General features: G+C 40.9%; 1 protein-coding gene across 2 annotated transcripts; it reads left to right on the forward strand.

Annotated features, from left to right (window-relative positions):
- The first annotated feature begins 1433 nt into the window (after positions 1-1433).
- Positions 1434-53219, forward strand: Aplf (aprataxin and PNKP like factor). 2 transcript variants are annotated; one of them, XM_027428723.2, is made up of 10 exons: positions 1434-1745; positions 6130-6201; positions 15330-15502; positions 20750-20897; positions 21199-21331; positions 28461-28645; positions 37012-37364; positions 41824-41949; positions 48068-48110; positions 52072-52256. In XM_027428723.2, the coding sequence occupies exons 1-10, from the start codon at positions 1650-1652 to the stop codon at positions 52120-52122; spliced, it is 1380 nt and encodes a 459-aa protein (XP_027284524.1). In that variant the 5' UTR covers positions 1434-1649; the 3' UTR covers positions 52123-52256. The 2 variants fall into 2 exon arrangements, with proteins under 2 accessions (XP_027284524.1, XP_027284523.1); XM_027428722.2 differs by having other exon boundaries at positions 1436-1745; positions 48064-48110; positions 52072-53219.
- The last annotated feature ends 18870 nt before the right edge of the window (positions 53220-72089 follow it).

Here is a 72089-nt window from a genome sequence, read left to right on the forward strand (position 1 = left end):
TCTACATGTGTAGGTTTACTGCTGGATCCTCTCTTCTACCCCATTACTCTCTGTGTGCACTTTTTGTGCCAGTACCATACTGCTTTCATTACTATAGCTCTGTCATATAATTTGAAATCAGACATTCTGATAAAACCACCATTTCTTTTTTCCTTTAGGATTGCTTTGGCCATTGGGGGTCTTTTGTGTCTCCACATTAATGTTTAAACTGTTTTTCCTAGTTCTGTGAAAAATTTCATTGGAATTTTGATTAGGAGGAGGGACAAAGAGCTCCTTAAGTCCACCTTCAGTTATGAATATCTGAGCAGTTTCCAGTTAAGATGTGGCCCTGCCCATTACTGTGGGTGTTGTAGTTGCTCCAGCAAAATGTTTTGACAAGTTGATGGGACTGTGTGAAATCTCTGTGGGAAGTCTGGTCTCTGGCTAGGCCAGGCTTTAGGCTTTTTCTTCGCACAGCATAAGCTTACTGGGGGGAAATTCCAGTTTCTTAGGGCCTGTTATGATAGCCGAAGCCAGGGACACAGTGTTTCTTTTAGAATATCTTCATCTCTACCAGGCTGGTTACAAGGCAGTCTCTGGGGCAAGAGAAGACCTTGTCTCAGGGATGCATTAGGCATTCTGACTCCAACTCTGTGGCAGGAAGACCTCCTTTTGCAGAGCCCAGCCTGTAGTGCAGGCTTGGTTATGGAAGGGAAAGCCCTCCTGACATAACTTCTTGCTGGGTCTGATTGGTCTCAGCAACAAGAAAGAAAAAGATAACAGGGCAAGGCCAAACTCTGGGCCAGGCTTCCTCCAAAGTTCCCTCTAGCGGGAAGCCCTGAGCTTATTAGCACATGGCCTCTCCATAGGAAAGACCTCCCCACTTCCTTTTGGTGCCAGTGCCCAGAGAACAGGCCTCCTCTATAGAGAAGGAAGACGCGCCAGCTACATGAGCCAAGCGCTTAAGCCAGGCTTCTGCCTTAAAGAGAAGGCCCGCTGGCTGCAGATCCCCGAGAGCATAGGGCTTCCGCAGAGCAGACAAAAAAACCCTCCTGAGGCTGAACCCTAAAAAAAGCCCAAAGACATCCTCATTGGGTAGGGAAGACACTCCTGCCACTGGGGCCCAAGGGGAAGAAACACATATACGCACCACACTCCGTCGGGAAAAGAACGTCCTCCTCTTGGGAGGACACAAGGTCATGAGGCCAGCGCTGTGGCTATTTAAACACTCAGGTAGAACAACTCCACAGGCTTTGATCCCAGGGATACGCCAGCCCGCTCTCTCGTCCCACAGCACGAATCCGCACAGGCGCAGAGAGGTGCGTATTACCTTCTGGGATTGGTAGTTTTTCCATTAGGTCTACACTCCGGAAAGGAGCGGAAGGGAGGTGTCAGGGACTACAAGACCCAGCATTCCATGAGTCTTGTGGGAGGCAGGGCTGGGAGGATGTGGGTGTGAGCACCTGCTTTTAAGTAGTAGTTTGGCGGTGAGTTGACGGGTAGTAACTGCTTGAGTCTCTGGCTCGCGTGGAGTGCTGATTCCGGAAAGGGAGGACGCACGCTCACTAGTGAAGGAGCCTGGGGTCTCACGCCCCTCCGGGACATGCCCCGGGTGTCTGACGGAGGTGGCTGCGAGGCTTCTCCTGGCCAAGGAACCGGCTCTCATCTCCATGTCTTGGGACTTCTTTCTGCAGCCTCTGGATGGCGGTGCCCAGGTGCCCGTGAGGCCGGGGCAGACGGTGATAGGCCGCGGGCCTCTGCTGGGAGTAAGTGCGGGAGGTGCTCCTGGGCGTGGGCAGCCAGAGATTGCTCGGCTGAGGCTCCATCTCCTGCCCCAGGGAACGCCACAGCTTGGCTCTGCTTGTCAAGATTCTACAGTTTGGGGGCAGTACGGTTTCAGTCAAACTTTGTCAACTCACGGACTTTGTGTGTGTGTGTGTGTGTGTGTGTGTGTGTGTGTGTGTGTGTGTGTCTATATAAAGTACTGAATGTGTTAACATCATGCTCATCCTATCCGGCTAACAAACTAGGGTCAAATCCAGACTGAGCTAAGTTCGGTTATAAGATATAAAATGTAAACAGGTCAAATAAACAAAAACACTATTAGCTTTTAAGGGAGAGTAGTTATTCTAAGGGTTAATGTGTTGCATGTTGACCTACGAAGCTTACAGTAGTTACAGTACAGGCCCATTATAGAAACGGTTGGTGAATCCAGTGACCTCCCCAGGCTAAGTTCTTTTATCCCCTCCTTTGCAGGGCTGGTGGCCTTACCATGATAGTAGTAGTTCTTTAGGTAATATCAGAAGCTAACCCTTAAGTAGTCTGGGTAGTGGGCCAGTCATTGGTCTAAAGAGATACTCTAATGATTTCAAAGCTTTGAGTCAGGCACATTTTCTTAGCCTCATTCAGATGAGAGAATTGGATGATAAACTGGTCATTAAAAGATGATACAAATACAAATGGTCACCAAACAATATATTCCTTTCCCTCTTTGGGAGGATAAGGAACTAGATAGAACATTTGTAGATTGCACTATGAAATTGTATTCGGTAGTATTCAGCTGTTTGGCATTACCACAAGGCATATCCTTTACAATGGCCACTCTAGAGAACCTGTCAGCCAAGTAAATATCACAAGGGGCTGGAGAGATGGGTTAGCCCCTGGGAGCCTGTGGCTTTTTACAGAGGACTGAGGTTAGTTCCTAGCACCTATGTTGGGCAGTTCACAACCACCTGTCTTTCCAGGCACTGCACACGCATGCATATCCTGACATATATAATAAAAAATAAAATCTTAAAAATCACACATAAACCCTTCAGTGTTTCAAATAAGTTTATGATCTTTTTGGTTCGCTACATTTATAGCTGTTTCCCTAATTACATCTGTTACCTGCCTGCCCCCCCCCCCCATTCTCTTCTATAGTGACCACTCTGTGTACAATGTTCTGCTGATTATAGTGCTGTGGGCATACAGGGTCCCCATCCTGTAGGTGTATTGTCTTGGATTAGTGGAGCAGACCCGGGTCAGCTAATACCAGGATGTAAGGAGTGTAGTCAGCTTGGCTGGTTTCCAGCGCCTGTATGGAATCATTAGTATTAGCTTTAAGGCTATTTGGGGAGTAGGAAATGTGGCGCTTGAGGTTACGTTTTGTTTGTTGGCTTCAGAGGGGTGTGTGAGAGAAGAGACATGCATGCATGGCACAGTATTGATGAAGCAGAAGTTCCCCCAAGGTGATTGTGTACCTCTATGAAGCACTGTTCCACTTTCCATCGTTTGTTAGACTCAATGGAGGTTGGGAAATGTTTCCTGGGAAGATGTCTTCTTTTGAATGTTGAGGTTAAGCCCTCAATGCAGCTTGCTCTTCATCTGGTAATCAGATGCCCAAGACCAACCTGCTTTAGCTTGCTTCAGAGAGGCAATCCAGACTACTGTGGATTTGGCAAGGAGAGGGGTGGATTTGGGCCTCTCCTTTATAAAAACAGGGTTATAGATCCTGCCATGGCTCTTAGCCCTGCTAATGTGAGATGAGGCTAACTGATGGCTGGTTTTTAGCAATAGTCAAGGCTGGAGACTCAGCCAGTTTTATCTGGTTTGACTTTACTCTTTAGGCGTCTGTTTTGGGTTCACTTTCTTTTGGAAAGATGGATCGCCACCATTTCCCACTTGAGTGTGCTTTCTTGCTGCCCCCCCCTCCCTATTTCTTCCCTGCCTTCCTCCCTGTTGCCACTTTGCCTTTCCTGCTCCCATGTAGGCTGTCAGATTGCTGTTTCTGTGTCTTTCTCGAGCATGTTAGCTAAGGTGTTTTGTAATTTGTTTCCTGGTTGTGCTTTAGACGTTGATATGGTTTGTTCTAGCTGTTGATCTCTTTGACTTCTTGGAGGATGTGTTGGTGTGTTAGAATTTAAGTTATTTCAAATGTATTTGGTTTTAAAGACAGGGTCTCACTAAATAGCCCAAGCTGCTCTTGAACTTGCAATTTTTCTGGCTCCCTCCCAAGTGCTAGGGTTACAGGCATGTAGCCCTGTATCCAACAAAAACACTTTTTTTTTTTTTTTTTTTTTTTTTTGTGGGGGAGAGGGGCTCAGTAGTTGTAATGAAATAAACTATGTGCCCACTAGAGGTCACACTATACTTTTGTATTATTCAAAATATCCTTTTGTTCCTAGTGTTAAGCCTGCTTAAAAGATAGACTGAGATAGAAATGATCCATTATTGCTTATGGATAGTATAAAAAGGAAAGAAGCCTTGGATGGAGTATTAGAGGAACCTTCTTTATATATCATGGTTTTATCATGACATTCCTCTGATGGTTAGGGAAGCCGTTTGTGAAGAAGTGACAAAGATCTTGATACTCAAAATAAAAACAGGAACTTCTTACTCTGATTCTGTGATTGCTTCTGAATGTTTTTATTTAGGTATAGTCATATGTAAATGTTTCCTCACATATACCATTTATTTTTATTAGTAAGAGTAAGGATTTTGAACACTGTGTGTTCTGAGAGTGACTACCTAAGTTACTTAAATCCTCTGGGCTTTCAGAATCCAAACATGCAAAATGAATAATCGCTGCAGTAGTGTTGTGGTAAGTCCTGTAGCTCTTGCAAACGATAAGGTGAGCCATTAGTAACTGCTACTGACTCTGCCCACTTAGGTACACTTCACAAAACAATGCAGGAGTCTCTACATTTTATTTTTGTCAGTTTTGATGTTTACTTCTTTGAAATAGCCATATTTTAATGAGGTTTTGAAGATATTTTCCCTAGGTATTTTTTTTTTTTTTTTTTTTTTTTTTCGAGACAGGGTTTCTCTGTGTAGCTTTGGAGCCTATCCTGGCACTTGCTCTGGAAGCCAGGCTGGCCTCAAACTCACAGAGATCCGCCTGCCTCTGCCTCCCGAGTGCTGGGATTAAAGGCATGTGTCACCAACATCTGGCTTAGGAATTATTTTTTTTTTTAATTAACTTTTTTTTTGGAAGAATTACTTTTTGTGGTCCTCACACTATTGTGCCCTGTACGTTTAGTGTCATATCATTAAGTGTGGAAGTGCTACATGATTTTAAAAAATGAGTACTGGGGGCTGGAGAGATGGCTCAGAGGTTAAGAGCACTGGCTGTTCTTCCAGAGGTCCTGAGTTCAATTCCCAGCAACCACATCACATGGTGGCTCACAACCATCCGTAATGAGATCTGGTGCCCTCTTCTGGTGTGCAGATATACATGGAAGCAGAATGTTGTATACATAATAAATAAATAAATAAATAAAATCTTTAAAAAAAAAGAGTACTGACTGGTGACATTTTTAATGTTTTTGCAGCCTTAATGGGTTTAATTTTATCTATACATTGCTATAGCATGCTTTGAGAGATAGTGTTTGTCCTGCTGTATGTAATGCTAGACTTCAAGTATTTGACAGTAAGTGAGCTAACCATAAGACAGGTCATATGATCAGAATGTCATGTAGTTGTTGCTTAAGATTTTTTTTTTTTTATCATGTATCACCCAGGGATAAAAAAGTTAATCTCAGCTGTTATGCTTACAACCAGGTGAGAAGGATGATCATTTCAGCATTTAAAATAGAAGCAGTTTTGAACTCAGATGTGGTAAATAACTGTGAGTGTAAATTGACCATTGTTAACTCAAAACAGGAAGTAATTATATTGAAGACATAGATGCTGATCTCTTCTTCACTATAAATGTTTGACTTGGGCTGCCACATGTGGTCCTAGAACAGGAATGCAGGTTGTTTGATCTGCCTAACCTTGTGGTCACACCCTTCACATTTACACTTAACCTTTAGGACAAACTGAATTTTTATATTTGAAATGTTCCCTAACCAGTTACATCCTGAATATTTTCCTTATTTGGTAGACTTTACTGGTAGGAATCCTCTCTAGGTAGATTTCATGTGTAGGAATTGGGAGGATTTGGGGATATGTAGTCCCCAGGCTTTTTTGGGTAGTCATTTACACTTTCATGGGTTTGATAAGTTCCCCCCTTCTCTTCACTATTTCATTATCTGTTAAATGAGGGCAGTTATTGGACATGCAGTTATTGAGTTAATATATTTAATGTCTAGCCTACTAATTTCATAGGTGTTGCTAAGGGTTTTATCTTTGAAGGAAGTGGCTAAATGTGACATGTTTCCCTTGTAGATAACAGACAAAAGAGTATCCAGAAGACATGCCATTCTAGAGGTGGTGGATAATCAGCTTCGAATCAAACCAGTGAGTATATTGATTCATTTTAACCCTTTGCCTCTTGCCCTTCTAATATCTGATTAGAGAGGCCTGTTTATTCTAAGGTTTGGAAATAGGGAATTTATGTCAGAACAGAAGCTATTCATCTCATACCTGTAAGGTAAATATCTAAATAGTAAACTGTATTTCTCATACTACAGAGCTGAATTTGAATGGTTAGAATTAATAGAAGATGATTGCCTATGTGTAAATTATAATTTTGTTCATATTGGATATGCCAAGTAATTCACATAAAAATACCTTTAACATGGGCAAAGAAGAACACTTCCTCTGTAAATGAGAACCTGAGCTCTGGTCCCTAGAGCACACGTGAAAATCTATGTGTGGTAGTTTGAAAGAAAATGGTCCCAAAGGGAGTGTCACTATTAGGAGGTGTGGCCTTGTTGGAATGGGTATGGTCTTGCTGGAGGAAATGTGTCACTAGAGAAGTGGGCTTTGAGGTCTCATACTTGCTCAAGATACCGCCCAGTGTTTCAGTCTACTTCCTGTTGGCTGCATATCAACATGTGGCAGCTCCTTCTCAAGCACCATGTCTGTCTGCACACCTCTGTGCCCCCCACCATGATGATAGTGGACAGACCTCTGAAACTGTAAGCCCCCACCTCAATTAAATGCTTTCCTTTATATGAGTTGTTATGATCATGGTGTCTCTTCACAGCAGTAGAACACTGCCTAGGACACCATGTGTGTCTGTAACCATAGTGGTGAGGGGAGCTTAGACAGTGCACCTGCAGCTGGCTGGTCAGCTGGCCTAGCTAAAAATGGTGAGTTCTAGGTTCAGTGAGCAACTTCATCTCAAGAGAATGGAGAAGAATAGAGGAGGACTCCTGAGATCTGCCTCCTGCTTTCAAGGGATATGTGCAGCGTTTCCCTCCCCCAAACCAAAGAATGCCTGTAACTGTGTAATGCGTGGTTTTATGGGGACAGATGAGGTAGTAAGTAAAGTCACTTCAGTGTTAGGATTTTTATCAACACATTTCTGTGGTTCTTTGTATAGAAGTATTTGTAAATTGTAGAATTTATTCTATTTCATTGTTTTGTAGATGATTTTCATTTGAAGCATTTTCTGTAGGCTGGACTTCTAATGCTTTGCTTTATATCTTGAGCGTCAGTGCTTTGCAGGGTGATCCTGAGACCACATATTTATTCTCTTTCAGTTGCAAACTCCGTCATATAGGAGAATGAGTTGTGTGTATGAGACCCCATTCACTTTTCAGTATTTTATTTGTGGTGAGATTAAATATTATGGAACTAAATCCACTCTGACAAACAACATTTAAGCCATTTTGTATTTTCACTCCTTACCTGGCTTGTGCTCTACTTCTGAGTTATACCCTAGCCCTGTGATTTCATCATTTCTGTATGACTGTCTATTGTATAAGTCATTACTTCACTTTACACATTTTTTTAAAATATACATTTCCTTTTATTATTCTATGTTGAACAGTTGTTGCAATAATAGCCTTTTAAATTTAGTTCTGGGAATACTTTTAAGTAGAACTGATTTTACCTCATCTCAACCCTGAATAAATACTGTTTTAAAGCTTTGTATGTTGTTCTCATGTTGGGCTGAGTGCCTTGACAGTGTGTCAGTGTCATAGTCCGCACCCCTGGAGACCAGCAGTAGAGCATCTCTGGATCGTTGCTTTCTTATTTTTCTTAGTTGGGATCATTTAGGCTCATTGAATATGGGGAGTTGGACTCGCTTGGCGTCTCTGGTATTTACTGTAAGGCCTAAACTCTATCAGGTTCTCAGAATAGTATAGTCGAATGCATGAGTCAGTGCTGTGATGAGAAGTATAATGTGGAATTTCTGGGAGTGGTTATATCATGGGTTTTTATAAGAGTACTTATTTTTCAGTACCCAATTTCTACTCCCCTTCTAATGAACTACATGGCTCAAAATAAAGAAGTTTGTTGTTACTGAAGCACCTTTAGGGAAGGAGGAAGCATCCCAATTCCTGTTTCTGTAGAACATTACTTGTTTAGACTTACTTAGTTCAGAAAAGCAAGGTGGATAGTGACACATCTGGCCCCAAGTGAGAGCTTTGTGACAACACTCAACATTATGCAAGGGTTCAATTGCTTACTCTGTAATCCATGGAAATGAAAGGAGGAATGTACACTAATTCTTTAGTTTTGGATTGGTAGATCCTTTGAGTTGTCTTGATGATTGGATTTCTTTTTTTTTCTTTACATTAATTCTTAGACTTTTCTAGATTGTGTTACTAATATTCAAATCCTACTGATAATATCATGTACAGAATAATAAACCAATATAATCTTTACAGCATATCTATGTTGTGGGATATTTGATTGCACCATGACACTCTATGCCTGTTAATAAAGTTAAACCTTGAATCAAGGGGCAGAGTCCAAAAATTAACCATAGAAATTTGAGGGCCAAGAGAGGCACAGGAAGAGATAGAGAGGGGCTTGCAGAGATTCAAGCAATTTTGATCTGGGAAGGTGGAGAGAGAGGGTCAGCTAGTGGCTCCTCGCCTTCTTTCTTGGTTTATCAGGTTTGTACCCCAATATCTGACTCCTGAGATTTTATTAATAACAGAATAATTTAGGTAAATGCTTCATCTAAATTTCCCCCTTTTTGTCTAAATAAAAAGGAAAGGTTTTAACTCTAACATAGTACAAGTATATACAATAAGAACAATAATCAGGTAGCAATTACATTTACAATGTCCAGTATATTTATATTTGGCAAGAGAAATTATTATCTAACCTATCTTGATGAGTCTAAAGTTTTATACTTAAACCACTTTTTATCATAACTTGTATTATCACCCTAAAATTAGTTTTTAGGCTTAAAATTTTTCGTAGGTAAACAACTTAAACTTTTATGTCTCTCAACCTTATAAATTTTACATCTCTTTTGTAAGTTTATTTTCTGAATTTGGTAACAAAGAAAGTGGTATAACTAGTCTTCAATCCCCATTAGAGACTGAGAAATATAAAATATTACCTGAGTAAACAGGAAATGTAGAGTAAACAACTTCCCAAGCTATGGAAGTGTCAGAGACCTCTGTCTGCCTGGACAGTCACCCAAGGTTTCTCTGCAATGTTGGCGCATCCACTTTTGGCCAACAGGCCTAGCATATCTGACAGACTTTTCTTTGAAGACTGTCCTACCTTGTCTTGGCAAAATTTGGCAGTTAACCTTTTTTTGTGTCCTTCTTGTCCAGTTTGGACAGCATACTGTCAGCAGTTGAGGCAAGGACAGTTTCTTGCCCAGTAGCTAGCTTTTGCCACAAATGAAAGCAACCTCCATATGGAGGTTCTTCGGTGTCCACCATCTTCTCTGAAGTAGATTGGTGCTGCCAGGAGCAGATGTATCTCACTGACCTGGAAAATCTTATTATTAAACATTAAACTTAAACTTTATTAAACATTAAACTTATTAAAACATCTTAAATGCTACATTCTGTAGATCTCTGAAGTATTTGAAAACCATCTATCTAAAACCTATCTGTTTGACCTTGAAAACACACCTAACATGACTATAGATTTGATTGTTATAGAAGACTAACTACTAACCTGCATTTCTTTATTATCCTAAATAGTTTTTAATAATAGCTTTTAATAATAATAACTAGAACTTTTTATTTTAAAATGAGCTGTATAGCTATAAAAGGGGGGATATAGGAATGATAGGATAAAAGGGTAGATTGTTGAATTTACTTTTAAACTAAAAAGCAACTATTAATCTCAAATATTTTACATTGATATGTATTTTTGTATATTGATAAAAATTAAGGTTCTTTTGTTACTATACACACACACACACACACACACACACACACTCTTGTTTAAAGTATTTATGTATATTGATACAAATGAAAGGTTTTTTTTTTGTTGTAACATACTGATATGTCTCTATTCTTTTTGTTTTTCCATATGAAGTTGAATATTGTTCTTTCAAGGTCTGTGAAGAGTTGTGCCTGTATTTTGATGGGGATTGCATTGAATCTGTAGATTGCTTTTGGCAAGATTGCCATTTTTATTATGTTGATCCTACCTATCCAAGAGCATGGAAGATCTTTCCATTTTCTGGTATCTTCTTTAATTTCTTTCTTTAAAAACTCAAAGTTCTCGTTATAAACAGGTCTTTCACTTGTTTGGTTAGCATTACCCCAAAGTATTTTATGTTGTTTGTGGCTATTGTAAAGGGTGATATTTCTCTTATTTCTTTCTCAGCACATTTATCATCTGTATATAGTAGGGCTATTGATTTTTTTGAGTTAATCTTGTATCCTGCCACTTTGCTGAAATTTTAAGCCTGTTTATCAGCTATAGGAGTTTCTTAGTGAAATTTTTCAGGTTACTTATATAAACTATCATAACATCTGCAACTAGTGAAAGTTTGACTTCTTCCTTTCCAATTTGTATCCCTTTGATCTTCTTTTGTTGTCTTATTGCTCTGGCTAGAACTTCAAGGACAATATTGAAGAGATATGGAGAGAGTGGGTAGCCTTGTCTTGTTCCTGATTTTAGAGGAATTATGCTGAGTTTCTCTCCATTTAGTTTGATGTTGGCTGTTGGTTTGGTGTATATTGCTTTTATTATGTTAAGGTATGTTCCTGTTATCACTGATCTCTCCAAAACCTTTATCATGAAGGGGTGTTGGAATTTGTCAAAGGCCTTTACAGCATCTAGTGAGATGACCATGTGGTTTTTCTTTTTCAGTTTGTTTATGTGGTGGATTACATTCATGGATTTTCATATGTTGAACCATCCCTGCATCCCTAGGATGAATCCTACTTGATCATGGTGGATGATTTTTCTGATGTGTTCTTGGATTTGATTTGCCAGTATTTTATTGAGTATTTTTGTATCAGTGTTCATGAGGGAGATTGGTCTGTAGTTCTCTTTCTTGAGTTGTGTCTTTTTGTAGCTTGGGTATCAAGGTATTTGTAGCCTTGTAGAAAGAGTTTGGCAGTGACCATTCTGCTTCTATTTTTTAAAATAAATTTTATTTAAATTAGAAATAGTCTTATTTTACATAACAATCCTAGTTCCCTCTCCCATCCAGCCATGCCCCACACGGATCCCTTTATCCCATCCCCCATCCTCTCCCCAGGGAGGATGAGGCCTTCCATGAGGGATCATAAAATCTGTCAAGTCATTAGTGGCAGGGACTAGGCCCTCCCCTGTGTATCTAGGCTAAGAGAGTATCCCTCCATGGGAAATGGGCTCCTGAAGTCCATTCGTGCACTAGGGATACATCCTGGTTCCACTGCCAGAGGCTCCATAGACTGTCCAGGGCTCCTGGCTGGTGCCCACATTCAAGGGGCCTGGTTTGGTCCTATGTTGGTTCCCCAGCTGTCAGACCCCAATCCATGAGCTCCCCCTTGCTCAGGTCAGGTGTTTCTGTGGGTTTTCCCAGTGTGGTCTTGACCCCTTTGTTCGTTACTCCTCTGTCTCTGAAACTGGATTCCAGGAGTTCAGTTCAGTGCTTAGCTGTGGATCTCTGCTTCTGCTTCCGTCAGCTACTGGGTGAAGGCTCTAGGATGGCATTTAAGGTAGTTATCAATCTCATTATAGGGGACAGGCATTTAAGGTAGCCTCTCCACTATTGCTTTGGTTCCTAGTTGGGGTCCTGAACAAATGGGGAGCATGGGGGCGAAGGGAGAGGGAGGTGGGAGGAGAGGTGGGAGAACATGAGGGGTCAGGAAGATTGAGTGGGGAAAGCAGTAGAGGAGTAAGAAAAGAGACACATCAACAGAGGGAGCCACTATAGGTGTAAAGAGAAATCTGGCACTAGGGAATTATACAGAAATCCACAAGGATGACCCGTCTGCTTCTATTGTGTGGAACAGTTTGAGGAGTATTGATTGGTATTAGCTCTTCTTTGAATTTCTGGTAGAATTCTGCACTGAAACCATCTGGCCCTTGGCTTTTTTTGGGTTGGGAAACTTTTGATGACTGCTTCTATTTCATTAGGGGTTATAGTTTGATTTAAATTGCTTGTCTATTCTTGATTTAATTTTGGTAAGTGATATCTATCCAGAAAATTGTCCATTTCCTTTAAATTTTTGAATTTTGTGGAGTACAGGTTTTCAAAGTATGACCTGATGATTCTCTGGATTTCCTCAGTGTCTGTTGTTATGTCCCCCTTTTAATTTCTGATTTTGTTAATTTGCATGTTCTCTCTCTGCCTTTTGGTTAGTTTGGATAAAGGTTTGTCTATCTTATTGATTTTTCTCGAGGAACAAACTCTTTGTTTCACTGATTTTTTGTATTGTTTTCTTTGTTTCTACTTTACTGATTTCAGCCCTCAATTTGATTTCCTGGCGTCTACTCCTCCGGGGTGAGTTTGCTTCTTTTTGTTTTAGAGCTTTTTTTGTTTAACTGTTAATTCTCTAGTGTGACTATTCTCCAGTTTCTTCGTGTTGCCAAGTGACAGAAAATCTTTCTTCAAACCTTTGCTATTAACATATTTCTTACAAAATTCTGTTTTGGGGTACCTATTATCTGGTGGTTGTTATCTTGTGATAACTGAATAAACTAAGGTTGGTTTTCTAATAATCTTGGGCCATTCCTCTTCAGTTTCATCATGCAATAGTGCAATCAGTTCTGCTCTAAATTTCTCTATCTGTGAATATTTTTTTAAAGACTTCATTTATTTATTATGTATACAACATTCTGCTTCCATGTATATCTGCACACCAGAAGAGGGCACCAGATCTCATTATAGATGGTTGTGAGCCACCATGTGGTTGCTGGGAATTGAACCTAGGACCTCTGGAAGAGCAGCCAGTGCTCTTAACCCATGAGCCATCTCTCCAGCCCTCTGTGAATATTTTTATTAGTTTAATTAGTAGGTCTTTCTAAGGCTTTCATCTTATCAGTCAATTTTTTATACTTGGCAGAGTTATCAAACCACTTTTTAAGGGTAAGATATGAATTACCAAACTGGTAATAGTTATAATTGACATTACATTCATCCCAGTCAAATTAGTTATCCCTTCATTTATTTTTTTCCATTTTCAAGCCTTCCATTTTAGAACTATTCAGAGTCCTAATTCCCTGCAGTGTAATAATTTTCCCCATTCTTAACATGGGAAAGAATTTTTAAAAAATAAAATCAAATTCTCTCCTTAAGAATTCCCAGGTGTCTCACCAGATTTGACTTTTCAGTTTTTCCACAACAACGGAGCTGTGTGTGTGTGTGTGTGTGTGTGTGTGTGTGTGTGTGTGTGGTGGGGTGTTAGCTGCACCAGCGGTACTTGTCTATGTGTTGTGTTTGGGAGCACTGTGGGTTCCCAGGAGCTGGTCTAGTGCCTAGAGTGCTTGGGCTGCTGCTACCCTGCACAGGCTGGGCTGAGGACACCAGTAGCTGCTTGCATGCAGTGGGAAGCTGAGGACACAGGCGGGAAGGGATGTGCTGTGGACTGGACTGTTGCTCTGTGTGTGGGGAGGGTTGGGGGCAGAAGGAACCTGAGCTGGTGTTGTAGCACTAATGGGTTGTGCCCAGAGTGGTCAGTGAGATTTTTTTTTTAATTTTAATTTTTCATTTTCTTTTGTTGGGAAGGTAACATTTCTTTTTGTTGGGAAGGTGGAGGGCAGATATGGAAGGACTGGGAAATGAGTGGGTTTGGGGTGCATTGATGTGACATTCCCAAAGAATCAATAAAACAATTGTTAAAACCTTAGAATGTATGTAACCATATATATTAGTAAATACACACTAGTAAATAATAAGTATTTAGGCTTAACTTAAAGGATTTATCAGTATACTTACTTGGAATATCATTTTTACTTCTGGAGTCCACTGTATAAACAGCTTGAGAAAAAAATTATCACCATTGATTCACTTTGTTTTGTGGGTAGATTTGCTAACTGCTGACCACTTGATGTTTTAAACCAAGCTTTTGTAATTCCTTGGGAAATGTTATTGCATAAATGATGATATTCTCCATTCTTAGGCAGTGCTGTGTATTGTACAAATACATACATACATACATATATTTAAATGGCTGACCAATAAAAAATACTGAGTGATTAAGTTGGTATACTAGGGAAATTGTTGATTTCTCTAGAAAATAATAATTCAGCATGATGTACTAGAGGAAGAAGTCACAGGGAAAGTTGTTCTGTATTAGACTCTATTGAAAAAATCACAGATTTTACATTGTTTTGTTTGCATTACCATAGATTATCATATAGGAAGGCTTCTTTATTTCAAAATCTAATAGTAATTATAAAAAATTGGCTATTTGACTTACAGAAGTAGCCAGTTTTGCCTTGATTACATTTAAGACTTTTTAAAATTACATGTGTGTTGTATGTGTGTGTGTGTGTGTGTGTATGTGTGTGTGTGTGTGGTATGTATGTGTGTGTATGTGTGGGCGTGTGTGTATGGTTTAGGTCCTCAGGTGTGGTGGCAGACACCTTTACCTGCTAAGACTTCTTACTAGTTCATATTTGCAAATTTTGAAGTGTCTTTCAATAGATATTTTACAAATTACTTTTGAGGGAACTAATTATCTTTGCTAATATGGAGGCAGTCAGTGGGAAAATATAATCTAAAATAATTAATGCAGCAATAGTTTTGTCCTTGATATGTGTTAATTACTTGTGATTTCAATCTAAATGATATTCATGGGAGGGGTTTTATTTAAAAGTAAAATTATTCTTCAAGACAGCTAGAAAGAAAACAGTTATGCTTGAGATATTTGATCACCGTCTCCTGCCTCATGGTTTTTCACTTTTAAATTGTGTCAGAAATTATTAGGAGACAATAACTAGCAAAGAAGTGCTATTGACAGGGGATTTGTACCTTTTGGATAAACAGTGGGGATCCTTCCCATATTGAGAATTATTTTTTCATCTTTCTTATCTATTGAGTAGTTTATTTAACTAATCAATTGATGAGTTTGCTTGTTATCTTGGATTCCTTCAGAAACGGGAGGTAGAACACTTTTTACATGTGTAAATGGTTATGGTACTAGGTGCCAGGCTCACCAAACTTTCAAGTATAATTTTGTACTTTATTGTTTTGATACCACAATTGTAGATCATTTGGTGTTTAGTTGCATTTTTTACAATCCTGCTGCATCACTGTATTCTTTATTGGTTAGATCCATACAAATCCGTGTTTCCATCAGTCCTCTGAGAAGAGTCAGCTCTTGCCAATGAAGACACATGTGTGGTGCTGGTTGAATCCTGGGGATATCTTTTCCTTGTTACTCAACAAGTACTCTTTCCGTGTTTTCTCTACACAAACTGAAGAGGAAGTGGAGTGTACTTTACGGTAAGCTTGCCTGGTGGGATGAGAGTGAGTAGCGGCGTCTGCGTCTTCCACCTTTACAAATGCTCCAGTGAAAATCATTCGAGGCTTGAGTCAGACTTGGACTGTAGTAGCCACATAATTTGTGTTTCTGGAAAACATTTGGCTTTGGACACATATGCCTCGTGGTATGCTCCAATGTGTGCTATTTTTTACCTTTGTATTCCTAATGTTTCCACCAAACAAACAAACTATATGTTTTCTTGAATTTTTAGCTTTATTAAAATGTGAAGATATTCTGACGTATCACTGACTTACCCTATAAGAACATCATAAAGAACAGAGTAGGAGAATTGAAGAAATGACAGAATTCAAACACTAGACCTATTGAACTAATTGGAAATATTGACATATGCATTAGATATTTCTTGATATCATTGAGGTTGTCATGGTATTGAGGGGAAACTTAAAAGTATATAAAGTGTATACTATTTCTGTCAAATAATGGATGCATTCATATAGTGAAGTTATAAAGAAATCATACTTAAGCTTTGAGGGATGGAATGGAAGGAGGAGGAACAAATTTGAGGTTGTATACAGAGTGGACTTTGATTGTTTTTAATTGGAGCAAATATGACAAAGTGCTCTCAGTGGCATAGTACACACAGTATTCATATTTGTAGATAGGGATACAGGGTACACTCTCTTATTGCTACATGTTTAACTCTTGTGGAGTTTAAAAAAGAGTAGGAAGGATCCTCTCTGTGAAATACTTTGTTGCATTTGTTAGAAGTCTTTTAACCTGGTAATTTTGTTTTCTTTCAACTGATTGGATATTTAAGAAAAGAACCCAAACAACAAAGTAATAGTTAAAAAAAGACCCCTGGTCAGTTCTCATTTTGCTTTTGTTTACCTACTTTTCACAGTGTCTTAAGATTGTGTAGTGTTATTCACAGCCTACTTTGTAGGAGTATGTGGCTACTACACATCAACTGTAAGTTTTCATTTTTCACTCTTTGTTTTTACTTATGTCTGAAATTATTCTGCTAGAGATACCAAAGCTTACACTTTTTTTTTTTTGTTGAGAAACCATATAGAAACCCAAATGAGAGAGAGAAAAAAAACCCTTGGTTTTGTATTTAAATAATTAAATAATACACACACCACATGGGAGCAGAATTAATCTCCATTTCTGATGCATCTGCAGTATTGGGTGCAGAGTACATGTTGGCTCCTGGGATATCAGATTGAGTGATACTGTGATGGAGTAAGATTTTGTTTGCATGGCTAACCTTCATTGTTGACAAGGAAGTAACACAATTTCACCCCCTGGGGAGATTTTCTTAAAGAGAGTCTCAAAGAAAATATAGTAAATTTTTGTCATGCTAACTTATTTTTCCCAGTCTATGAAAGTTCTTAGCACTTAGATTCCATATAAATAGCTTCTAGTTTCAAGTACTAATCTGAACAAAGCAATAAAATGTTGATGAAAATGTCATTATAATGTGACAACAAATAACCTTAAAATTCATTTGTAATTACAGAAAGGGTGTGGATTTCAATGGGCGAGGAGCTGGGAGGATCTTGGAGGAGTTGGGGGAGGAAAACCATAATCAGACTATATTATATAAAAATATATTTCTTTAATTAAAGAAAAAATGAGAAGAAAAGTAAAAATTCTTTTGAAATTGTTTTAAAATCAGTTCATTTGTATTGGTAGCATCTTTTGTATTAAAGATATAAAAATAAGTAGCATATTTGAACATAATTTAGAATATACATTGAACCCTTAGAGATAACTGCCAAAACAAACTTAAATATGAAAAATATTACTGAAGAACTCACATTTCCAAATTTCAAAACCTGCTTCGAAATCAAGACAGTGTGGTCCTGGCATAAAGGCAGAGAGCTCAGTGGAGTTGAGGGTTCAGCCTTTATGTTCATGTTCTTTACTTTTTTTATTTTATTAGAAATAAGCTTCTTTTACATGTCAATCCCAGTTTCCTCTCCCTCCCCTCCTCTCTTCCTCCCCTCCTCCCCTCCCCCCAATCCCATCCCCTTTCTGCTCCCCAGGGAGGGCGAGGCCTTCTATAGGGGATCTTCAAAGTCTATCCTATCATTTGGAGCAGGGCCTAGAGCCTCCCCTGTGTGTCTAGGTTGAGAGCGTATCCCTTTATGTGGAGTGGGCTCCCAAAGTCCTTTTGTATACTAGGGATAAATACTGATCCACTACCAGAGGCCCCAAACTGACATCCTTGCTCAGGGGATCTGGAACAGTCATAGGACTGTTTCCAGCTGTCAGTCTGGTGTCCATGAGCTCCCCCTTGTTCAGGTCAGCTGTGGGTCTCTCCAGCCTAGTCTTGACCCCTTTGCTCATCACTCCTCCGTCTCTGCAACTGGATTCCAGAGTTCAGCTCAGTGTTTAGCTGTGGGTGTCTGCCTCTGCTTCCATCAGCTACTGGATGAAGGCTCTAGGATGGCATATAAGGTAGTCTTCAATTTCATTATAGGGGAGGGCATTTAAGGTAGCCTCTCAGCCACTGCTTAGATTGTTAGTTGGGGCCAAACTCGTAGATCTCTGGACATTTCCCTAGTGCTAGAATTCTCTTTAAACCTATAATGGCTCCCTCTATTGTGGTATCTGTTTTCTTGCTCTCCTCAATTCTTTCCCTGACTAAATCTTCCTGCTCTCTCATGTCCTCATCTCCCCTCCTGTTCTTCCTGTCTCTTTCTTCTAGCTTCCTCTCTCCTTCCCCCATGCTCCCAATTAGCTCAGGAGATCTTGTCCCTTTCCCCTTCTCTGGGGGGCCATGCATGTCTCTCTTAGGGTCCTCCTTGTTTCCTAGCTTCTCTGGCGATGTGGATTGTAGGCTGGTACTCCTTTGCTCTAAAATCCATATATGAGTGAGTACATACCATTTCCATCCCCATGCACAAAACTTAAGTCCAAATGGATCAAAGACCTCAACATATTTCAGCCACACTGAACCTCTTAGAAGATAAAGTAGGTGGTACCCTCGAATGAATTGGTACAGGAAACCACTTCCTGAATATAACACCAGTAGCACAGACACTGAGATCGACAATTAATAAATGGGACCTCCTGAAACTGAGAAGCTTTGTAAGGCAAAGGACACAGTCAATAAAACAAATTGGCAGCCCACAGAATGGGAAAAGATATTCACCAAGCCCACATCTGACAGAGGGCTGATTTCCAAAATATACAAAGAACCAAGAAGCTAGTCACCAAAACACCAACTAATCCAACTTAAAAGTGGGTTACAGAACTAAATAGAGAATTCTCAATGGAGGAATCTAAAATGGCTGAAAGACACTTAAGAAAGTGCTCAACATCCTTAGCCATCAGGGAAATGCAAATCAAAACAACTCTGAGATACCATCTAACTCCTGTCAGAATGGCTAAAATCAAAAACACCAATGATGGCTTCTGCTGGAGAGGATGTGGAGAAAGGGAACACTCCTCCACTGCTGGTGGGAGTGCCAACTCGTGCAGCCACTTGGGAAATCAGTATGGTGGTTCCTCAAGATAATGGTAATCAGTCTACCACAAGATCCAGAAATTCCACATACCCAAAAGATGCACATTCATACAACAAGGACGTCTGTTCAATCATGTTCATAGCAGCATTATTTGTAATAGCCAGAATCTGGAAGCAACCTAGATGCCCCTCAACTGAAGAATGGATGGAGAAAATGTGGTACATTTACACACACACACACACACACACACAAAACAAAAACAAAAAAACAATGGAATCTTGAAATTCGCAGGCAAATGGATGGAACTAGAAGAAACCATCCTGAGTGAGTTTGTCACCAAAAGACAAATGTGGTCTTTATTTCTGACAGGGGCACCAATACTGATTAAACAGGGTGAAGTCAATTGTCCAGTCTGGAACAGCTGATATCCTCATGAAAAAGTGAAGTTAGACTTTCACTTTATATGACATAAGAATCAAAATGGATTAGAGACCTGAATATAAAGAGGGAGCGCATAGGTATACACCTTTACCTCCTGCCTCAGGTAGGGGCTCCACAAGTCTAACATCAAAGCAACAGGAAAGGCAGGAGCATTAGAGAAATTGGATTTCCTCCCATTTGAAAACATGTGTGCTTATAAGAGCACAGCCAAGAAACAAAAAGGACAAGTGAATTACAAAAATTCATACACCATGTATGTCTATAGCATATTTACATTTAGAATATATAAGCAGTTATAACTCAACAACACAAGGTCAACCCAGTTTTAAAATGCGCAACTGATTAGAGTAAATATTTCCTAACATGAAAAGCATCAGTAGTCGATGGGAAATTTAAGTCAAACCCATAATGAGCTACTTTTAACAATTTGAAAGAAATGCGCATTAAGCTACTAGGCAGCTAAAACCAAAGACATTAGTAAATGTTGATGTTAACATATGGAGAAAACAGAACTCTCATATACTGTGTGGTGTTGTGAGGCAATGCATTCTCCTTGGAATGTGCATATTCCCATAACTTTTTAGACTTTTAAAAATCAAAACAGCTGTGTGTCCTGGCACCCCCAAATTGAAAATTGTGTTCACACAAAAACTTATACCTGGATGATCACAGTGACATCATTTATAATAGTCTAAGTGGGGAAACAAGCCAAATGTCTATCAGCTTTTGAGTTAGTAAGCAAATACAGAATAATCTTGGTATGGGATATAGTTCCTGCCATTTCCTATGTTTCCTGCCATTGAAATTCAAGTCTACCTTTGAAAGAGATCATTTCTTACTTTGAAGCTACTAAAAGAACATTTAAAAACTATGAATCAGACTTCAGTACACATTTCTCCAGTGCACTATCTTCAGTATTAAAGGTATATTTATTTTCATTTTATGTGTGTGTTTGCCTGGGTGTATGTGTGTAAGTGCTCCATATGTGTGCCTCTGGCTGCAGAGGCCCAAAGAGGGTGTTGGACCTGGAGTAACCGACGGTTGTGAGCCATCATGTGGGTACTGGGACCTAACCCTGAGTCCTTAACCACTGATTAATCTCTCCAACTCTGGCCCATGACTTTTAAAGACTAATGTATGCTGTGATAATATTTGTGGCCAGAGATGATAAACATTTTACTGTAGTGTAAACTGTGTTTTTAGTTTTTTAAGTTTGACAAAAGGAGCCCAATACCCCATTGAGAATTCTTGACCGTAGAACTGAAAAGCTCAAGGTTGCCACCAGAGTGTTGTAAATGATAGAAAACAAAGTTCTCTTTTATTTTATAGGAACAGTCAAATATTTGATGAAGATGATGTATTGAGTGAGATGCAGAAGTCCCCTGTGATTAATTTACCTGATAAGACAACTGGGACTTCACAGCTGCAAGGAAGCCCCGAAATAACCAAGGCCAAGTGTACTGCCATAGAGCCCATGGTGAGAAACTTAAGAAGCACCTTGCTAACATGGTCTTGATCTCATGGAAAGACAACAGAAATCATGCGTATTATAATGTCTGTGGCATTGATCTGCTTTTGTTGTTTTTAAATCTGTTGAGAATGTCACACTAGGTTGACACAAACCAATAGGTAATGAATTTCTCGTCAGAAATTTAACTAGTTGAGTCTACAGTTGTGGGTAGCTCTGTTAATGGCAATTTTCTTCAAAGTAAATCATTTTACAAACTCACTCAGGATGCACATCACCTTTAAGAATTAGTGTATGGATGCTGTTTTAGTCCTCTGCAGGTGCATGTGGAGACATCCGAGAGCACAAGCTGCACCCTGCCCAGAGGAAAAGAATCCTCCCAGCTTGGATGTTAGCAGAAAGTTCAAGTGGTCAGAACCTTTCAGCACCTGTTAAGGGTGGAGGTAGGTTTTTGTTTTTGCTAATGTTGAGTTTCAAGGAAACATTAAAGACAGTTGAAAGGTTTTTCTGAGCAAATAGCTATAGAGAGGTGGTTGCACATGGTAAGGGCTAGCATGGGATTTTAAATTCTGTCTCTCTATTTATTTATTTTGAGACATGGGTCTTACACTTGTTATGCCCCTGTCTCAGTCCCCTGAGTGCTGGAGTTGGGGGCTGCTATGCCTGCTCACCTAAGATTTACTTTTAGATGTGTGTGTGTGGAATATAATTCAAAACATAAGCTGTTACTTTTGGGCAATTGTCAACAGCATCTGTCCATTGGTTGAGCATGTGGTGTTCCTCTATTATAGTTAGATACACTGTTAATATATATCCTCAAGTGAGCAAGTTGGTGTCTCATCTGAGGTAAAAGGGCACCACAACCAAAATATTTAAAAATAGTTAGATAATATCAAGTACACGGTGTGTGTGCTACAAGATTCAAGTAGACATGACTCTTCTTCTGGCCCAGCTTACTGTCACAGCAGACACTTCAGTGTTTATGTCTTTCTTCTGGGTAGCCATTATTTCACATTTATTTATTTATTTATTTATTTATTTATTCAGCCACTTATTTCTTCTCCCATATAATACATCCTTACTGAAGTTTCCCCTCCCTCCTTCCAGTCCCTCCTCCAACCTCCCCTCTCCCCTAGTTCCACTCCTCTGTTTCCCTTCAGAAAATGTCAGGCCTCCCAGGGATATCAACTAAACATGGCATATCAAGTTGCAATAAGATTAGGTACCTCCCCTCATATTAAGGCTGGATGAGGTAACCCAGTAGGAGAAAAAGGGTCCCAAAAGTAGGCAAAAGAGTCAGAGCCAGTTCCAACTCCACTGTAGGAGTTCCACAAGCAGACTAAGGTATACACCCACAATATACATGCAGAGGTCAGATCTGCACAGGCTCCTCGGTTGTCAGTTCAGTCTCTGTGAGCCCCTATGAGCCAAGGTTAGTTGATTCTGTGGGTTTTCTTGTGGTGTTCATAACCACTCTGGCTCCTATAACCCTTCCTCCCCCTCTCCTGCAGGGTTCCCTGAGCTCCACCTAATGTTTGGCTGTGGGTCTCTGTATTAGTTTCCATCATTTGCTGGATGAAGCCTCTCTGACAGTTATGCTAGGCTCTGGTCTATGAGTGTAGCAGAGCATCATCAGGAATAATGTCATTGACTTCTTTTGCTGGTCATGTTTGGTTCTATCCTAGTTCTTTTCTGTCTGATTTTTCTCAAGGTTTTTGTTTTTACAAATGTTAAAAGTTGCCGGGCATTGGTGGCACATGCCTTTAATCCCAGCACTTGGGAGGCAGAGGCAGGTGGATCTCTGTGAGTTCGAGGCCAGCCTGGTCTCCAGAGCGAGTGCCAGGATAGGCTCCAAAGAAACCCTGTCTCGAAAAACCAAAAAAAAAGAGAAACAAATGTTAAAGTTAAGTGCCTTCCCTGTACATCAGTAGGATTTGATATAAAATTCCTTTCTTGTACATCATAGGATTTTGAATATCAAACCAACCTTGCATTCTTGATAAATCCCATTGACTCTCTGGCTCTTTTATTTGTTTTTCAGTCCTGGGAATTGATCTTAGGGCCTCACTTGCTGAGAAAATTCTACCTCAGCATATTTTCTCCTTTTTTTTTTTATGCCCCTTTTATTTGTTAAGGATTTTTTTTAATGATTGTTTTAAGTGGTGTTGAGCTATAATTTTATTTTAGTAAAGGTATTACTTTATTTTAGTGTGAAGTATTTGGGGGGTTTTAATGTAATTGTGAGAAGTGTTACTCTTTGTTTCCTGAGAGCTTCTATCCTAGCTCTATCCACTGTAATAGAACACTGTGGCCTAATGACCTAAGTGACCTTTACCTTCTCACAGTTCTGGAGGAATCCAAGGTCAAGATGTCAGCATTGTGGCTTCAGATAGTTGTCTTCTTTGTGTACCACATCGCTCTCTCTCTCTCTCTGTCTTCTCTCTCTCTTTTCTTCTCTCTCTCTCTCTCTCTCTCTCTCTCTCTCTCTCACACACACACACACACACACACACACACACACACACACACACACACACACACACACACACACACACACGATTTTGAGATGTTACAAACATTCCATTTGTAGCAAATTTTCCAGTGTCACTATTCTTGTGCTTTGGAGACATTTTAAATAAAATAGTAGTTGCTCGAATACAAGCACTACAACACAACAGTTGGTCTAATAAGGAAGATACACTAATGTGAATAATGCTAGAGATCTATGTTTCAAAAAAAAGGGAACTGGATAGTGTAGGTTTCATCATACTGCTCAGAAGAACATGCAATTTAAAATGAATGAACTTTTTATTTCTGAAACTTTACATGATTGATAGTAAGTGAATCAGGGGAAGATGATGGATTAAAGTGACTGCTGTATATTACTACTATTTTGGTGTGACTGATAGTTCTATTGATAATATAGACAGTTGCTATGTGGTGATATATTATTTATGATTTATTAATGCTTACCTGAGGATTCAGAAAGCAAAGTCAGCCACAAACCATAGAAGCCAGTCACACACTTTAACCCCAGCATCAAGAAGCTAGGAGGTGGTGGTACACACCTGTAATCCTAGGACTCAGGATTAAAAGGTAGATGAATCTTTCTGACTTCAAGGCGACCCACATGAGATTGAATCAGTTTAAAAGAGTAACAGATCACACGCCTTTAATCCATATAAGATAGAAGCAGGGCCTTCAGTATTCAGTAGGAGGCTTTCACACTGAGGAGAGGCAGCAATTTGAGACTTGGTGAAGAGCTCGTGTGTGGATCAGCTCTTTCAGCCAGAGCTAGAGGTGAGAGCTAGTGGCCGGCTGCTATACTTTTCTGATATTCAGCTTGAAGTGTGAACCCAAATATTAGTCTCTGGGTCATTTATTTTTTGTGTTACATTGCTGAATGCTTGCACAGCCTCAGGGATGAACCTGATTGGGATGGTGAGGAGAAATGAAGAAAATATAAAAACATGGACACACAGAAACATAAAAAATCTTGGACTGAGTAGACTGGGCTCTCTGATAGAAAAACTGCAACACCCTGAAAGCTCAGCATGCCTACTGTGTGTGCATGCATGTGTAGTTGAATATCTATGTAATATATCAATTATATATATATATATATATGTATACACATATATATATATTTGAACAGGACAAGGAGGTAGGATTATTGCATATAGCTGAACAAGGAGACAGGCTTAGTTAATCTCAGTAGGAGCTGTCTCTGTGGGAGTGGTCTTCAGGCCATAAATATTCAGAGGAAAAAAACTATGGTAGATGTTTTCTGCACACATTGTCAACATCCACACTCAGACTCCTGTGGAAGGCTTTGCCACTCCCATGGGGCTGAGACATTGCAGTCCTCACCATGGCTGTGCCCATGTCAACAACACATATTCACTCAGGGCTTCCTTTACTCCCTGCAGCCAGTGTTTTGCTGGCATTTATTCCCTGAACTGCTTTTAGCCCTTTGGGTGTCCTTCAGAATTATGCTAAGAGACTGATGCCCATAGGCCAGATCTGACCATTGCCTGTTTTGGTGAGTAAACTTGTGTTGGAATACAACCATGCTCATCTGTCTGTATCTAATAGCTACTTTGTTTATTATTATTATTTTTAATTACTCATATTTACATATCCATTCCCCCATTCCCTTGCCCTTCCATCCTCCCATGTTCTCCACTCAACCCACCCCAACCACCCCCACTCCTCCCCAGTGATAGTGAGACCCTCTACCAAGGACCTTCAAAGTCTGTTATATTGTTTGGGGGAGAGTCTAGACCCTCCTTGCTGTATCTGGGGTACAAGAGTGTCCCTCCATAGGGAATGGGCTCCCAAAGCCCATTTGTGCTCTAGGGATAAAGACTGGCTCCACTGTTAGAGCTCCCATAGACTATCTTGGCCTCCTAGCTGGTACCCACATTCAGAGGGTTTGGTTTGGTTCAATGCTGTTTGCCCAGCTTTATGATTAGGGTCTCCATTCTATCAGTAGGTCAGGTCCACTGTTTCTGCAGGTCTCTCCATCCCTGTCTTGACTCCTTTGCTCAACCCTCCTCCCTCTCCACAACTGAATTGCAGTAGTATGGTTCAGTGCTTAGCTATAGGTGTCTGTTTCTGCTTCGAACAGCAACTGGATGAAGACTCTCCTTCCTCTCCCTGCCCCCGGGCTCCAATTTGGTCAGGGGTTCATGTCCCCCTCCCCTTCTTCGAGGGACTATGCAATCTTCTCTTGGGGCCCTCCTTGTTTCCTAGCTCCTCTGGCAGTGTGGAATGTAGGCTAGTGATCCTTTGCTCTATGTCTAAAAATCAAAAATGAGTGAGTACATACCATGTTTATCTTTTTGTGATTGGGTTACCTCACTGAGGATGGTTTCTTCTAGTTCCATCCATTTGACTGAGAAATTCAAGATTCCTTTGTCCCCCCCCCAATACTCCATTATGTAAATGTACTGCATTTTCGATATACATTCTTTAGTTGAGGGGCATCTAGGTTGCTTCCAGATTATGGCTATTTCAAATAATGCTGCTATGAATATAGTTGAGCATATGTCCTTGTTGTATGAATGTGCATCTTTTGGGTATGTGCCTAAGAGTGGAATTGCTGGATCTTAGGTAGACTGATTCCCATTTTCCCGAGGAACTTCCATACTGATTTCCAAAGTGGTTGTACAAGTTTGCACTCCCACCAGCAATGGAGGAGAGTTCCTCTTTCTCCACATCCTCTCCAGCATAGATTGTAATTGGTGCTATTGATTTTAGCCATCTGACAGGAGTAAGATGGTATCTCAGAGTGGTTTTGAGTTGCATTTCCCTGATGGCTAAGGATGTTGAGCACTTTCTCAAGTGTCTTTCAGCCATTTTGGATTCCTCTGTTGAGAATTCTCTATTTAGTTCTGCACTCCCTCTTTTAATTGCATTGTTTGGTGTTTTGGTGGCTAGTTTCTTGAGTTTATTGTATATTTTGGTGATCAGCTCTCTGTCAGATGTGGAGTTGGTGAATATCTTTTCCCATTCTGTGGGCTGGTGTTTTGTCTTGCTGACTGTGTACTTTGCTTTACAGAAGCTTTACAGTTTCAGGAAGTCCCATTTATTAATTGTTGATCTCAATGTTTGAGCTACTGGTGTTATGTTCAGAAAGCAGTCTCCTGTACCAATTTGTTCAAGGGTGCCACCTACCTTATCTTCTAGGAGGTTCAGTGTGTCTGAATTTATGTTAAGGTCTTTGATCCATTTGTACTTAAGTTTAGTGCATGGCGATAGATATGGATCTATCTGCAATCTTCTACATGTCTGAATCCAGTTATGCCAGAACCATTTGTTGAAGATACTTTCTTTTTTCCATTGTATAAATTTAGCTTCTTTGTCAAAAATCAGGTGTTCATAGGTGTGTGGTTTAATATCAGGGTTTTCAATTCCATTCCATTGGTCAACCTGTCTATTTTTGTGCCAATACCAAGCTGTTTTCAGGACTATGGCTCTATAATAGAGCCTGAAGTCAGGGATGGTGATGCCTCCCGAAGTTTCTTTATTGTATAGGGTTGTTTTGGCTATCCTGGGTTTTTTGTTTTTCCATATGAAGTTGAGTACTGTTCTTTCAAGGTCTGTGGAGAATTGTGTTGGGATTTTGATGGGAATTGCATTGAATCTGTAGATTGCTTTTGGCAAGATTGCCATTTTTACTGTGTTGATCCTACCTATCCAAGAGCATGGGAGATCTTTCCATTTACTGGTATATTCTTTATTTTCTTTCTTTAAAGACTCAAAGTTCTTACTATACAGGCCTCTCTTGTTTTTGGTTAGTGTTACTCCAAGATATTTTATGTTGTTAGTTGCTATTGTAAAGGGTGAGGTTTCCCTGATTTCTTTCTCAGCACATTTATCTTCTGTATATAGTAGAGCTACTGATTTTTTTGAGTTAATCTTGTATCCTGCCACTTTGCTAAAGGTGTTTATCAGCTGTAGTAGTATAACTACACTTTGTTACGAGGCAGAGTTGAGTAGCTGTAGTAGATACCCTATAGCCCTCTACTGGCTAAACATGAATAATAAAAACTTGGAGACAGATACTGGGGTCAGCTACTAGCTCTTACCTCTCTATTTTAGACAGAAAGAGTGATCCTGTCTCTACAAATCCTCAGATTGAATCTGATTGCATCTGTCTCCACCAAACCTCAAACTGCATTCTGACTGCCTCAGATTGCATCTCTCTCTTGTCTCCTCCCACCTTATATTAATCTCTCCATCCAGCCATATCTCTCCTGTCTCTACTTCCTTAGTGCTGGGATTAAAGGTGTGTCACTCCAAGTGCTGCCATCACCCTTGTGAGTTCTCTTTTAGACTTGATCAACTTTTTGTAGCTCAGGGTGTCCTTGAACTGACAGAGATCCATCTACCTCTGTCTCCTGAGTGCTGGAATTAAAGGTGTGAGTCACCACTGCTTGGCCTCTATGGCCAACTACTGTAACTAGCTTTGCACTCTGATCTTCAGACAAGCTTTATTTGTTAGATCATAAGCAAAATATGACATTCCACTTTGCAAATACAAACAAGATTCAGAGTTGCAGTAAAACTGTTAAAGTGGACCCAGTGTGTCTGAGCCTGGTGCGCTCTGGGGTTGGAGTCCTTGGCCACTGTGTTTCTTAGTGCTGTTTGAGATTTATAAATGAGTGTTCCCCAGTGGACATTACTGTAAATGTAATTTTGATTTTTCAGGTGTCCATCTCTATCACTCTGGGCCATAACCCCTTAAGATAGGATCTCTCACTGAGTCTGAAGCTCCCTGGGTTTGACTTCTCTGGCTAGCATCGACCCCACATGATCTTTGTCTTTGTCCCTGTGTCAAAGCTCTGGGGTTACAGGCCCACAGAGCTTTTTCTTGTGTTGATGCTGGATATTCAAACTCAGATCCTTAAGCTTGCATAACAAATTATTTTACCCACTGAGCCATCTCTCAGCCTGTGAGTCACTTGCTATTTTATCCTTTTTAGTCATGTGGAGTATTGACCTTTGAAGATTCAGGAAGTAATTTTCTTCTTGTTCTTTGTATGTGTGTGTTTGTGTGTATGTTAGATAAGGATGGTATCCAGAGAAGTGGAAAAGAAGGAACCTGCAAAGATAAAACCCCAGTAAACGTAACACAGCATGGAAGAAAGCGATTAATTTCACCAGGAAATTTGGACAGTAAGTCAGCAGAACAGGATCCTGGGAAAAAATGTAAAAGTTCTGATCAAGAAGGACTGGTTGTTTCATCCAAGGTGATTAAATATGTGTTGTTTATTTTCTTTGTCTGGTATTTGAGGCAAGAATTATTTCCTTTCAGTCCTTAGGAAGTGATAGAAATATATCATGTGCTCAATTTATCAAACTAAGTGGCACCTTTTTGCATTTATATAGATATAAAATTGCTCTGTCTGTCTGTCTATCAGTCTATCAGTCTATCTATCAGTCTATCTATCTACCTACCTACCTACCTACCTACCTACCTACCTACATATCTATCTTTTTAAGAGGATGCCGGATCTCCTGGAACTGGAGTTACAAATACTTGTGAGCTGCCATATGGGTTCTGGGAATTGAACCTGGGTCCTCTGGAAGAGCAGTCAGTGTTCTTAACCGCTGGGCCATCTTTCCTGCCCCCCTTTTATTTTTCTTTATTGAAACTTATTTTTAATATGGAGGGAGACTTTGCATTGTAGAATAATATTTCAGAGTAGAAAAAGGTGGAGACCTCTTGGCTCTGGTCTTAGTTTGGCCTTTGTTCTGAACGCCTGGCTGCTGTCGTATGTGGACTTCATGTGACCTCTGTTGAGTACAGTGAGGAGAACAAATGGTCGAGGGGTCCTCACAGTGCCACAGGGTCACTCTGCTGTGACTCTTAGAGCGATTGCAGACCTTTCATCCCTCTTTCAGTTTGTACCAGTCCTCTAGAATGGTTTGGCAAAATTGACATTTCTTGATGTCAGATATTTAAAAAGAAATGAGGCCTGTATATTACATGAAGTTTTCATTTTTTTTTTAACTTGGTAGTTGCAGCACATTTTATTTATAAGCCAGAGTTTAAAAAAATTAATAAATGTATTCATTCTCTGGGAATTTTGTGTTCCTCAACTCCTCCTGTAACTACCCTCTCCATCCTTCTACTCCTACTTGCTTACCTGAGTTTTCTTCTCCCCCCAAGTTCCATCAAGTCCACTTTGTGTTGCACAACTGGTCTTCAGAGTGAGGCCTGCCTGGGTATGTGGCTGATCCACCAGGGGTCACATCATTGAAGAAAACTGACCCCCTCTCCCAGAAGTTATCAAATGCCTCAGTTAGAGGGGAGATCATGCTCACCTTCTCCCTCCAGCCGGATTCTGGGTAGCCTGAGCTTGCACAGGATTTGTACATACCAATGCATCTTAACAGGAAACAATAGAGGTGGCCCCAGAACAGAAAGTCCAGGCCTTTTTCTTCCTTTTGACGGTGGTAGCTGAAGGTAACAGTTTTCATGGTCTTTTGGCAGCTGGCTGAGCTCCATGGGTCTCTCAGTCTCAGGAAGCCAGGCTGGTCTGCCCTGGTAGAGGGTATACTGGGTCATTGAATGCCAGCAGCTTCCCAGAGGTGAGACTCATACACTGCCTTCACTCCCACTTCTTCCCTTAGGGAGAGACCCAGACTCTCCCTCGCACCCTCCCAGCTAGAGAAGTAGATCCAGTCTCTAAGACTCAACATCTTTGCTTACTGATGGGGCCAATTGTAATAAATCAAAACAAGATGTATTCTGGCTCATATGTATTTGCCTTTAAATCTTATTAAAATGCAACTTGTATTATATAAACTTTTAGTCTTCATATATTTTGAACAGTGAGCATATCAATTCACTTTGCCTATTATACAAGAAATTATTTAGTTTCAAAGAGAATCTAATATATATATGTTTTAATATACTTCAACCTGACTAAGTTTGATAATTATAAGAAAGACTTTAAAAATTGTCTTTTTACCTAATAGGTGGGAGAGAAGCAGTAAGAAGATCCAAGTTAGTTAAGGCATTTTTTGAGGTTTTGATGAGATCAAGAGAGTATAATAGATACAGGAGGGAGGGACTGTAAGCTCTGCTTGGCTGATTGTTCTTCCCAAGAGGGTCTTGAGGGAGCTTTACCTCTCTTTGTTTTAGTAGACAAGAGGTCCAAACTCTCATAACCTCTGTGCTGGGCTCTAGAAAAGTTGAGCCAGAGAACATGGCTGAAGCTGAAGCCCCAAGCCAGACCTGGCGAAGCTTACCCTCTATGCCGCCCTGTTTCTGTCTTAGTTCTTACCCTAGAGAGCAGTCAATCTTGATGGGCTAGCATAGTGAAGAGAACAGGGAGCCAAGTTCACCATGAGAGAAAACAAAGGTTGGCTGGCCAATCTAGTCTGATATGTAGAGGTGCCTTACAAGACCTCGGAGCAATCGTCCAGGACTAGAGAGTAGACATTTTCTTGTGAAAGACTGGAAAAGGAAGTGGAAAGAAGGGGCAACAGTTCCTTCTGGCCTCTTTCCTGAGATCTGACTCATTTAATCCACGACCTATGTATAATTAGTGCCTTAGTGTACTCCTGGGATTTGAACATGCCCTCAAGGATAACTGTTGATGTGCCATCCTTCAGCACCTGGGGGAGCTGAAGCCCAAGGTCACACTGCTAGAAAATGCTGGTGGACAAAGTAGATGCTTTTGTGTACAGTGGGGTTTCCTACTGAGCACATTAGACTTGAGCGAGTTTTGTGACTAGCACTCTTTTCTTCATGAAGTTAATTGTTCTTTTATAGTCCAGGATTTTGTCAGTCCCCACGGGTTATGTATCTGTCCAGCTTATGGCCAAAGAGGGCTCTTGAATCAATGAAAAGGTCACTGCTGAGGTTTGGATGTTTTGTGTCCACTGAAAATCTATAAGGAAGCTTACTCTCCCTGTGCGGTAGCAGTAGCAGGTGCTTGCTCAGTAGTCTCCACACTCACGAGTAGACTGAAGTTGCTAGAAAAGTCCATAGGAGCTGGAATACTCTTTTTGCCTTTCTGTCACAAGAGGACACAAGTGCACATCCTGCTGTGCCTCTGTCATGTCAGAGCACGTTTGTCCTTTCTTCCCTTCTGCCCTATGAGGACAGAGTAGGAAATCCCACTTCAGATGCCAGTACCTTACCACGGCCTCCCCAGAACTCAAACTGAAAGAATTCATTTTGTCATTTATAAATGACCTGGCCTGTGATATTCTGTTCCAATAGTACAGAGATTAAGGCAATATAACTTCTTTTACATAATCTAATTAGAACTGTCACAGGTAGCAAAAGGGAGCACAACCAAAACAACTAATGTGCGATATTATCATAAAATTATTATTTATCTCTTGCTGTGAGCACAGCAAGCCCAACACCTAATCACTTAGCACAATAATGATTTATGTTTCAAACAAATACTAGGAGTTGACTGGGCTCAGTTGGATACCTATTTTATGACACATTAGTATTAGCAGTGGTGGGTTCATCCTAAGTGACTTTGCTGTCATGAATGGTACCTCTATAAGGGTTGGTGGGATATCTGGAATCTGACTGGGCCTTCCTCCCTCCACTTACCATTAGCTAGTTGAGACTAAATACCTTTACCTGACAGCTGGATTCTGAGAGGGTAAAATTAAAAGCCACCAGGTCTTTTAAGGCCAAGGATTAGAACTGGTCGTTTCTATTGTACTTTTTGGTCATAGAAAGTTGATGATAGGCTAAGTATGAAAGCAAGGAAGAAAACAAATACATCTTGAGAATCCTTAATCCCAAAGTAAAAAAAATTAAAATGCCTCAAAGTCTGAAACTTTTTGCATCCTGACAAGATTCTCAACCCACTTAGGGCTTTGGGTAGTATCAGATATTGATGCTCAACTGTAAATCTTTACAAATACTTCCAAAACTCAGAAATCATAAGCATTTCTGGTCCTAATCCTTTTGAATAAGGGACAGTCAGTCAACTGTTGTCCTTAGAAATTTGGATACAAGGAAGGGCATTCATTTAAAATTGAAGCCAGCAGTGGAGACCTTCACAGGAGGAGAGACTGAGAATGTATTGACCACTGAGGTTCTTTTAGCTCTCTTGAGAGAGATTGGAAGAGACAAAGTAAAATCTCTGAGATAAGAGAGGGAAATGATGGTCATGTTGGCATGATTAAGGAATTCGGAGACTTTGAGCCATTTAAGGACACTGAGGCATTGGATTCTCGAAGCATCTAGGATGCAGAACACTTCAGTGCTCAGTGTCTGCACACTGGATCTGGGGAAAGATTGGGGAATAAAAGACAGGTTCCATGTTCCCAGCTGGGATAGACAGATAACGTGTTGGGAGAACACACAGGTAGGATTTCAGTTGTTATGTTTTCAGTCTCAGGGCATAGACTTCCTAGGAAGCAATATTTAGCTAGTGCTTGAACTATCAGTCTGAAGCTTGGGCATGGGGCTGGGATTTTTCCATTATTCTTCCAGGAATGTTAATGGAATTGATATAAGACTTTTAGGCAACTTATCAGCATGGACATCCTGCCAAGATCATCTTAGAAACAGCAAATCACCCTGCTGGATTTATGTTAGGGGGCAGTTCTTTATCCTACCTGCCTCAACACATCAAAGCTCAGATGGCTGAGGGGCAGGGAGTGCCACAAGACAAGTTGATAGGCTGGTTTAGTAGTCTTAAGAGTGAGCTCTGATCTTTCTCAGAAGACCACTAGCCCCATGAGCTCCAGTCTCAAACACACAGTTTTTTTACTTTGTAGGTGATCTTTCTACTGTTGTCATGACTCTCTAGCCACCCATGCTTAATCCTTCCCATGTCCATCAAATCTTAGTAAGCACTGGGGTGTGCTTAGCTCTCATTCTCCTACTTGCCAAAAAAAAAAAAAACATTTTTTTCTGTTCCCTTACCCCCCATCCCCATCCCAGGTACTAGCTTGCTTAAGCCCATGAGCTTTGGAATTGGCACAGTTCTAAATTTATGTATCAGCAAACTTAAAATTACTGTGTGTAATGGATTTTGGGACCATTTATAAATAATTGAAACCAAGAATGTTAAATTCTTGAATGCCAAGGCTACTATATATTAATATTGCATGGAGTTCCATAAAGAGCATTATGATTTCCAGCTTTTGTGTCTCATTTGATTTTGGGGATGTGTGTGTCTAGCTGTCCTGTAACTCACAGTGTACACCAGGCTGGCCTTGAATTCAAAAAGATCCCCCGGCCTCTACCTCCCGAGTGCTGGGTATATGCCACCATGCCCAACCAACTCTCTCTCATCTGAAGTCCCCTAATTTACCATATTGACACCTATGATGTTAATGTTCTTTCTGTCTAAATCAGAATGTTATACATGTTCTTGTAAGGAACTAAAGTTTAGTTTCTAATAAACAGATTCTTTTTTATGTTTCTTAGTACTACAGAGAGTTGGACTATGATGTTATAGATTTCATTCTCTTTAGTTTTTCATTTTAAATAGCAGAATAACACATGCTTATTGCCAAAATAGGATATTCAGAAGCATATTTATTAAAAATGAAATTTGTCTCATCCTTCAGTCCCATTATTGTACTGACTTTTATAGCATTACAAAATCTTCATCTGGATTTATGCAGGAAGATACATACACATACATATATAAAGATGTATTTGTTTCAGAAATGGTCTTTCTGTGTAACTCAACTTGGCTCATAACTCGATCCTTCTTCCACAGCCTCCCAAGTACTGTGATGACAGGTATGTGTGACTGCACTTAGCTATGAGAATTTTTTTTTTGATTTAAATTTTTTGAGAGTTTCATACTTGAGTATGTATTTACATTATTTCTTTTCCCCACTCCCAGGTAAATTTATGACCCCTTCCTTCTCTTTAATTATCTTTGTTAAACATATATGTACACACACAACCCACTGAATCCACCTGGTGTTGCTTTTGTGTGCATGTGTTTAAGGGTTCCCCTTTGGGATTGGATGACCTATCAGAGGGCAAATGGAGTCTCCCTCTCTCAGTAGGAGTAGACTGCTGGTAGCTCTTTATCTAGGGGTGTTCTCATTATAAGGTTTCATTTAGACCATATTGTTGAGGTTTGGTGGGTACAGCCTCCCTGTCATGTCTAGGAGACATTGTCTTACAGCAGGTGTTGTGGTCCTCTAACCTAAAAGCTCTCTGTCCCCTCTTCCATGACTTACCCTGAGCCTTTGACATAGGAGTTGGGTGTGGGTACTCCATTGTCACTTGTTCTCTGCTTTGACTGATTGTGGATCTCTGGAATAGCCATTATCTGCTACAAAATCTTTGACGGGGGTGGTGTGAGAGATTACTTAAAACATTAAATGCTATTGTATATCATATTGTTCTTTAGTTAAAAACATCCTTAGAGGACTAGGAAGATGCCTCCATGGGTAAGAACAGTTACTTTGGAAAGCATTGGAACCTAAGTTCATGTCTCCAGTACTCACAAGAAAAGCCAGGCACAGCTTCACTTCCCTGTGACCCCAACATTGAAGGGAGGAGCCAGGAAGATCTGGAGAGTTCTCTGGCCAGCCAACCTAACTCAAAGGCAGGCTTTGAGTCCAGACAGATCCTGTTTTCAGCCACTAGTGTGAAGACTACGTCCGATATCTTGTGGTGACCTCTTTGTGTGCATATGTGGGCATGCATGCACCACCCTCCTACAAATACATAAGTAAAACCTCCTTTTAAAAGCAGTCATAGAAAAGATGTATTCTAATTTATTTTATCACTTTCCAGTGTATCTCTTAGTTCTGAAATAAATTGGCTGAGAATTTGAGTGGGGTTGTTCCCCCCAAAACTTCCGCTGTGGTTGGATGCTGGAACAACAGTACTCTGAGGATCCGGGTTTGGCAGGGACCCTAGCAGTGAGAATCACCCCTTTCTTGTAGGGCTTGTTGAAAGGCCTAAGCATCATCTGCTCTTCCACCTCCAGGCTTTGTACAAAGATACCCGAGGAGCTGGCAACGTCTAAGGCCTAGGCAAGTGAAGTGCTTCTGAGGAATCATATCCTCCTTTCTAAGGATGGAAAATAACTTGTAGAGCCTAAAAATGACACAGGAACACAATCTATCACATTTTGGCTATTGCTCAGCTAGCAGACTTACTGACTCATCCACTGCTGAACAGGAAGGAAGGAACCTGGAGAGAGCTGTCAAGTGGGCTGGTAGGTCAGGACTTCTCAGTTCCTGTCCCTGAGTTCCAGGTGGCCTGTGCCAATTGGTCCTGAAAGGAAGGGGATAGGGTTGGGGTGTGGTAGAGAAGCTTGGAAGTAGAGTGTATGGTGTAGAGGGATGTTGCATAAATGCTACCTGTCAAGTGTAAGTAATGAGAGAATAGCCAAGTGACTGCTTCTCCTAGATTATCTGCTGCTGTGCAGAGAGCTATGATAAGACCCACATGCCATGAAGAGTGTGATTAGTAGTATGAATAATATTTTGAAGTTACAGTTTTTTAAAGAAAATATTAAAACATTTAAATAATTAGTCCAAAAGAAGTCATGTGAATAGTATGTTAAGAGATTTGAACTGTTAGCTATCTGTTAGTATTAAAGTCAGCTTTTGCCAGATCACAGCCAACAGACCCGAGCCCTTAGAAATGGAGGTGAACATTCCTGTGTGTCTGGTGGGTGCTCCTCATAGCTGTGACTTAGTTAACAAGGACGCTTGTGTTTAAATGAGCAATGTTTCTACTCCACATAAAGAGGAGTACTTAAGTGATTGGTTTTCAAGATAAGGCTTCCTGTTTGTGGTGGTGGCCAGTACAAATTAAAAGGCATGCAGTGATTAGAATATCTCCTTGGTGCAGCGTTCCCTGCGCCTTAGGTTCAGCGTTCCATGACCCTTGGGTGCAGTGTTCCCTGTGCCTTGGGTGTAGCATTCCCTGACCCTTGGGTGCAGTGTTCTGTGACACTTGGTGCAGGGACTGTGTGGTAGATATCCCATTTACTGTTGGACTCTCTACAGTCACTTATTCTCCTCACTCTGAGCAATTGTAGTTTACCGTGAAAAGAAGCCCCTTTGATGAGAAGTGAGATTGCAGTCATCTGTGGTGTAAGAGGTTAGTATCAGAGGGCAGTTTCTATTTTATCCATTTAACAAGATGGCAGTAGTTGGCACTCGAGGGCTTAATTGGCTAACTTGACACTTATCAGAGTGTCTCAAAGGGAAGCTGCTTACTTTCTCCAGTCGATCATAGCATTACCCCCCCCCCTGTAGACATGAAGCAGCTTGGTCATTCTGTCATGTGAAAAGTACCATTATTTAGAGAGAAGTAAGTGGCTCAGTTATTTTTAAGAAATCTCAAGGACAGTGTTGTTGGACAGTGACATTTAAGAGCTTTTTGAGTTAGATTATGTGACAATGAAAGAGTATCATAGCTATAAATTGATATTGAAAGAACTACAGATTGTTAAAAAGTTTCCAAACTAAAACCAGAAAATGGTGTCTTTAATATCTTCAAAATAAGAGGCTTGAAGTTTTAAGCTTTTTGTATCATGGAACTTGTATTTTTGTCCTCTTAAGCTTTAATTTAAATATTTCTTCTTCTTTTTTTAAGTTTGCTTTTTTAAATGATGCTTTTTCTGGATTTCTTTTCCAGGAAGTTCCAGAATCATTGTCTTCAATCACATTAAGTGACACAGATGTAGATAGTGTGAAGATAAATGAACCGAGCAATGCAGTTCCAATAGAGGAACTTGGTGAGGTCTCTAAACACAAAACCGTCAGCAAAGCAACAGCAAATGAAGAGGGTGAGACAGTGAGGCACGCTGAGAGCCATTCAGGCGTCCACAGTAAGTCACTGCTTGAGACATCACAAGGATTCCATCCTAAGTCCAGCTCTGCTCCCTCCAGTCCCGATGCTTCGCACACAATGGCTGATTCAGTTCTAGGCTCTTCAGAAGAAAGCAAGGTCCAGAGGGTGTCCTGCATGTATGGGGCTAACTGCTACAGGTAAGACAGACCTGCAGGTAGCTTTTCAGCCCCGTGCCATGCAGTTCTGTGCTGTTGTGTGTTACGAGCCTAATGAACCATTGCCTTAAGGTTAGGTGCTTCACTGCATTTCCACTGGGTTGCACTTTCCCACCGTGCATTCTGGTAAATCCTGTCAGAAGCTTTTAAGATATAATGGGGAATTAAATGTTTTATGTGTAGACATGCTGACTAATGCAAAGGCCTGAATACCTGGGAATGCAGACTTAAAAACTGAATCACACAGACTTAAATACCTGCTCTTCTAATATCTTAAGTTTAAACAGATACTTTTAGAAATAGTTATTGTACCTATCCATTAAGACAATTTTAGATTGTGTTTAGGCATTGTGTTATATGTATTTTCACATTTTTCTATAAAATAGAAAAATTTTTTACTTTGAAAATGTAACGAGTTCATGTTTTCATGCATTTAAGTGGTAATCAGCTTTAGACCGTGGGTTTATAGCAGCATGTGCTAACCAGTCTGTTTGTATTGTTTGCCATCCCACTTGTCAAGCTGTGTCTGTGCAGTGCATCTCCAGGCTGTGCGCAGAGTCCGTACACCACGTATTCTGTTCCTTTCACACTCATTTCCTTTTAAAATACATTGTTATTTTGGCATTAGAGTAACTATATTTTTCAGTTTCAACAGTTTTGAGTTTTAAATTTATACATGACATTGCTTGTGGAGTGTCCTTAAGCGTAGAACACAATGTAAAAATCTACAGCAGACTATAAGCTACTACTTTGGATTTTGAAGGGCACTGTTTTATGTCTGCATTAGTTGGCTAAGGCAATCATAACCCAATACCTCAGACTGGCTTTGCTTTAGTAACAGGATTTACCTTCCCTCAACCTGACATTAGAAATGTTAGACTCCAGGGTCTGCAAGCCTGGCTTCTCTTCTTGCCTGAAGGTGGTGGTTTTCTTGGTGCTTTTCCTCTGTATGTCATTCCCAGTGTCTCTTCCTCACCTAGGAAGACACCAGTCATTTTGTGTCAGGCCCCAGCATTATGACCTCAATTAACCTGAATTATCTCTCTCATCGGTGGAGATTAGCACTTCCAACACAGGAGTTTTGAAGGGGTCACAATTCAATGAATAGCAGTATTCAACACTATCATTTCCTTTTGTTAAAAGGAGTAAATGTTTTATCAAATAATTTATAATGATGTTAGTTTTAATCGCTCTTAGCTTTAGGCAGCAACTTTTTATTAATTTTGAAATAAAGAATGAAAAATGTTTAAATCAAAATATTTATATTTGTAACAAAGCAGAGGAAGTAATTTTTATTGGAGTGTTTATGTATATTAAGAAGGGGGCAGAGTGGCATATTGAGTTTAAGAAAAACCCACATACACATACATATCTATAAAATCATTACAAAAGTCTACCTTTTCTTCAGCCTGGGTATTATTGCTTTAACCTCTCCGTTTCTCAAATGGATAATGTTCCAAGTCTCTATATTTTCTAAGTTTACCTTCCTTTTTGTTTTGTGTTTTAATTTTTAAAAATTAATATACAAAGTAATGGGTTTTATAATATTTTCATATACTGTTATTATAATTTATTCTAATTTATCCTCTGATGTTCTCAATGCTCTTTTGGTTTTTTGAGACAGAGTCTCCCTGTATATAGTATAGTTCTGGCTGTCTTGGAACTTGCTATGTAGACTAGGCTAGCCTCAAACTCACATAGATCCCCTGCCTCTGACTCCCGTATGCTGGCATTAAGGGTATGTGCCACCATATCCAGCTCTCCAGGCTCCTTTTACCCACTTCCCCCACTTGCTGGTTCTCTTTCCTTCCCAAATAACCCATTTTCTGCTTTCATCTCTCATTTATTAAGTTAGCATCTCTCTTTCCCTTCTCCTTTAAGGTCTGTCTCCCTCCCTCTTCATCCCCTTTGTTGTTTAATGACCCACAACTCCCTGCTTCCCGTATAGGATCCACATATGAGAAAAGTATAGTCTTTGTATAACTGAGTCTGGCTCATTTCACTTAACGTGATGATTTGCAGTTCCATCCATTTTCCTGCAGATGTTATAGTATTTAGAATGTAATTCTCATAAGCATGCAGTAGAGACCACAGAGCATTGTGGTTGTTAGTGATCAACTGCAGAACAAGGAGGAAAAGCCAGACACCTTTTCTTTTCTTTTCTTTTCTTTTCTTTTCTTTTCTTTTTCCGAGACAGGGTTTCTCTGTGTAGCTTTGGAGCCTATCCTGGCACTCGCTCTGGAGACCAGGTTGGCCTCGAACTCACAGAGATCCACCTGCCTCTGCCTCCCGAGTCCAGACACCTTTTCTTAAGCATGTATTATATCTCCATGAATTTTTATTGGCGCTAAAGAGTTAAATAAGGGCCAGTGGGATGGCTCAGTGCCTGTGATGGATAGATTTATTATTATTATTATTATTATTATTATTATTATTATTATTGTTATTATTATTATATTGTCAACTTGACAAAAGCTAGAGTCATCTGAGAGTAGAGAACCTCACTTGGGAAAAAAACATGCCTCCATGAGGTTGGGCTGTTGGCAAGCCCATGGGACATTTTCTTGATTAATTGCTGTGGGATGGCCCAGCATATTGTGTGCCATGTCAACCCTGTGTAGGTGGTCTTGAGTTGTGCAAGAAAGTCTTGAGAAGTGAGTAAGCCAGTAAGCAGCATTTGTCCATGGCCTCTAATTCAGGTTCTGCCTCCAGGTTTCAGCCCTGACTTCCCTCAGTAATGGAGTGTGGTCTAAGCTTGTGAGTGAAAACAAATCCTTTTTTCCCCAAGTTACTTTTGGTTATGGTATTTTATCACAGCAACAGAAATCTAAGACAATGGGTAGAGGCATTTGCCATCAAGCCTGATGACCTGAATTAGATCCCTAAAATACATATAGGCCAAGGAGAGAATGAACTACAACAAGGTGGAGTTGCTCTGTGTCCCTGCAGCTGCTTCCAAATAACCAGCCTGGGGCTTAGTATTAGTTATAAATGCTTGGCCGATAGTTCAGACTTATTACTAACTATCTCTTACAACTTAAATTAACCCATTTCTATTAATCTGTGTATTGCCATGTGGCTTGTGCCATCTCCTTCAGCATGTCTTGCTCCCTCTTCATCTCCTTGTGACTCCCGAGACTCTACCCTTCTTCTTCTCAGCATTCTCTCTGCCCTGAAAATTCTGCCTAGCTATTGGCCAATCAGCTTTTTATTAGCAATGAGAGCAACACATAGTGTACAGAAGGATTATTCCACAGCACTCAAAAGTTGTCCTCTGACCTCCACATGTGTGCTGATGCTTAAACACACACACACACACACACACACACACACACACACACACACACACACACACACAAATGCAAAAGTGGGTTTTTAAAAAGCTCTTAAAGCATTAAAGCATGTTATTTATAATATGTGAAAATGTGTGTTACTATTATTTTAAATAAATAAATGTACTTTTCTGATTTCTCACTTTAAATTTCTCTCAGGGTAAACCCACCACATAAAGAAATGGCTCTTAAACTCTAGTAATAAATTTTAAGACTAGAAGAGAAGCCTGAACCAAAGAGTTTGAAAAATGCTTTTAGAAGACATGATAGTATACTTTGTGTACTCAAATGAGTTTAATGATTAGAAACGAAACATGGGTCTTTCTAGAACTTTGGTAATGTTTTTATCTTAGTGTAGGATACAGAAATCTTCAAAGGCTGTAGGTGCTTATATTTGTTGCATACCTACATGAATAATATAATGTTTGCAAATCATCTTTTTGTACACAATTTCTCTTATGACACTAGACTTGATTGTTTCCCTAGGAGTCCTGTGCTGAGTAGATGTCACCTCTAGAGGCATTGGGACATGTGAGAATGGAGAGGGTAAATGAGGTGGACTGAAGTCTCATCAATAGCCAGCTTTATTCAGATTCCCAGGCAGTTTATACTCTGAGGGTTAAGAAAGGTTACATGCACGAGTAAAGTTCTCAGGAGTTCAAGCTGTATACAATTACAAGGACAGGCCACATACGGAAACATGCTTTTCCATAGTGGCATATAAAGGATAGTTTAAACATCTAATTGAAATAAGAGCAGCAAGCAATAATGAGTAAACTGGAGTGAACTCACTCCTATCTGCTGCACCTGGGAGGAGCATGAACACACATTCTAAGAACAAGCCTGTGTTTTAAAGAAACTGAGGTCATAAGACTCTTGTGTTTTTGGAGTTTTCTCACAAGCACCCAGAATTCTCTGCACAGGACTCCATTTGTGGACTGTTTCCAACAGCTATGTCAGGTTGGTCAACAACATGTCTTAGGGATGCCATCTGTATTTATATCATCAACATAGCGTTTAGTTCCCTTCTGGTTTCACTCTACAGCCACTATAAACCCATAACTTCCTGTTATTTTTTTATTCCGATGGTATGTTTATCACCCTCACAGGAAGAATCCTCTCCATTTTCAACACTTCAGCCACCCTGGTGATAGTGATTATGGAGACATACAAGTCACAGATGAAGGTGAAACTGGTGACAGGCCTGAGTGTCCCTATGGGGCATCTTGTTACAGGTAAGGAAACTGAGCCATGTGGCTACACTCTTTCCTAACTGTTTACTAGCCAGGTGAAATTGAGTGACTTGAGCAGCTCCCTATCTTAAGTCTGTAGCATAGTTTACATTACATTTATGTAGAACACAGATTTTCTTTCAGATAATTCTAAATTGTTAACAATCTTATAAGTACCTGAAGTTTTCTGTATTTTTGTGTAAAATACAATCAGATTAACTTATAAGACACTCCAATGCATACTCTGTGAAGACACTGAGATGTGATATGTAAGTCAGTTGGGGATGTTATCTCCATTTCTGTCAGCTTCCCCAACTCCCACTAATCCACCCCTCTTGCTAATGCCCAGAACTCAGTGGCAGCTGAAAACATGAGAGCCTCCCCTCTGCATGTCCACACTGTCACTCTCCCCTGTGACAGAGCCTCCCCTCTGCATGTCCACACTGTCACCCTCCCCTGTGACAGAGCCTCCCCTCTGCATGTCCACACTGTCACCCTCCCCTGTGACAGACAGAGCCTCCCCTCTGCATGTCCACACTGCCACCCTCTCCTGTGACAGACAGAGCCTCCCCTCTGCATGTCCACACTGTCACCCTCCCCTGTGACAGACAGAGCCTCCCCTCTGCATGTCCACACTGTCACCCTCCCCTGTGACAGACAGAGCCTCCCCTCTGCATGTCCACACTGTCACCCTCCCCTGTAACAGACAGAGCCTCCCCTCTGCATGTCCACACTGTCACCCTCCCTCGTGACAGACAGAGCCTCCCCTCTGCATGTCCACACTGCCACCCTCCCCTGTGACAGACAGAGCCTCCCCTCTGCATGTCCACACTGTCACCCTCCCCTGTGACAGACAGAGCCTCCCCTCTGCATGTCCACACTGTCACCCTCCCCTGTGACAGACAGAGCCTCCCCTCTGCATGTCCACACTGTCACCCTCCCCTGTGACAGACAGAGCCTCCCCTCTGCATGTCCACACTGTCACCCTCCCCTGTGACAGACAGAGCCTCCCCTCTGCACGTCCACACTGTCACCTACCGAGGACTATGAAGAGCCAGCTCTAGACCACACTCAGAGCATGAAAGAAATCCATGGAATTGGAGCACTAAAACTTTTTTATCTGAGGGGTTAGGAAAAATACACTCTCAGCTCCTATCCTGATGGGTTCCTTCTTTATTCTCTCAAGTTGCATTCTCTGCCTTCTCTGTTCTATGTCTCATTCTAGCTTTGTCTTTACTCTTAATGTTTTCCTTCTAATTCTCTCATACATGTTTCTCTCGTGATGTTCCCAAGTTTCTTTGTTCTTCACAGCTTAAATACCCACAAAACCTTTCAGGCATTTGAAGGTCATGCTTCATTTCTAAGTAAATGATAAGGAACAGAGTCCTCCTGGCAGACTCACATGCAATAAATCCAGATAACCTGTCTCAGTCAACTCCCTAATTGGTGGGCAGCTGTAAAAAAGAGAAGTCTATAGGGGTAGTCTTACAAAACTAAACTACTAAGGAGTCTAAGAGAAATAAGGAAATTGTGTGCTATATCCTATACTTCCAAGTGTATAAACATTTTAAACTAACATTTTGTGATTAACAATTGTAAAAATGTTGGGCAGAGAGATGTGTCATCTCATCAGGGAGAATGCATCGAAGAGCTGTGGTACAGCTGAGAGGTGGTGCTCCCCCACCCTGGGCAGAGCGGCTGAGAGGTGGTGCTCCCCCACCCTGGGCAGAGCGGCCGAGAGGTGCTCCCCCCAATAAGCTTGCTCAGCACTCTCCAAGGCACAGTGACATTGAAAGCATTTTAAAATTTAAAATCTATTTTCCTGTCCTGTGTGTAACCCTTGACCATAAAAAGGGAAACTTGTAACTCTTTCTCAGGGCTATGAAGTTAGTTTAGTTTTTGTAGCCCTGGCCAGTTAGAGAATCTTTCCTCATGGTGTGTCTGAACAAACACTATAAAACTGAGGCTAGGAATTTGTGCAGAGAGTTAATCATTGTCCTAGGTTATCAGCCAGAACTAGCAAGGAGACAGCAATTAGGTTGCTTCCTTGGGTCAACAGATGAAACAGCTTGTCTATGTCCTAGGGCTGCTTCTTTTCTGGGGATAGTTTATCTTAAAGACCATTAGTTAGCAAGGCACCTGGTCTGATCTAAAGCTACTTTGAAGTTTTATATCAGCTATCTTAGCAGTTTGGAAAATACAGCTGTTTTCTTAGTGTCAGGCTAAACTGTAATCCAAGACAGCTTTTAAGGGGAACTTATAAGCCCTGACTTCAATAGCATCTCTTTGTATTCATTTTTATTCATCAAAACTCTGTATAAGTTGACATTATTTGTATCAACTAGATAATACAGCTTAAGGAGGAGTCAATTCTTGACAAATGCTCAGTAAATCAGGATGGATATGAGATACACATGCACTAGATACAGGCAGTGGGGGTTCCCCACAGCTGCTAGGAAAAACTGAAATAGCACATGTGAAATTACACACAGAAGCAAAAGATATTCCAGCATCTGTAACCTTGTGGCCTTGCTTAACAGGGTCTCCCATCAGAGTCTCTTCCTGGTGGGTTAACACCTGGAATATTAATTGCTATCTGCTTGTTATTATGACAATGGCTCCCAATAGTCGCCCTCCCGTGTCAGGCAGAGCCTCCTCTCTGCACATCCTCACTGTCACCCTCCCCTCTATCAGGCAGAGTAGACCTCTGCACACCACACTCTTTCCTCACCGGAATGTCTCCCCAATGAGGCAGTAAGCATATTACATCCACAGAAAGGATTCTTGGTATTTTGAAACCTTGATTAATGAGTGAATAGACTTGAATTTAATCAAACTAAAAAAGAAAATTATCATAGACCTAAAGAACTTTAGTGCAGACAGCCTTTTTTTTTTTTTTTTTTTTTTTTTTAGATAATTTTGAGTACATATTACTGACTGAATCTGCTGGCCACTGTAAATTGTTGTATGTGGCCTGTTGTTATTGAACATACCAGGGCACTTACATTTGTATTCTGTTTGTATATGTTATGGTATTACACATCCTCGCCAATTTTATTCTGTTTTTGTTACTCAGTACCAAAAATTCTTCTGAATTTTTAAATCTCATAACTTGTATATTTGTCTTTTTTCTTTAATCATGTCAGCTTTTTCTGTCTTAAAATGTAAGTTTTTCCTCCCTGGAAAAGCCATACAAATGGTCATGTAAGTGAGAGCTGTCTGTCTCTTCCACATTGGTGATGTTTAGGTACTTTTACAGCTGCTGTGAGCAGTCTATTTTCCCGACTTCATTTCTACGGGTTCACTGTTGGTAGAAAAGCTGCTCTTTTGGTGATAATTTTATATCCTGATACATTGCTGAAACTTTCCACTGTAAGTCCTCTAGTGGAGGTGTAGGGTCTCTTAAAGAGAGGGCCATACCACAAAGAGGGGTAGTTTGACTTCCTCTTCCCCTATTATTTGCCTTATTGCTCTGAGATGTCACACATTATAATAATGAGCGAGTTGAGAGTGAGCAGCCTTTCTTGTTTCCTCAGTCAGCATGGTGTTATCCATGGGTCACAGTGGACTCAGTACCGAGTGGGTTCCATTTAGCCAGACATGTGTCTTGGAGTCCACACAGCACGTAGGTGCTGGGGAGGCGGTCTCCTGTCACAGTGACTGGGGTGGGGTGGAGGCATTGAAAGGTTCCTGTTTGAGTCTGTGGCTTTGGGAGTCAGAGATCCCTGTGTTGTCCTGTCTTCAGGAACCCACTAGAGGAATCAGTGCTGAACCACTGGGTGTTGACCTGCAGCATTGGTCAAGCTACCAGGGAAGGAGTGTGAGTCATCACTGCAGAGAACCCTGTGAAGATAGATCAAAGAGGAAATGGAAGCTGCTTTCCCTCAGAGCCATCCAGTGGAGAGGCCCAGGGAAGGGAGGGTGGGGGACCAGATACAGGAATGACTGTGGAGCCACAGTGCTGGTCACTGCGCCCATCTTATGACACTGCGTCTTTGTCTTCCCTCTGGAAGTTAAGTCCTGTTCACCCCTTAGCCTGCCAGCTCACATCAGCTAGCCTTTAGCTTTTCGCTCAGTTCCTTCACTTGTTTTTAAAGCCCAATATTTAGTTACTTGAAATTTCTAAACCAGATTTTGAAAGACACTCCAATAATAAACAGCTAAGACCATATTTAACTTTTCAATGATCTTGCTCAACTATTATTAAGGGGGAAAAAGACTTTTTGGTGCCTAAAACAAACATGTTCACAGGAAAAAGAAAAAAAAAAAACACTTCAGGTTTCAGGTGACTGCAGATAATAATAAAACGATAAGTGGTCCATGAAGAAAATGATACTTATAAGCTGGGTTGTAGTTCAGTGGTTAGAGTACTTGTCTGGCATGCTCAAGTCCCTGAATTTGATCCCCAGAACTTCTAAAGAAAAAGAAGGGAGGGAGGGAGGAAGAAAGGAAGGAAGGAAGGAAAGGGAGGGTAAAGGAGAGGAGAGGAACATGTGTTAGTGGCCTACGTTTTCATTTTTGTAGGTTTGAAAATTTTTAAATAAAACCCTAACAAAATCCTCAGCTGCACAGTAGTCTTTTTCCTGGATAAAGGAGGAAGCTCTCTGGTGTCATTGCCTTTTTCAATTTCTTCTTCTCCAATGCTTGGCACTGAGTGTCCTTTCAACGAGAACTGAATCTACAAGTCAGCTGCTTGCACCAGCGTGTTCATCAGGGAAGGCTTGCTGAAGCTTTTCTGGGGCAGCTCCCTGGAGCCCATGCCAGTTGTCTCGCTCATTTTTTCTCAAGCTTAAAGTTTCCGTCCAGTAGAAGGTCAGGGTTAGGTTAATTGCCCCAACCACGAGGTCTTCTATAGACTGGTTTCCAGCCCTCAAGCCTGCTGAGTTATGACCCTAATTAGCTGCATAGTTGCCTCTTGCACTGTTTAATGCTCACCCACAGGAAAAGTTGTGAAAAAAGAGATACTAGCATCAAGGAATGCCACAGACACCTGGCACAGGGCTGGCCTGCAGAAGTAGTTTGACTGATTCTGGAATGGATACTGACAGTGCCTCTCCTCTACCACGCTGCAACCTCATCTTCGTGTGGGCTCTGTTGTTGGCCCTTTAGACAGGGAAACTGAAGCTCAGCTTTCCAGAGGGTGCTTGGGCCAGGAGTCTGATCAGGTGTTCCTCGTGTTAACACTAGCCCTCCTTTCAATAGTGATATTCCCATCTATAGAGTTTTTACTTTTCTTAAGAGTCTGTAGAGGATGTCTTATGGTGGGAGTTTCTAAAATCAAATTTTTATTGCTCTTGAGTGGGTAGGGAGCTCTACTATGCTTGTTTTTTATTTGTGTTGGTCAATATGCTAGTCAAGTTAGCTATAATTTAACTAAGTTATCTAAAATCAAATAAAACTCATTACAGCTTACATGATGTATTTTCTAAATCTCATTACTTAATTTAAAGTTGTGTTTTTATAATGACTTCCAATTGCCTGGAATAAGGAAAATGCTTGGAGCAAATATAAAATATTAGGTAATGCTAAAAACCAGGAAACAACTGTTTATAAATCAGATGCTTCCATATAATCAGAAATTATTCATTTTATTTAGTAGTTTCAGAGGTACAGAAGAGAAAAAACATAGTATATTAAAGGTGTAATTTTATTAGGAACCATTTTAACAAAGTTACATGTTTTAGCTGATAGAAAAGAGCATTTTTAAACAGTGCCGTAACTTATAAGTGGAAGATTTAATCATCTGGTTATTATGAAGCTCTTAAATCCAGTTCATTCATTCACGGGCCCTCTCTCTATACTGCAGTTTCTTGAGTTTCAAAACACTAGCCCTGGAGTGGGATTCACACTCAGTAGATACTGTAACGAAAGACAAATACTGCCCGGCAGAGTAGTGCGTGAGTGCCTGATGCCAAGCTGATGGCGGGGACGATGGTGATGGAGGAAGAGGACTGGAAAGAAGGGGAGAGGGGGCAGGGAATAGGGACAAGTCCTTTCATAAGGTGCTTCTTGGGTCCAGACTTTATTAGAGGGTTACTGAACATGCTACTTTATCGTCTCAGCGCTTTTCAGTCTTTGGAGAACTCTATCCAATTTTTACCTCCTTTTCTTTCTAAGGAAGAACCCCCAGCACAAGATGGAATACAGACACAGTGCACTTCCGGGTAAGTAACTGTACTTGAGTAAACTCAAAAGAAACCTGAGAGAATTCTCCCATTAAGCCAGTTATTTAGAAAATATTGTTGCTTTGTGAATTGTTGTTGCTGATTTGAATGATTCTCTTAGGTTATTTTTAATGAGATTATAGTTGATTATAATGAATTTTCAGAAGCTGAGTATGATAGCTCATACCTGGAATCCTAATACTTGGGAGGCTGAGGCAGGAGGATTGCCTCAAGTCTGAGGCCAGCCTGGGCAGCATACTTCCCTGTCCCAAATAAATGAAAGAATTATAAGCTTGTATGTAGCAAATGCTTTTCCCCATCATAGCCCAGCAGTCTGGTTTTCCCATGTCTGTTGGGCGTCTTGTGCCTGAGCAATGATGGAAGCATACTGACTTCTGTACCAGAACAGCCTGAGGGCAGGGGCTAGTTTGGACAATGCTTTTTGTGTTGGTTCATTATTACTGTCCGTAATGTCCCTGTTTCCCTTCATCAATCTGTGTCAGAGGGTTATTCCTTCTCAAGGTATTTCCTCTCAACTCGAGGAATTTCTACACCCTTGTTAAGCTGGGACAGTAGAATCAGTGCTGACATCTGAAGAAAGAATGAACAACATTTGATTCACGTTTCTTAGAAGAAATGGTGAATTTCCCTCCTTCAGGTAGCCTAGACCAAATTCTTCCCTTTGAACCAATCGCTGTAGCTGGTGATTGCTATGTGAACCTTCTCCAGTACCACTGGGACCGTGGACATTCCTGTTAGAGTGTAAAACTTTAGCTGTTCAGTCAACCTTTGTTTTACATGTTTTTGAGCTCTTTAAGAATTTTCCTAGAAAAAAAAAAGAATTTTCCTTTCAGTAAACTTCAGCTTCTTTGGGTTTTGTATATAATGCAGAGACCAAATCAGAAAATACTATCTCTACCCCCGAGGAGGGAGAATAAAGCGTATGCTGTCAGCACTGTGTTCTATAGTACTGTGTCTACATAGCAAGTCAGCTGTGTCAAAGTGAAGAAGATGACTCACAGTGAGAGAATCCACCGAGAGTCTCTTCATTATTGATCACTGCAGTGTGTTAGCACTCGAGACATAAATGTACCCCCTTTGTCTTGGCTAGCAGGGTCTAGAGGCTGTTATGTATGACAGAATCTCTTTACTGGGTTGGATTTAATGATTTTCCAGCAATATGTAATATTTTATTCAACTGTATTTTATTGGCAAATTATGCCAATATATTGTCCCATATAAAGACATTTGTGTATCTTTATAGAAATAGGAGCTATTTACCTAAAGGATATCAATATAGATCATAGAGCATAATTTAAAATGTCTGAATACTCTTTGCAAAGTTTGTTGGGATTTTGTTGAAGTGTTTTCTAAATGAAGAATATACTTCAGATCTGTGAATTTAAAATAATTTTTGAGATTATAATGTAATTACAATATTCAACAGTGAATGTTTAAAGATTTTTTTTACTGGACAGCTACTTTTTCATATTAGCAGCACAAAAGCACATACATGTAGATCACTGTTTAACTAGGTAGCCTTAATCACTTCCTGCTGTTTCAATTACTTGTAGTCAGTATTTGTCTGAAGTTGGCAAATAGAAAAGTCATAAAATAAGCTGGGTTTTGGTGGCAGCCACCTTTAACCCCAGCACTTGGGAGTCAGAGGCAGGAAGATCGCTGTGAGTTTGATGCCAGCCTGGTCTACAGACCAAGTTACAAAGAATCCCTGTCTCGAAACAAAACAAAACAAAAAGAAAAGTTATAAAATCAGTAACTCATAAGCTTTTAACTACTGTTGTTTTGTTTATTCCATTTCATTATTGTTGCTATTAATCTCTTAATGTGCCCAATTACAAATCAGGCTTTATCCTAGGTGTGTGTTGTGTGTGTGTGTGTGTGTGTGTGTGTGTGTGTGTGTGTGGGTGTGTGGTGTGTGGTGTGTGTGTGTGTGTGTGTGTGTGTGTGTGTGTGTGTGTGTGTGTGTGTGTGTGTGTTAACTGGCTTCTAGCTCCCAGTGGAGATCTTAGAACATCTGTAAGCAGGGAGCAACTCTGTGAATGCTTGGGAATCTCTGTGTGCTGATGTAATCAGCACATCTTTTTTTCCTCTAAAACTTGTGGGTCTGAATACTTTAAATGGCAAATTAAATGTTAGGGTCTCATATTTCCTAATTCAGAGATATCTAAGACAGAATTCTGACAGTTTCTTATCTCCCAAATGCTTAACATTTATCATTACCCAGATCCTAATCTCATGTATGTGTAGATCCATTTCTTCGAACACTAACTTTTTCATGTGTCATGTGTTTTCTGTGTGAAAAGGGTCACAGGGATATGAGAAGTACCCCAAAGCTAAGAGACCTTGAAAGAATCAGTAAGACTTGCTAATTGATGTGCCATGGAATGGAGGCCAGCATGAGAGAAGGGAAACAGCAAACCTTGGACTATAGTGCAGGTGATCAGGACAGTGGCCATGACACTCCACATAGTAGAAACATGAAGAAAGAACTAGGTCCCTTTTTTTTTCTTTTTAAAAAGTTAAACAGGTGGACACTCATGACCACATAAGATAATGTAATATAGCATAGTATCAGCATTAAAGCAACCACACTAGAGGCTGAGTATTTAACTTCTCATTTGTAGCCCTTCTGAAATGCTGGGTCCATAGATTTTCTACATGTTGCAGCTAAGGGTTTGCATTGCTTGTGTATTGTTCTGTTGCCACCTGCCACGTTTCTTCTGTGTCTAGCTAACATGAGCCCTTACTAGCGTTCCACACATTTTCAGAGTGCTAGAGCTTTGGCACAAGACAGTGAATGCAAGAGAAATCAGTGCAAGGAAAATGCTGTCATATCCCTAGCTGTCTTACTTTCTGATGACATTTAAAAGCTGTCAGAGAGCCTGATGCAGTGGTGTGATAAAGTGCGGCAGATGTTTACAAGCTGCTTTTCCAAATGTGTTGGCACATTAAAAAACAAACAAACTAACTAAACTGCGCAGTGGTGGTGCATGCCTTTAATCCCAGCACTTGGGAGTCAGAGGCAGCAGAGTAATCCTATCAGGAAGGGGCAGGGCATAACATAGCTGACTGGGGTGAAGGTCTGGCAGCATGGTGTTATTAGGGACCCTCTATTTGATTCTCATGAGCCAAGTTAGTCACAGGGACCTCACAGTGTGGACAGTTAGACTAATAAACAAATGATCACTTTAGTGCCCATTGTTATGTGGGATATTATTTTAACTGGGCAAAGATGTGTTACATTTGTTTATGCTGTGAAGTATTACTCTATGTAAAGGTGTGTTACATTTGTTTCTGTTGCATTTGTTTAATTATGTAAAGATGTTGCTGTTTCACCTTGTCTGCCTAAGGCACCTGATTGGTCTAATAAAAAGCAGAACATCCAATAGCTAGGCAGAGAAAGGGTAGGTAAGGCTGGAGGGCAGAGAGAATAAGTAGGAGGAGAAATCTAGGTGTGTGTTTATGTGTGTGTGTGTGTGTGAGAGAGAGAGAGAGAGAGAGAGAGAGAGAGAGAGAGAGGAGTGTGGTGGAGAAAGAGAGAGAGAGAGAGAGAGAGAGAGAGAAGAATGAGAGAGATGAGAACAAGGGAAAAAGAGAGGGACACACCCAGGGTCAGAAGCCAGGCAGGTGCTAGCTAGCCAGACATAGAGACAGCAGGAAAGTAAGATATAAAGAGAGGTAAAGAGCCCCGAGGCAAAACATAGATCAAGGGAACAGAATAAAATAAGAGCTAAGAGGAGGCCAAGCATTCATAACTAATAAGAAGTCTCCGTGTCATGGTTGGTGGCCCAAAAGAGAAATCCTGCTACAGCCAGTTCTAACACTCAAAGTAGTAAGCTAAAGATTAATTAATTCATGCCACAGGGAGACATTTTCCAACAGATATCCCTAACCCCAGTTGTAGTGGTTGATGTGTTGTTTGCAATACGCTGTTTTTCAGTCCGAGATAAAGATAATGATGACGGTGGGCACCCCAGTGAGAATGACCTGAACGACAGCTTTCTGGAAGACGATGACGAGGAAGAAGGATACGAGCCGACAGATGAGGATTCTGACTGGCAGCCAGAAAAGGATGACGAAGAGAAGGAAGATGTGGAAGAGCTTTTAAAAGAAGCAAAAAGGTTTATGAAGAGGAAAAAGTAACTTTTCTGCAATAATAAAACTCACATTTGCTTTGCCTTTATGGGAAATGTCCAGAAACTGAGTAGTAACCATTTTCTTTTAATAGCTCTTCCCACTTGAAACGTTGAAACACCAGCCTTTAGTGACGTAGGTGGAAGCCATGTTGTTGCCTGTTTGGTGCCTATTAGTTCATCTGTCAGTGGAAGCAGGTACAGAGGTTAGGCAGCGTCTGATACTTTTTCATATACTTTACACACTGCTAATAAAAGCCATAGTTAGTACACACCTTTGACCTTCGAGGTATACCGTGCAAGCTTAGCTAGGTGATTACAGGACAGTGGAGGGCATAGAGTCCCTCACAAAGCTAGACTTGAACAAAGTGACAGCCAGTGCAGTGTCTGTTATTTTTCTAATGCATTAGATGTGGCTTTGTGATTTCATTTACTGCCCTTGTCTGTTGAATCCTGGGGAAATTATTAACAACCAGATGCTGAAAATGATCCTGTTAAGCTGTGGGGAAGCAACACTCACCTTGCAAGGAAACGTTTTCTGCACACCCCGCAGCTGTGGTTGTCTTCACAGCACACCCTTCCTCATTACTTTGCTTGCACTGTGTAGCTTTACAAGTAGGATGTCCAAAAGCTTCCAGCATAGTTTTCTCAGACGGTCTCCTCTGAAGAAGCCTCTGCTCCAAGTTAGTGGGGTACATCTCCTCACTCCTGTCCTTGAACCGGGCTCTCAGTAACGCTTCGCTTTAGGCAGCTTTGAGTTTCTAGGAGCTCAGTTTTCACTGTGAGTAGAGTCTGTGCGCACAGAGCTGGAGCAAGCAGCAAGCGCCTTGTCATCCTTTAAGAGGAAATAGAAATGTGCCCGATATGTTTTCTTAGTCTCTGCATGTAATTGTATAATTTAAATTTTACTTAAACCGAAGAAAGACAAAATAAATATTTATACTTTTCTCAGATACTTTGACTTCTTTGCAAACTTGTTTTTCCCTTCTGTTAGATTCTCTAGAAGAACAGAACCGATAGGATTATGCTACAGGGGGATTTATTAGATTGGCTGACATGGTGAGGGCTGGGTAGTCCTTATGGCTGTCTTCACCCTAGAGAGGCGGAGGACCAGGAGCTGCCCAGTAAATGAGTCCCAGTCTGGCGCTGGTGGCCTAGAGGACTCCAGAGAGCTGCTGATCCTTGTCAAACTTTTGAAGGCCAAAAAAGGGAGATTCCAGTGTTAGTGAAGGAGGCAGGAGTGGGGTTGACGTGCTCACCAGCAGGGGATGAAGGTGGAGGCAGAAGCAGCATCGATTTTCCCTCATGGCTTTAGATCTGTATTTAAATCTGTACCTTTTGGTGGCAGCCCCCCTGGGGGGAAGGGTCTCTGCCACTCCCCCAGATGACCCTGAGAGATACCTTCCCAGACCTGCCCAGAGACACATGCCTTAGCTAACCCCAGATCCAATCAAGTTGACAAACTAAGATTAACACTCACACCTTCTGTTGTCTCTGTATTCTTGAGGTCCTCTGATACACTGGTTTTTTTTTTTTTTTTTTTGCCTCCATGCCTGGGTACTGGGATTATAGATGTACCATCACACCTGATTTATGCAGTGCTGGGAACTGAATCCTAGGTCCTATGCAAATACTCTACCAGCTGAGCCACATCCCCAACCCAAAAGCAACATTAAAATACCCCATTTGTTTAATTTTTAGTTTATTTTTATTTAATTGTTTTGAGACAGAGTCTTTCTATGTAACCCTGGCTATCCTGGAACTCACTATGTAGATAAGGTTGGCCTTCAACTCAGAAATGCACCTGCCTCTGCCTCTACATACTCCACCATACCCAATTTAAAAGCTTGTTTTTAAAAATTAATTGTCTTAGCTGGGCAGTGGTGGCACACACCTTTAATCCCAGCACTAAGGAGGCAAAGGCAGGTGGATCTCTGTGAATTCAAGGCCAGGCTGGTCTACAGAGTGAGAGTGAGTTCCAGGACATCCAGGGCTGTTACACAGTGAAACCTATCTTGAAAAAGAAAAGAAAGAAAAAAAGAAAGAAAGAAAGAAAGAAAGAAAGAAAGAAAGAAAGAAAATTGTCCTAAACATCAGTTGAGAACCAATGCTCTCCAACACAGTATTCAGTGAATTTAAACTGTGTCCCCAGCCTTGATCATAGTTAAGAGTTATTTCCTGTGCATGTGTCTCACTTAGGCTTAATTTTAACAGCAAATGTGTTTAGTTGATCTTTTGAGAGGAGAAGGTTTTCTAGGATCTGGGGAAGCTGGAGACAAAAATATTCGGAATACTTGATTATTTAGTACATTGTCCCTGGGTTCCAGACGGCTTTCTTGATACAAGATTGTTTTCTAAGGATGGTAGTGATTGCAGACCTTCACTGTAACAGAAACAGAGGAAGTGTGTCACTGTGGAGGAGGGCTTTGGGATCTAATATGCTCAAGCTAGGCCTAGTTGTTGTGAGCACAGAATGGCAATGCAAAGATAAGAGCAAATGGATCGTGCCTTTCTTTCCATTAATCTGCAGAGCTCAGTTTGCACTGTGAAGGGGGAGCCATCTGCCCCCCAGCTGTATCCAGCCCTTCTCTATGAAGTTCTCCTTGTTGGTTAGGAGTCTGATGGGGGAGAGGGTCGTCCTGCTATCCCACCAAACCTGTGAAGTTTCCCCTCTAAACATGTAGAAAGAAAAGTGATAGTAAGTGTGATGACATTTGCCCTCCTAACGTAACATACATAATAAATAGTATCTTAGTTTGTGCTGTGTTGTGTTCTAGACATGTCTCAGGTGCTAGCAATTCAGTAAGGACATAGCAGTGTTGTTTTTGATTTGTGCATAAGTTTCTTGGGATATTTGTTCATTTCCTCAAGAATTTGTATAAATGCCCAATGCCCTCGTGAGCCACCAGCATAAATATTTCTACATCTGCTACCTGACACTCCTGATCCCCTCTTCACACTCAGTTTTTCTGTAACACTGATTTCTTACCACAGTGTGCAATTTATGTTTTCTTTTCTCCTTTAAGATATAAGCTCCATTAGGACAGAAGTTCTTGTGAACTTTTCCCATTGCAGTTAGTGTTTAAGAGTAGAACCCAAAAGATAATGGAGTGTGATGTGCTGTTTGTTGAGTGGACTTGTAGTTATTGAGACATTCAGGGTTGTGTCAGAAAGAGTAGTGTGGTGTGCACAGAAGCAGGACTGCAGGGTTTTCAGGATCCAAGGGTGGAGAGAGAACCAAGGCATTGATTCAAGTACTGGAGAAACCTAGAGATAATGAAAGCAGAGGATGTTTGTCTTGTTGCTTTGTGAGAATGAGAACACAGGGGCTGAGAGGATTTTAAAGAATGTGATTGTCAAGGAATGAGTATTTGTACAGTAGTTAGTATTTAATTTAAATTTAATTTTTTAACCTTTAAAATATAATTACATAATTGTGATGGTTTGAATGAGAATGGCCCCCATTGGTTCATATGTTTGAATATTTGTTGGGACTGTTTGGGAAGGATTAGAAGGTGTGGTCTTGTTGGAGGAGATATGTTGCTGGGGTGAGCTTTGAGGCTTAAAAAGCTTCCCGTCATCCCCAGCGTTCTTTCTGCTCCCTGTTTGTGGATCTGGATGTGAGTTCTCAGCTGCTGCTTCCGTGCCCTGCTTATTCCTATGCTCCCTGCCCACAGTGGTGATGGACTCTCATCCCTCTGGAGCTGTAAGTCCAAGTGAACCCTTCCTTCTTAACTTCCCTTGGTCATTGTGGTGGTGTGAATAGGAATGGCCCCCATAGACTCATGTGTTTGAATGCTTGGTCCACAGGGAGGGCACTATTAGGAGGTGTGGCCTTGTTGGAGATAGTGTGTCACTGTGGAGGAGGGCTTTGGGATCTAATATGCTCAAGCTAGGCCTAGTGGGTAGTCTCCTGCTGCTGCCTACACATCATGATATAGAACGCTCAGCTCCTTCTCCAGCACCGTGTCTGCCTGTGTGCTGCCCGGATTCCCGCCAAGACAATAATGAACTAAACCTCTGAAACTGTAAGCCAACCCCAATTAAATGCTCTCCTTTATATGAGTTGCTGTGGCCATGGTGTCTCTTCACAGCAATAGAACCCTAACTTAAGACAGTCATGGTGTTTTTATTACCACAGCAGGAAAATATCTAATATAATGATCCCCCAACCCACCACAGCCCTATGTACCACTCCCATTGCTCTCTGAAATTCATGTCTTCTATTTCTTTAATTGTTACTATGTATATATTTTAATTTACATTTGTTAAAACTGGTTTTCAACTTGATTGTACATTAGAATTCTTTCTGGAAATCTTCTAAAAGGTAAGTGCTGGGCTGTATCACAGGCCTGCTGTGTCAGAATTTCTCAGATGAGCAGCAGTACTAGTGTTAAATAGAACTTCACACTGTAGTCTGACATTGAGGATGAGATACTGTTGAAGAGGGAAGAACAGCCAGCGTGAGCCTCTTCTGTGGGTCACCAGTGAGCAGCCCAGCCCCAACATGGAGGACCAGACATCTCAAAGGAAAATGATACCAAAGCTGAGGATTAGCTGGGAGACATTCATTTTCAGGATAGATAAAGATAGGAACAGTAGCAAATACTCTTTGAAACCAAATTACAGGATCATCAGCATCTTGTATTAATCTTTACATTTTAAACTCCATTAGGTGTGAGCTCAGCCTCTCACACTGCCAGCTAGCTATGCTCAGAGGACTCAGATATGGGGAAGAATCAGATCCATGGAGCCCATGAGGAAGACCTGCAGTAACAAATGCCTAGAGGATGAGAAAAATTAGCCCAACTGCCTTAGCTTCATCTTCTGTTGCTATGAAAAAATACTAAGGACAAAAGCAGCTTAAGGAGAAGAGGGCCTGCTCTGGCTCACAGTTCCAGAGTACACAGTCCATCATTGTGGAGAAGTTGAGGCAGCAGGAACTGATCTCACTGTATCCCTAGTGACTCAAGAAGCAGAAAGTGATGGATGCTTGTTAGTGCTCATCTTACTTTCTCCACTTACACATGGCACTTACACACAGCCTGGAAGGAGGGAGGGAGAAAGGGATTCTAGATTCTCTTAAATTGGTAACATTAATCATCACACTAACAAATGTGAAATTTTAATCTGAATAAAATGATCTTTGTGAATCAGATGGAAATTGGAAGTTAGACAATTATAACATTGTTTGATGTGCAGATATATGCTTGGTAAATATTTTGTTTTAAATGTATAAGATAAAATATTAAAAATAAATGAACTTGGTGTTTTACTCCAAAAGCCAGACAAAATTATCTATATAAAACCAGAAAAAGCAGGACAGAATAAAGTAAAAATCTTAAGATGAAGGACTAAAAATAGCAGTAGACTTGATTAACAAAACAAAAAATAGTCTTTGAAATAGTCAATAAAATTGACAACTCTTCACAAGAGAAAGTCAGTAATTAGAGAAGGGAGGGGTTACCACTGCAATTATGGACATTTTACATTTTGAAAAGGGATATGTGTAATTTTCTGTCAATTTGCAGATCTACATGAATATGACTTTTAGAAAAAATACAATTTTTTAAAATTCTATTCTAGAGAGATTTAATAGATCTGAGGAATAGAAGGTCTTCAGAGGTCAGCTCCTAGCTCACCGACACCCTGGCTTTGCATGTAACGTCCGCCAAACCTAATCCATAAAATGGCTTTACAGTTAGGAATATTAAGATGTGGGAAAACGTGGGGCCTCACAGTTCTGTAAGTCATCTGAAGGCAGCTCTGAAAAACTTCAAAGCTGGTCTCACTGTGAGCATAGAGCACTGGTGACTGGTCGGGCACCGCAGCACTGCAGGGAGACACAGGACCTGGCAGGATGTAGGCTGCAGACACTTGGGACTTCAGTGCCAGGAATGGATCCATGTACTCCATCTGTAATGGGGTTTTTAGATGAAGCCTGGATTCCAGCAGTACCAACAAGCCATGCTTAGGCACCTCCCCCTTTATGCCAATTACAGAGTTACAACAAACAACAGGGAAAGATTTATTCAGTGTGGCCACACTGGGAAGAAGGACAAAGGGATCCAGTAGCACTAAGTACAGACATGAAGGAAACAGTTCTTGATCATCAGCCTTTTAGATATAGGCGCTTATAATTTTCAGTGATAAGTGCTAACTGGCCAGGTCTTTCCAGAAGTCAGTTTAGCCATAGCTATTAATATTTGAATATTTGACTCAGCTATTCCTATTTTAGGAAACTGTCCTACAGACACATTTGAGCCTCCCCATAAAGATGAATACACCAGGACATGTGGCTCCATCTGCACTAAGAGGAAAGGAGGGTTGGAGAGATGGCTCAGCAGTTAAGAGCACTGGCTTCTCTTTCAGAAGTCCTGAGTTCAATTCCCAGCAACCACATGGTGACTCATAACCATCTATAATAGGGTCTTATGCCCTCTTCTGGCATGCATTTATACATAAATTATAAATAAATAATTTTTTTAAAAGGGGAAAGGAAAACAAGCAAGCAATAGCAGTAATACAAAAGGAAGCAGTCTAACATATTTTTCAGTGGGGATAAGTTATGTATAAAAATGATAGTGCTACCTCATGGCTCTAAGCTGAATAATGCACCCAGCATAATTATATGCAAAACAGTTATGTGCATATGTATTTACATATACAAAGAAAATGAGTCTACATATGTAACTGCTGTAGTACTGTCATCCAAATAAGGATGGCCATAGGGAGGGCAGGGCCTTAGGGGCAGACTGTCAAATTCAGTGTACATACTAGTGTTCTGCCTGAATAATATAAAAGGTGTTTGAATAACATTTGTGCCACAAATATATGTTTCTGGCATTGCATTTGATTCTGGGAGTGAAAAAGACAGCATTCAATCTTGAGATGAAGCCCTCGGAGCCAGTGAACTGTATTTTTTGGCACCACAGAGACATTTCTATCAACAAACTGCTTTGCTAAGTGATAACCCTAACCCTCAGCCATCACCTATGGGGCTCTGCTAAAACATAAAAAACAAAACAGTTTAGCTGCTAGAATTTTAGGAGATTTCATAGATTCCAGACAGATTCCTTGTTACAGGTTAGTAAGTAAATGCCCTGGCCCACATCTGGTATTTCCTCATGTTCCCCAAGTTCCAGGAACTTTCAGCATAGCCTTGTGAGGCAGCTTGGGGTAGGGAGTTGGTGGGATGCAGGGGTGGAGAGATAGGAGGTGAAAGGGTGAGCGCACTGAGTTATGCATCTTTACCCAGAAGGCAATGCACCTTCTGGAGATCTGCTGACGTTCTGTGGTGAGCCATCCCCACAATGACTGACATTGAATGATCTCCTGGATGCCTGGAGGCCTGGACTCTACCACAGTGTTTATGTCACTGGGTCAGCAGTGGGCGTGGAGGGCTGCTCGTCTGTGGAGTATGGCTGGGAGGATGGCAAGCTGGATAAATGCAAGTTGAAGAACTTGAACTGCTTCTGACCCCACACTACATCCTCACCCCAGTGCTTAGGTAGGGAGTTCAGAATAGTCTCTAATTGTATTAATACTGGCTTAATGAAAGGTTATCTTTGGAACCCATCTCTTTGGCTTTAAAAGACAAGTTATTTGTTCCAAAACTGAGATTAAGCAAAAATATATACCAAGCATCCTTGATTACCTGTTGGAGAAATTTACCTCTTCCAACTGTGTTGAAAGGTAAGTACTAATTGACAGGAGATACGATTTAGTCGCTTGGTAGGTCTAATTAAGAGCTGGAGATCATGCCTGATGGTCTTCATAGATACAGTGCTTGTTTCTAAATAATGACTGACATCTCAAGATGCTGCTAATCACTATGTCTAAATATTAACCATGCCACCTGGACGACATGGTACTTTCATGGCTTAGCTGTTTTCCATTCTGTATAAAATAACTTCTGGGAATTGGCAGTCTGAATTCCCTAGCCAGGGTTCATGTTTGTTGCTGAGGTAAAGTTAACACGGGTCTGACTAACTCTACGAAATGGTCTGGCTATTTACTGAGACAATGTCTAGGAATTTGTATGATCGTTCAGGCACTTTGTCAATAAATATCCCCCCTGAATTCCAAATACACACAGGAACTTCATGTGGAAGAGTTCCTCGGATCTGCAAGCCCTGTGTGCAGCATGCTGCACCAATGTGTTTAGCTTGTTACAGATTTATGTACAGCTGGCAGCCGCAGCTGTTGGAGAGAAGTTTTAGATTGAGCACATAAAGGAAAGCTTGACTCTGAAGGCAGGAAGCAGAGCAAAGGCTGCACAAGTTACACTTCTTGGCAGGCGGCGTCTTTCCCAAAGGATGTCCTTGATACTTCCAAAGAGGCACAAGTGGGGCAGGCTACCTACCGCAACACACATTGGAGACAGGACAGTGAACCCTCCTGTCCCATCACTTCCCAAAGCAGCTACTTCCCTTCCCGTGTATGAACTTGGCCCTGCACAAGGCCACTCCTGGGTTTGTTCTAAACTGACCTAAACTCATGTTTGTATAGGTGAGTCTGTCTCTTGCCATCCTGAAAACTGTTGCTTTTCAACCACGGTGTATATAAAAATGCAGTAACCAATTTCTTGGGCCCAGAGCCAGATTCAAAAACACTGAGGTTGGAATTTCTCAGAGCAGACAACTCAAAGAGGAGGGTGAAATGAAGTTCCAAGCAGTGGAGAGGAATGGCCACAAGAGTAGTTAGTATGTGTGGCAGACATGTGAGAATTTATTTCTTTGAGCTGGGTGGGGGTGGTACACAACTTTAATCCCAGCACTCAGGTGGATGTATGTGAGTTTGAGGCCAGCCTGGTCTACAGGAGAACAAAACAGGATGTGATGGTTAATAGTTATTGTTCACTTGACAGGATCTAGAATTGCCTAGGAGGTCAGCCTCTAGGCTACCTGTGAGGGATTATCTTAACCAGAGTAACCGAGGTAAAAAGTCGCACCCTAAACGTGGAGAGCAGCATCACCTAGCTAGTATTCTAGATTTCATAAGAAGGAAAAATCGAGCCATTTTGTGTGATATTTTACACAAGAATCACGACTCATTCCCCCCATAGCCTGGGAACTTGAGTAACATTGAAGGCTGTGCCATGGCTACTTGTTAACACACTTTTCCATGTCTGGGTGGGGGTGGGGGTGGGGGAGCAAAAAGCTGGGAAGAGAAATACATAGTTTTTAAAAATATAGTTGAGGAGGAAGGAGTGTAAAAAGTTAAAAGTTGAAGCCCTGTAAGGAGCATGTTAGAATAGAGGCTGGAACTATTAAAGAGAAGTGTCCTGCTAAGCAATGGAACAATAGCAAATGTGCCCCCAGGGCAAGACCCCACCAAAAAGGGAGGAGCTCTAAATTGTGAGAATGAAAAGAGAGAACCTGAGCTGAGAGTGCAGGCAAAGGGCCCTCGAACTCCTCAAAAGCCAGTGTCCAGGGAAGTGTGTCCTCAGGTTCAGCACAGACAGACACAGAGACAGCTGTGGTTGCAGGCAGCCAGACCACATCTCCAACTGATGTTGGAGCTTAGCATCATCTGAGAGGTTCTAGCTATTCAAGCCAAAAGATGCAAAATTGGAACGTCAGGAAGTCTTGCTCCATGGTTTCAGAGAGCATCTGAGGCCAGGCTATGTGTGGCAGGGTCAGAGTCCCTTCAAAGAGGCTTAAGTTGCAGTAGCGAACCCAGGATGTTGGAAATGCCAGAACCCTGGGATATCTACCAAGGAAAGCTCCACACACAGAGTGGAGCCGTCTCAAGTGAGATGCTGTGTGTGCTCCAGGCAGCTGAGCTGGCAAGGCTGCTCAGGACCTTTGGTCAACTCCAGTATAAAGCCCAGATGTTAGCTAGAGAGCTGTTACCAGTGGTCGGCATCTGGACCAGATGTTTTCAGGTCCTTGGCTCCTTATTCAAAACTCGAAATAAAAGCACACAGAGCACAAAGTCACAAGAAAACCATCCAAAAAAGAAGCAGTACCTTTAGTTCCAGCACTGGGAAGGCAGAGGCCAAAACCGAAACAACGAAGAAGAAAAGAAGGAAGAAAAGAAAAATCAGTAATACCAATCAGGAAATGATGCCCGGAGTGAGACTGCCCAGGTTATTGTTTGTGGCTTCATTTTATGCTGTTCAAGACCAGGAGGAATTTAGTTGCTAAGGGGTGTAGTGACTGCAGCTGTTGGATGGGCAGGCTTGGATTGTGTCAGCCTTTGCTGACTGCACATGTCCATGCTGGTGATGCATCTGATGCTGCAATCATGCATACCCAACCGTGCATATGCATAAGATAGCAGGTAGGGATTCTCCCCGAAAATTCACGTGGAGGACACATTTTATCTTATTGCTCTTGCCCCCGCCCCCCAAAGCCAGTTCAGGCCAGATCAGCTCATCTCCCTTATTTTGGGGATTTGCTCTGGGACAAGTTTGTACAGAAATTAGCAAAAGGTTGCTAAAGGGCGTGACTTACTTCCATTGTTTAAAGCAGGTATATATTCAGATTGATGAAGGTAGAGGCACGGGCCGCACTGTAAGAGAAGATGTGTCCACACAGTACATGCAGCTGAGGGTTTAGGTTGCCACATGTGCCGTTATGGGAGGGATGGGTGCATAGCCAAAGCAAGTGGAGTCTTAACTTACTGAGCCCTTGCCGATAGCTGCCTCAGAGCTGTGGGATTTGTTGTAGTCCCTGCTGCGTTTCAGTCTTGACTTGGTGTAACCATTCTTTGCTGTGCCTATTCGTCCATCTTGGAATGGCAATGTTTACTTGGGACTTTTGTGTACTGGAACTATGCAACTTGACATTTGATGATAAACATGTTAAGAGATCACTTTGAGTCTCAGAAGAGACTTGGGGCTGTTAATCGATGTTATAGTTCTTAAAGGCTATGGGGATGTAGATGGAGTTTCTGTCTTGCCTGGTCCTGCTGCCATTTAGTCCCAAATAAACACACTGGGACTTATATTAATTATAAAATGTTTGGCCAATGACTCAGGCTTCTTATTGGCTAGCTCTCTCTTAATTATCAATCTATTTCTATTAAACTATGTATTGCCATGAGGCTGTGGCTTACTCGGAATGCTCCACCATGTTACTCCTCTGCCGGCTACGTGGTGTCTCCCTCTGGTAACTGTTCTCTTTCCCTCTTGCCAGAATTCTCCTTGTCTGGTAGCTCCACCTATACATTCTGACTGGCTACTAGACAATCAGCATTTATTCATCAACCAATAAGAGAAACATATATTCACAGCATACAGAAAGACATCCCCCATTATGGTGTGTTTTGGAATTAGACTGAATGCATTCTTCTTTTTATGAGATGGCCATAAGCCTGTGAAGACAAGGGGTGAACGGTTATGGCTTTAAAGTAATAATTTGGGGTGTCAAGTTAACAAGGGATGAACCTGTGATGGTCAGCATTGATAGTCAACTTGGCAGATTCTAGAATCTCTAGGAGAGAGGCCTCTGAGAATACTCTTGAGGTATTATCTCGGTAAGTGTCATTAAGGTGGGAATACCTGCCCTGAATGTGAGATGTACCATTCCCTGGGCTGGAGGTCTGCACTGCACAAAAAGAAAGCTAGCTAAGCACATTTCCAGCTCTCTGCTTCCTGACTGTGAAAGCTCTGTGACTTACTGCCTCAGGCTCCTGCACCATGACTCCTTTGCTATGATGGACTGGACCCTAAAAATCGGAGCCAAAGTAAACCCTTTCTCCCTAAGTTGTTTCAATATGATGTTTTATTGTTACAACTTACAAAATAACTATGAGGGTAGTTTTGGAGGGACAGTTCAGAGTAAAACAATACTGTTATAGAAAGATTCCTGTCACTTTTAGGAATCAGGCCTGGTGCCATATTTGACTGTCTCCTGTGGCTCTGCTAACAACAAAAGTCCAGTGGCTACCAGGATATCATGTTTATCTTTTCTCAGTGAGCCTAGACTGCTGAGAGTGGGAGTCTATTCCTGGTGTAGGAAAGGTGAGAAAAAATGGGAGAAATGAGAAAGAAAGGTGTATGGGGGGGGGCGGGCTGCCTGGAGGTCACTCCTTTCCTAAAGTATCCCCAATGGATTGCCACTGTAGCCTCTTCCAAGGGATTATCATTCTGTAGGATACTTAGAAGTGGGTGCAAAGGAAGAAATTTGCAAAGTGCTAGATTCAGCTGGGTTCGCATTTTGAGGCATGCCATTGATTATTATAAATGAATGTGTAATGTGAATCTTTAACACCAAAAAGGAAGAGTAAGTATTACTGAGGACATGTGCTGACCTTTAAGGACCCCTGATTTCCAGTTGAGGGGCCTGACCCAACAGGCGAAGGATGGTTTTTACCCCACCGATATCACCAATGCTCTCATTTTCCTGGGGGTGAGGGCTGTTTTTATTCTCACACAGTGTTTAGCTCAGTTCTGTGCACACATCCTATTCATAGCCAATAAAATCCAGGACCCTCTTAGCTAAGTGATAGATTGTCTGCCACACAGGGAACATTGTAAACATCTCCATCATAACTACCCACGGCACAGAAAGTACTCAGTATTAAAAACAAACTCCCACGGGAGATCTTGGGTAACTTGCATACATGGTGGTGGAATGTATTTTTAAGTATGCCTGCAGTATAGAAGACAGCAGTACGAGACTCCTGCCATTCACAGGTGTTGGGTGCATGCCTGGCTATTTAATTTTTAAGTTTCAAGCTTTTGGCTTTTGTTTTCAAAATTTTATTGTGTTTGTATGATTCAAGCTAATTTAGAAAAGTCAGTGTCTCCTCTATACTCATCACTGTACTGAAAAAAATATTAAAAGCGATTGAAAATGTGATTGATCGTGCTGTAAGCAACTTATTAAGTAGCTTTTAGTCAGGCATCGGCCTCAGAGTTGTTTCTGTTTCATTGTGGTGACCGAAGATGTGTTGGGCAAGAGTGGTTTAGGACATCATCGCTCAGCTTTGACTGAAGGAGTATGATGGACTGTCCCTCTAATGACCTCCTGTATAAACTATCTTCAAAAACTGTGTTAAGAGGGCTGGCGAGATGGCTCAACAGGTAGAGAGACTTGCTGCCAAGCTGATAGCTTGAGTTTGATTCTTAAGCCCCACATGGTAGAAGAGAGCCAACTCCCAAAAGTTGTCCTTTGACTGTTGCATGTACATGAGTACACACACACACACATACACACACACACACACACACACACACACACACACACACACACAGAAATCGATTAAAAACTGTGAAAAAGTACAGAAGAATATTTGTTACATAATCATATAATAGTGAAAGAACGTTTAAATATTTATAATATACTAATGATTTCACTTCAGTAAAATCAGAGGAAACAGACAAGTGGAACAAGCATCACATGAACCATGTGCAGCTACAGTCAAGCCATCATAGGTGACTCCCTCGTGTAGCTATTCCTATTTTTCAGTTGGTAAGTTCTGCTGTGAAATGAACTCACCGAAGTTACACGGGAAAAGTGGTAGCAGAGGGAGTCTAAGAAGGGAGTCGGGTGACCATGACTGGCTCCCTCACATGCTCCTTAGCAGCCGGCACGGCTAACCTGCCACCCTGCACAACTCACACTAGTCCTTTTCAGCTTCTGAACCCGACCCCAATTAGCGATGCATTCTGGAATGGAATCAGTGCTCGCACATGGACCACACCCTCTCCGGCCTACACTCACCAAGTTTGTGAGGTCTGGCTTTTATCTTGCCCTTTGACTTTGCGCTAAGGCCCCACTGAAATCACTGGCATCCAGAACTGGCATCTTGTTTGCTGGATTTGCTACTGACAAGAGCAAGTTGCCATAAGATGGTAAGATGGGTGAACAGTTGGCATCGTCCCTCCAGCTACAAATGACGTATTTTGAAAGAAGAAATTCAAGTTAGAGACACAAAGACCCCATTATGCTAATTGTAGCTGATTTCCTGCCTTAAATGTCTTCCTGTCTCTGTTGCTGGCAGTGAGTGACTGATGGCTAACTCAATCAAATTCAAGCACTGTTTGCTTTTCTTGACCTTTCCCAAGAAACAAATTTTTGAGTGCTGGACATAAATGGGGTGTTTAATGTGGGGAGAATAATGCGTGCATCACTCTTGGCAGCAGGGGGATCTGATTAGCTGTGCTAGCTATAGCCCTCTCCAGAGTGGGATGGGGAGTGGCTGGATTGCCGCAGGCCACATCCAAGTCAGGGCATGATGGTCTCTGGTTGAGTTAAAGAGGCCTCTAGCTCGCTAACTTCTGCTCCCAAGTGATTCCCAAACTCATTTATTTGAAACATTCCAGTTGGCCACAGTTTCCTTTGCGCTGGTTGAGTTGAACAAATTCTTTACCTTTTGGTTTTTTGTTTGTTTTTTCTGCTTCCATATGGGCTCTCCACGCCCTCTCCTGGGTAGACCGGGTAGTGCAGCAGCTGATCTGTTGTCCCTTGTAAGGTGTGGCCTACAGGCCGCTTTGCTTCAAGGGTTGCAAAGATGAGGCCAGAGGACCTTCCATGTGTCCAGTGTACGCTTGGTACCTGCTGTGGCGAACACTCCACTTTGCGGCTTTTTACTTGTATATCCAAAGTCGTGTATATGACCCCTCTTTCACTTACCGTGTGGTCTTTTAAATTCTGACATATTCTCTGAAACCCTTCATAGAAAACTGCCTGGGAGAAAATTTGCTTTCCACATCAGGATTAGTATGGCTGTACCAGAACCTGCTGGGGGGCATTTTCTCTACCTGGTTGTCATCTATTTTGACATCTCCTCAGTCCTCTCCCGGCAGCGGTGAGCTCAGTCTGTGTGTGGGTGGCAGCCTCCTCTGGAGACAGAGCCCAGGAAAAGTACTCAGGGTTCTGAGGCATGTGTTCAGAGTACAGGTATGCCTGTGACTTATATGTAGAGAGCCTAATGTTTAGAAGCAAATGATTTTGAAAATATGTATTTGATAACTAGCTGATTGTATTCTACTAACAATCTGTAAAATTGTATTCAAAGTGTTTTTTTCAAAAATAAAAATTAAAGCTTAAGTATATCAATATGCACAATTTATCAAAATTGCATATTTTGAGATTCAACATTAGTATAATGTTTATTCTTTGTACTGGTTCTTGCACTTGAGTCGGTTTCTCAGCCATATCTGTTTTTAATTCTGCGACACAGTATTCTACTGAAGAATACATTTTTAAAAATATGCCCTTATTTTGATGTCTTCATTGTTACCATTTATGGGAAATCAACCTGAAATCATTTTACTTTTCTTTGAAGAACACAAAGTTGTCAGTGGGAGAAGTACCTACTGTAGATGCTGACGTATCCAGTGAGCTTAGAGTAAACTTTGCTAATGAGAGCTATCCCCAAATATATTTAGTTTGTATTGATAGGGAGCTATGTCAACCCAAATATTTTTAGGGCCACTATCTCATGTCTCCACTCAGAATTTCTTCCTATCAACTATTTTTATACAACAGACTCATCAAATATATGTTCAGCAAAGGACTGCAGATGCCTTAAAAATCATAGATCTACTCAGTCTCCAATTTCAGCATTGGATGTGATTATAAATAGGAGCTCCATCAAATATTCTTCTTGGAGGGGCCAAAAACCTGCAAGATACAAAGGAAACAAAAAAAGGCAACAACAATTTTCCCTATCCACAATTACATCAAATATAAGTAAGATTAAAGTCCTCTATTAATGTGGACACACAAGTATCTCTTCTGTAGGATATAGAGCCCTTTGGGTGAATGCTCAAGGGTGCTGTAGCTGGACCACATGGTAGATCTATTTCTAGCTTTTTGAAGAGCCTCACACTGGTCTACATAGCGACAGAACCAGTTCACATTCTGACCAGCATAAGTAAGTGTTCCCCTCTATTTTCTATTACCTAGAATGGAAACAGCCTGGATGTCCATCAGATGATAAGTGGTAATGGAAATGTGCTACATTTACACAGCAGAGTATTATTTGGTTGTTAAGAAAAACGAAATTATGAAGTTTGCAGGTAAGTGGATCATGCTGGAAACAGTCATTCTGAGTGAGGCAATCCAGACATATGACTATCGTATGCTTTCTCTCATTGGTTGGCTTTAGAGAATCGTCAGAAATGTATAAGTCCATTGGAATACCCATAAAGGTCAGGGAATTAGTAAAGTGTTTGGGTGGATTTCAAAGAAGGGGAGTTAGGAAGAAATGATAGAAAGGGTTAACAGGGGATAGTGGAACAGGAAGTGTTAAATGGGGAGGCAGGGTAGAGGAGGGAATACAGGAAGGGATTAATAGCATTTCAAAATGCTATTTGGATAAAAGACACCTCAAAAAAATCACATGAAAGCCTCGTAGTGTAGAATCTTCCTAAAAGACATACACATATTAAAAAGGGTTTAGATGCAGTTACTCTATAATGATATGACAGTGCCTCTACTAGACACCACAGAACATCAGATAAGGAACCCAGTGCCTGGAATGGGTTACCTCTTCTGGAGCTGTTGGCAAGTGAAGTCCCATAGGCATCCAATCATTGAAGGTGATTGATTGCTCATGCCACTGGTCATCCAGAACTCAACAGTAAGACTGTATTGCTGAACCCAGCACAGCACTTGGGTTATAGAACATGGAGAAATCAAATTGATACCAACTTGGAAGCTTCACCCCTGCTGGTTGGCTTTCATAGTGTTAGAAGGTGCTGCACATGCTACTGGAGGAATAAAGTAATCACCAATCTCACCCAGGTGTAAACCCTGTGAGCTTCAAAAATGACCTGCGTGGCAATACACATCCACTGTTGCACCAGTGGCATGATCATTGTGGGAGCAACCAACCACTTTTTTCCCCTTGGGTCATTGCTTTCTTTATTACATTCATGTATAAAGGCACATGAAACTGAAGTAAGGTTGTCTACAGCATTAGACTGTAGTTCACCCCATTTTTAAGGTCTTCAGATCCCAGGTCTTGCAGACATATCTGCATAGAACAGTGAATAGTTGATAGTGATATTGACCTGTGATTTTATGTGTTTGTTTAGTCTTTCCCTGGTTTTGGTATTATAGTAATGCTGGCTTTCTTGGACAAGTTTGGAAATGTCCCTTCTGTTTCTATTTTCTGAGAAACTGGAATGTTTTGTTCTTCTTTTAAAGTCTGGTAGAATTCTATAATAAATCTATCTGGGCCTGAGCTTTTTGTAACCAACCACTTTCTGATTGGATTTAAGGCCATCTTGCTCCACAAGATGAAATCCACATCTGGTACCATTATCAGAGCCAATAACCTGTAGACAGATGGGTTATAGGACCTAGGGGAGAAACTACTACTACTATTCAGCTATATAAGAATAGTATTAAACCGACTCCTAGTGACATCATTATACTCATAGAATAGTACATATTTTAACCTCCATCAGAGAAGCTTCCTTTTTGCAGTAGTTAACAATTAACACAGAGACATACTACTGGTCAAGGCACAGACAATAATAGACTTTGGAATGCCCAACCCTAAATGGGACATCTGTATCCCCCCCCCCCCCCGCATGCACGTGCAAGGAACAGAAATCATTGAGAAAGAGCTGGAAGAAGACAGTGCAGGGCAGTTGCACATAGGGACTCATAGTAATTGAGACAGCATGCACAAGACCCACACAAGCTCAAGGCTGACAAAATTCTAGCATGGAGAGTGGAGGTGAGTGCAAAGTCTCAATGCTAGATAAGGAGCTATTGGCAATTGATAGCTGCAGAGAGCCGAGGATGAAGATGTTTTCTGAAAGGGTGTTGCTGCTGCTCATTAGCTGCTCATGCTCCAGCAAAAGTCACACATACAAGAGTATATTGACAGCATAAACTGTACTGATGGATTAAAAAATAGAACACAAATTTGGGTGTGTAAGGAAGGAGAAAGGGAACTGGGAATAATGGGGAGGAGGGAGTGAATATGATTAAAATACACTATATGAGATTTTCAAAGAACTAATTAAAAACAAGAAAAAATGTCCCTCATCAAAACTCACTTTATATCTAAGGAGATTAAAGTGATTAGATTGCTTAGTGACAGAACACTCGCTTAGCAAGTGAAAGGGCCAAGGTGTGATCTTCAACAGAGCAAAAGTGAACAGATAGGGAAAAAAATCCCACAAAAATCACGATATACTAATACCACACAAAATATACTTTAGGTTAAAGACTGTTATAAAAGACAAGCACAGATATTTATGATGATCAAAAGATTAATTTTCCATGGAAATAAAATAATTCTGAACGTATATACTACATTAGAGCTTCTAAATGTGTAACACAAATGTAGGTGAAATCAAAGGGAGAATTAGACAGAAGTACAAAGACGACTTCTCTTTGTTAGTGAATAAGGAACCTCATAGAAGCTCAAGAAGGAAGCTGGGAAAACGAACAACACCAAAAATCAGCTATAGCTAATAAACATCTACCCCACAGGAGTAAAATATGCATTATTCTCAGGTGCATATGGAATGTTCTCCAAGACAGACCATACGTTAAGCCACAAACAACTCTCAGGAAATTAAGAAGATTGAAGGCATATGAAGTCATGATGGACTGGAACTAGGCATTATTAGCATTGAGAAAGTGGGAAGATAACATGAATAGTAGAAATTAAGCAACATACTTCTAAAGAACCAGGAGACTAGAGAAGAAATTACAAGGGAAACTAGCTTAAAAAGATGAGAAGGATGCAGCAGATCAGGTTGAGGAATAAAATCAACAAGAAGGAAATTTATAAAATGTTAATATTCTAAAGGAGAAGATGTAAAATGCTGAAGATTACACTGTATAGGACCAGAAAAAAGGTGAACCAAAGCTAAAACAGGAAATAAGATTAGAACAAGACAAGAAAAACAAGAGTAGAAAAACAATGGATTTAACAAGAGAAGAATTTGTTCATTGTAAACATCAAGAGAATCATTAGAACATTAGCTGGATTATGAGGAATAGAGAAACCCAAATAAATAAAGGCAAACTGCAACTAATTTTAAGGGATTCCCAAGGGCTATAAGCTCATGTAAACTGGCTACCCAGTAAGGAATGTGTTAATTTCTAGAAACACAATCTACCAAGACTATGACTAGACATGTAACTAACAAGTAGGTGAAGTCATGAAGACTCCACACTAGGAAAAGCCCAGGACCACTGTTCCCCAAGCTGTAAATTCCTCCTGATACCAAAGCCGGACAAATACAACAAGAAAACATTTATATTCAATGTCCTCAATGTAGATGCAGACAGAAATAACATTTGACCTTTTTATAAAAAAGAAACCATGAAAGGAGAAACAGAAATCACATGAATGTAATACAGCGTACATATGAAAAACAGCTAACATCATAGCCAAAGATGAGAAACATGACAAGAGTCCCTATTTTCATCACTTGGGTTCAACCGAAAGTCCCAGACAGGAATCAGACAAGAAAAATAGGGAAATGGCAGAAAAAATTAAACAGGAAGAATCATTTCTATTTGCTTAAAGCATATGTAAAAATCTTAAAAATCACACATTCACACACGTGTACTCACATGTGTTGTTGGAATTTCTTGTCCCGCCAGGTCCCACTGCCACTTCAGCTCCAAATAAACACACAGACACTACATTAATTATAAAACTTTTGGCCAATGGCTAGGGCTTCTTATTGGCTAGCTCTGTCTTAATTATTGACCCATTTCTATTAATCTATGTATTCCCACGTGGTCTTGACTTACCAGAGAATGCCTGGACCTGTTACTCCTTTGTGGTCTACAGGGCATCTCTCCTCCGTTTCTCTCTGACTCCCTTTCCCAGAATTCTCCTAGTCTCTTAATCCCATCTATCTTCCTGCTTCTATTGGCCAAACAGT

The sequence above is a fragment of the Cricetulus griseus genome, chromosome 8 (genome assembly GCF_003668045.3).
Source record: "Cricetulus griseus strain 17A/GY chromosome 8, alternate assembly CriGri-PICRH-1.0, whole genome shotgun sequence".
Lineage (NCBI taxonomy): Eukaryota > Metazoa > Chordata > Mammalia > Rodentia > Cricetidae > Cricetulus > Cricetulus griseus.

What these genes read in the sequence shown, in the direction of transcription:
- Aplf (XM_027428722.2), top strand. Translation starts at nt 1,650, where the DNA reads ATGTCTTGGGACTTCTTTCTGCAGCCTCTGGATGGCGGTGCCCAGGTG. An exon ending in ATCAGCTTCGAATCAAACCA is followed by an intron (nt 6,202 to 15,329) that starts GTGAGTATATTG and finishes TTTATTGGTTAG; the next exon opens with ATCCATACAAATCCGTGTTT. An exon ending in CAGACACAGTGCACTTCCGG is followed by an intron (nt 48,111 to 52,071) that starts GTAAGTAACTGT and finishes GCTGTTTTTCAG; the next exon opens with TCCGAGATAAAGATAATGAT.